The sequence below is a fragment of the Globicephala melas genome, chromosome 16 (genome assembly GCF_963455315.2).
Source record: "Globicephala melas chromosome 16, mGloMel1.2, whole genome shotgun sequence".
NCBI lineage: Eukaryota > Metazoa > Chordata > Mammalia > Artiodactyla > Delphinidae > Globicephala > Globicephala melas.
The window spans coordinates 82495464-82566313 of record NC_083329.1 but is presented as its reverse complement, the minus strand read 5'-3'; the positions used below and the strand labels follow the sequence as shown (position 1 = coordinate 82566313).

The following is a 70850-nucleotide window of genomic DNA, read 5'->3' as shown; positions in this document are numbered from 1 at the left end:
CTCTCAGAACGTTCTACAGGACAGGACAGGACTAGAGAACATTCCCTTCCTCATACAATGTTCCACACACAGCACGAGAGGACATTCCCATCCTCTCAGAACGTTCTACAGGACAGAAAAGGATTAGAGAATATTCCCCTCCTCACAGAACAATCCACACCGCAGGACAGGTATAGAGAACAATCCAATCCTCATAGAATATTCCACACAGAGGACTAGAGGACATTCCCCTCCTCACAGAATATTACAGAGTACAGACCCAGAGATTATTCCCCTCCTCACAGAACATTCCACATGACAGGAGTAGAGAATATTTCTCTCCTCACAGAACGTTCCACAGGACAGAACCAGAGAACATTCCCATCCTCACAGAAAGTTCTATAGGACACAACAGGACTAGAGGACATTCCCCTCCTTACACTCCATTCTACAGGACAGGAGTAGAGTACATTCCTCTATTCACAGATGTTCCACAGGACAGGACAGGACTAGAGAACGTTCCAGTAATCATATAATGTTCCACCCACAGAACAAGAGGACATTCCTCTCCTCACGGAACATTCCACGGAACAGGACAGCAATAGAGAACATTCCCCTCCTCATGGAATCTTCCACACAAAAGTCTAGAGGACATTCACCTCCACATTATGTTCTACAGGACAGGACAAGACTAGAGAACATTCCTCTCTTCAAAGAACGTTCCAGAGGACAGTAGCAGAGAATATTCCCCTCCTCTCAGAATGTTGTATAGGAGAGGAGTAGAAAACATTCCACTGCTCACAGAATGTTCCACAGTACAAAACCAGAGAACATTCCCCTCGTCACAGAACGTTCCACAGGACAGGACCAGCGGACATTCCCCACCTTACAGTCCATTCCACAGGGCAGGAATAGTGAACATTCCCCTACTCATAGAATGTTCCACATACAGGACTAGAGGCCATTCCCCTCCTGAGAGAATGTTCCACAAGGGAGAACCAAGAACATGCACTTCCTCACAGAACATTCCACAGGACAGAACCAGAGAACATTCCCTCCCTCTCAGAGTGTGCTAGAGGAGAGGACTGGAGAACATTCCCCTCCTAACAGAATGTTCCACACGACAGAACCTGAGAACACTCCCCTGCTCTCAGAACATTCTACAGGACAGAGCAGGAATAGAGCATTCCCTTCCTCAGAGAACTTATCACAGGACAAAACCAGAGAATATTCCCCTCCTTATGGAACATTCCACAGGACAGAACCAGAGAACATTCTACTCCTCACTGGACGTTCCACAGGCCAGGACTAGAGGACATTCCCCTCCTTACAGTCCATTCTACAGGACAGGAGTAGAGTACATTCCACTACTCACAGATGTTCTACAAACACGACAGGACTAGAGAATATTCGTCTCTCACAGAACGTTTCATAGGACAGGACTGGAGGACATTCCCCTCCTCATACAATGTTCCACACACAGCACGAGAGGACATTCGCCTCCTCTCACAACATTCTACAGGACAGGAAAGGACTAGAGAACATTCCCCTCCTCACAGAATGTTCCAGAGGACAGAAGCTGAGAACATTCCCCTCCTCTCAGAACATTCTATAGGACAGGACAGGACAGGATGAGAGGACATTCCCCTTCTCACAGAACGTTCCACTTTAGAGAACCTGAGAACATACCCCTCCTCTCAGAAGGTTCCACAAAACACAATCTGAGAAGATTCCCCTCTTCTCATAACATTCTCCAGGACAGGAAAGGTCAGAGAACATTTCCCTCCTCAAAGAACATTCCATGGGACAGAGCTAAAGAAAATTCCCCTCCTCACAGAACTTTCCACAGGAGAGAACCTGAGAACATTCCCTTCCTCACAGAACGTTCACAGGACAGAACCTGAGAACACACCTCTGCTCTCGAAACGTTCTACAGGACAGGACAGGACTAGAGAACACTGCCGTCCTCACAGAACCTTCCACAGGACAGAACAGGAGAACATTCCCCTCCTCCCAGAACTTTCCACAGGCCAGGACAGGAATAGAGAAATTCCCTTCCTCATAGAATGTTCCACACACAGGACTAGAGGACATTCCCCTCCTCGCAGAACATTCCACAGGACAGGTCAGCAATAGGGAACATTCCCCTTTCCATGGAATCTTCCACATACAGATCTAGAGCACATTCCCCTCCTCTCAGAAAGTTCTATAGGGCAGGACAGGACAGGAGTAGAGGACATTCCCCTCCTCTCAGAACGTTTTACAGGACAGGAAAGGACTAGAGAACATTCACCTCCTCACAGAACATTCTACAGGAGAGAACTAGACAACATTCCCCTCCTCAAAGAACGATCCACACGACAGAACCTGAGAACATTCCCCACTCTCAGAACGTTCTACAGGACAGGACAGGAGTAGAGAACATTCCCCTCCTCATAGAACGTTCCACAGGACAAAACCCGAGAACATTCCACTCCTCACAGAAAGTTCCACAGGACAGGAAAGGACAGAACTAGAGAATATTCCCCTCTGCAAACCACGTTCCACAGGAAAGAACGTGAGAACATTCCACTTGTCTGAGAACGTTCTACAGGACAGGACAGCACTAGAGAACATTCCCCTCCTCACAGAACGTTCCATAGGACAGAACCTGAGAACATTCCCCTCTTCAGAGAATGTTCCACAGGATAGAAACTGAGAACATTCCCCTCCTCACTGAACATTCTACAAGAGAGGACAGGACAGAAATATAGAACATTCAACTCCTCCCACAATGTTCCACAGGAGGGAACCTGAGAACATTCCGCTCCTCACAGAACTTTCACTGGAGAGGACCAGAGGACATTCCCCTCCTCACGAAACGTTCCATCAGACAGAACCTGAGAACACTCCCCTCCTGTCAGAACATTCTACAGGACAGGACTAGAGAGCATGCCCCTCCTCCCAAAATGTTCCATAGGAAAGAACCTGAGTACTTTGCCCTTCTCTCAGAACGTTCTACAAGACACAAGAGGACTAGAGACATTCCCCTCCTCACAGAATGTTCCACAGGACAGAACCAGAGAATATTCTCCTCCTCACACAACATTCCATAGGAGAGCACTAGAAAATATTCCCCTCCTCACATAACGTTTTGCAGGACAGAACATGGGAACATTCCCCTCGTCACACAACGTTCCACAGGATAGAACCTGAGAACATTCCCCTTTTCTCAGAACGTTCCACAGGACAGGACAGGACAGGACCGGAGTAGAGATCATTCCCCTTCACACAACGTTCCACAGGAGAGAAGTAGAGGAGAATCCCCTCCTCTCAGAATGTTCTACAGGACCGAGCTAGAGAACATTCCCCTCCTCACACATGTTCCATACGACAGAACCTGAGAATATTCCCCTGCTCTCACAACGTTCTCCAGGACAGGACACGAGCAGAGAACATTCCGCTCCTCACAACTTTTCATAGGACAGAAGCAGAGAACATTCCCCTCCTCACAGAATGTTCCACGTGATAGAACCTGAGTACTTCCCCTCCCCACAGAACGTTCACAGGACAGGACTAGAGAACATTCCCTTCCTCAGAACAATCTACAGGACGGGACAGGACTAGCGTATTCACCCCCTCACAGAACATTCTACAGGAGAGAACCAGAGAACATCCCCCTCCTCACAGAACGTTCCACACGACAGGAACCTGAGAACACTCCCTTGCTCTCAGAACGTTCTACAGGACAGGACAGGACTAGAGACCATTCCCCTCCTCATACAATGTTCCACACACAGCACGAGAGGATATTCCCCTCCTCTCAGAACGTTCTACAGGAAAGGAAAGGACTAAAGAACATTCCCCTCCTCACAGAACATTCCACATGGCAGGATAAGAGAACATTTCCCTCCTCACAGAACTTTCCACAGGACAGAACCTGAGAATATTCCCTTCCTAACAGAACGTTCCACAGGACAGAACCAGAGAGCATTCCCATCCTCACAGAACGTTCCCCAGGCCAGGACTAGAGGACGTTCCCCTCCTTAGAGTCCATTCTACAGGACAGGTGTAGAGTACATTCCATTACTCACAGATGTTCCACAGGACAGGACAGGACTAGAGAACATTCTAATAATCATACAACGTTCCACCCACAGCACGAGAGGATATTCCCCTCCTCACGGAATATTCCACAGGACAGGACAGCAATGGAGAACATTCACCTCCTTATGGAATCTTCCACACCCAGGTCTAGAGGACATTCCCCTCCACGCAGAGTGTTCAACAGGACAGAATCTGAGAACATTCCCTTCCTCTCAGAATGTTCTATAGGAAAGGACAGGACAGGAATAGAGGATACTGCCCTCCTCACAGAAAGTTCCACTGGAGAGAACTTGAGAATATACCCCTCCGCTCAGAACGTTCCAGAAGAGACAACCTGAGAATACTCCTTTCCTCTCAGAACGTTCTACAGGACAGGACAGGACAGAAAACATTATCCTCCTCACAGAACATTCCATGGGACAGAACCAAAGAACATTCTCCTCCTCACAGAACGTTCCACAGGAGAGAAACTGAGAACATTCCCCTCCTCACAGAAAGTTCACAGGACAGGAATTGAGAATGTTACCCTGCTCTCAAAACGTTCTACAGGACAGGACAAGACTAGAGGACATTCCCTTACTCACAGAAAGTTCTATACGACAGAACCTGAGAATATTCCCCTGCTCTCACGACACTCTCCAAGACAGGACAGAACCAGAGAACATTCCCCTCCTCACAGAACGTTCCACCTGACAGAACCTGAGTACTTTCCCCTCCTCACAGAAGTGTCACAGGACAGGACTAGAGAACATACCCCTCCTGACAGAACGTTACACTGGACAGAACATGAGAACATTCTCCTCCTCTCAGAACGTTCCACACGACAGGCCAGGACTAGTGAACATTCACCTCCTCACAGAACATTCTATAGGAGAGAACCAGACAACATTCCCGTCCTCAAAGAACATTCCACACGACAGAACCTGAGAACATTCCCCACTCTCAGAACGTTCTACAGGACAGGACAGGACTAGAGACCATTCACCTCCTCATACAATGGTCCACACACAGCATGAGAGGACATTCCCCTCCTCTCAGAATGTTCTACGGGACAGGAAAGGACTAGAGAACATTCCCCCCCTCACAGAACATTACACAGGGGAGGACAGGTATAGAGAACATTACCATCCTCATAGAATGTTCCACACAAAGGACTAGAGAACACTCCCCTCCTCACAGGATGTTACAGCATAGAGACCCAAAGATTATGCCCCTCCTCATGGAACATTCCACATGAAAGGATTCGAGAACATATCCCTCCTCACAGAACGTTCCACAGGACAGAACCTGAGAATATTCCTCTGCTCTAAGAACGTTCTACAGGACAGGACAGGACTAGGGACCATTCCCCTCCTCATACAATGTTCCACACACAGTACGAGAGTACATTCCCCTCCTCTCAGAACGTTCTACAGGAAACGAAAGGACTAGAGAACATACCCCTCCTCACAGAACATTCCACATGACAGGATAAGAGAACATTTGCCTCCTCACAGAACGTTCCACAGAACAGAACCTGAAAATATTCCCCTCCTAACAGAACGTTCTACAGGACAGGACAGGACACGAGAATATTCCCCTCCTAACAGAACGTTCCACAGGACAGAACCAGAGAACACTCCCATCCTCACAAAACATTCCCGAGGCCAGACCTAGAGGACATTCCCCTCCTTACATTCCATTCTACAGGACAGGTGTAGAGTACATTCCACGACTCACAGATGTTCCACAGGACAGGACAGGACTAGAGAACATTCCAATAATCATACAATGTTCCTCTCACAGCACGAGAGGACATTCCCCTCCTCATGGAACATTCCACAGGACATGAGAGCAATAGAGAACATTTACTTCCTCATGGAATCTTCCATACACAGGCCTAGAGGACATTCCCCTCCACATAGTGTTCCACAGGACAGAACCTGAGAACACTCCCCTCTTCTCAGAATGTTCTATAGGACAGGACAGGACAGGACTAGAGGATATTCCCCTCCTCACAGAAAGTTCCACTGGAGAGAACTTGAGAATATACCCCTCCACTCAGAACATTCCTAAAGACACAACCTGAGAATACGCCTTTCCTCTCAGAAAGTTCTACAGGACAGGACAGGACAGAGAACATTAACCTCCTCACATAACATTCCATGGGACAGAACCAAAGAACGTGCCCTCCTCACAGAACGTTCCATAGGACAGAACCTGAGAACATTCCCCTCCTCACAGAACATTCATGGGATAGTACTAGAAAACATTCCCCTCCTCATAGAACGTTCCACACGACAGAAATTGAGAACATTCCCGTGCTCTCAAAACATTCCACAGGACAGGACAGGACTAGAGAATATTCCCCTCCTCACAGAACGTTCCACAGGAAAGAACCAGAGAACATTTCCCTCCTCACAGAGTGTTCTACAGGACAGGACAGGACTAGAGTACATTCCTTTCCTCAGAGAACATTCCACAGATCAGAACATGAGAACATTCCCCTCCTCTCAGAATGTTCTACAGGACAGGACAGGACTAGCGAACATTCCCCTCTTCACAGAACATTCCACAGGACACAACCAGAGAACATTCCCTTCCTCACAGAACTTTCCACACAACAGAACCTGAGAACATTCCCCTGCTCTGAGAACGTTCTACAGGACAGGACAGGACTATAGAACATTCCCCTCCTCAGAAAACTTATTCCAGGAGAGAACGAGAGAACATTCCCCTTCTCAAAGAACGTTCCACAGGAGAGGACTAGAAGACATTCAACTCCTTACAGTCCATTCCCCAGGACAGGAGTACATTCCCCTACGCACAGATGTTCCACAGGACAGGACAGGACTAGAGAACATTCCTCTCCCCCAGAACTTTCCATAGGAAAGACAGGACTAGAGAACATTCCCCTCCTCATACAATGTTCCACACACAGGACTAGAGGACATTCCCCTCATCTAAGAACGATCTACCGGACACAAAAGGACTAGAAAACATTCCCCTCCTCACAGAATGTTCCAGACAAAGGACAAGAGGACATTCCCCTCCTCACAGAATGTTACACAGGACAGAAACAGAGAATATTCCCCTCTTCACAGAACGTTCCACAGGACAGAAACTGAGAACCTTCCCCACCTCACAGAACGTTCTACATGACAGGACAGGACAGGACTAGAGAATATTCCCTTCCTCACAGAACATTCGCAAGTACATAACCAGAGAGCATTCCCCTCCTCTCACAACGTTCTTCAGGACAGGACAGGACTAGAGAACATTCCCGTCCTTACAGAACATTCCACAAGACATAACCAGATAACATTCCCCTCCTATCAGAACGTTCTAGAGGACAGGACAGAGAACATTCCCCTCCTCTCAGAACGTTCCATAGGAAAGAACCTGAGTACCTTGCCCTATTCTGAGAACGTTCTACAAGACAGGACAGGGCTAGAGACATTCCCCTCCTCACAGAACGTTCCACAGGACAAAACCAGAGAACATTTCCCTCCTCACAGAACATTCCACAGGACAGGACTAGAGAACATTCCTCTCCTCACATATCATTCCACAGTACAGAACCTGAGAGCATACCCTCTTGTCAGCACGTTCTACAGGACAGGACAGGACTACAGAATATTCCCCTCCTCACAGAACGTTTCCTGGGACAGAAGAAGAGAACATTCCCTTCTTCACAGAACATTCCACAGGACAGGATAGGAATAGAGAACATTCCCTTCCTCATAGAATTCTCCACACACAGGAGTAGAGAACATTCTCCTCCTTATACAATGTTCCAGAGGACAAAAGCCGAGAACATTCTCCTCACGGAACGTTCTACAGGACAGGACAGAACTAGAGATCCTTCCCCTCCTCACAGAACATTCCACAGGACAGGAGTAGAGAACATTCCCCTCCTCACAGAATGTTCTACAGGAAGGACAGGACAGGACTAGAGAACATTCCCCTCCTCACATAACATTCCACAGGGCAGGACAGGTATAGAGGACATTCCCATCCTGATAGAATATTCCACCCACAGGATTAAGGGACATTCCCCTCCTCACAGAATGTTACAGAGTGCAGACCCAGAGATTATTCCCCTCGTCACAGTACATTCCACATGACAGGATTAGAGAATATTCCCCTCCTCACAGAACGTTCTATGGGACAGGACAGGACTAGACAACATTCCCTTCCTCAGAGAACATTCCACAGGACAGAACTTGAGAACATTCCCTTCCTCTCAGAACATTCCACAGGACAGAACTTGAGAACATTCCCCTCCTCACAGAACGTTCCAAAGGACAGAACCAGAGAACATTCCCCTCCTCTCAGAACGTTCTACAGGACAGGGCTACAGACCATTCCACTCCTAACAGAATGTTCCACACGATAAAACTTGAGGTCATTCCCCTGCTCTCAGAACGTTCTACAGGACAGGACTAGAGAACATTCTCCTCCTCAGAGAATTTATCACAGGACAAAACCAGAGAATTTTCCCCTCCTCACAAAAAATTCCACAGGACAGAACCAGAGAACATTCCCATCCTCACATGACATTCCACAGGCCAGGACTAGAGGACTTTCCCCTCCTTGCAGTCCATTCTACAGGACAGAAGTAGAGTACATTCACCACTCACAGTTGTTCCACAGGACAGGACTAGAGAACATTCGTCTATCACAAAACGTTCTATAGGACAGGACAGTACTAGAGAACATTCCCCTAATCATACAATGTTCCACACACAGCACGAGAGGATATTCCCCCCCTCACAGGCATTCCACAGGACAGGACAGCAATAGAAAACATTCCCCTTTTCATGGAATCTTCCACACACAGGTATGGAGGGCATTCCCCTCCACACAGAGTGTTCCACAGGACAGAAGCTGAGAACATTCCCCTCCTCTCAGAAAGTTCTATAGGATAGGACACGACAGGACCAGAGGATATACCCCTCCTCACAGAACGTTCCACTGGAGAGAACCTGAGAACATACCCTTCCTCTCAGAATGTTCCACAAGACACAACCTGAGAACATTCCCCTCTTCTCAAAACGTATGACAGGGCAGGACAGGACGGAGAACATTACCCTCCTCACAGAACATTCTATGGGACAGAACCAAAGAACATTCCCTACTCACAGACGTTCACAGGACAGGACTAGAAAACATTTCCCTCCTCATAGAATGTTCCACACGACAGAAATTGAAAACATTCCCCTGCTCTCAAAACGTTCCACAGGACAGGACAGGACAGGACAGAACAGGACTAAAGAATATTCCCCTCCTCACAGAACGTCCCACAGGAAAGAACCAGAGAACTTTCCCCTCCTCACAGAACATTCCACAGGACAGGACAGGAATAGGGAACATTCCCTTCCTCATAGAATGTTCCACACACAAGACTAAAGGACATTCCCCTCCTCACAGAATGTTACAGGACAGAACTAGAGAACATTCCCCTCCTCACAGAAAGTTCCACAGGACAGAGTAGAGAACATTCCCCTCCAAATAGAATGTTCCACACACAGGTCTAGAGGACATTCCCCTCCTCAGAGGACATTCCACAGGACTGGACTAGAGAACATTCCCCTCCTCACAGCATGTTCCACAAGAAAGAACGTGAGAACATTCCCCTCTTCTGAGAACGTTCTACAGGACAGGACAGAACTAGAGACATTTCCGTCCTCACCGAACGTTCCACAGGACAGGACAGGACTAAAGAACATTTGTCTCTCACAGAACGTTCTGAAGGACAGGACAAGACTAGAGAACGTTCCCCTCCTCACAAAACATTCACAGGACAGGAATAGAAAACATTCCCTCCTCACAGAACGTTCCACAGGACAGAAACTTAGAACAGTCCCCTCCTCTCAGAACGTTCTACAGGAGAGGACAGGACAGTAGAGAACATTCCCCTCCTCATAGAACGTTCCACAGGACAGAATGAGAGAACACTCCCCTCCTCACAGAACATTCCAGAGGACAGGACTAGAGAACATTCCCCTCCTCACATAACGTTCCACAGGACAGAACGAGAGAACATTTCCCTCGTCACAGAGCTTTCTACAGGACAGGACAGGAGGAGAGAACATTCCCCTCCTCACAGAACGTTCCACAGTACAGAACCTGAGACCATTCCCCTCTTCACAGAATGTTACACAGGCCAGAACCAGGGAACATTCCACTCTTCACAGAGCGTACAGAAATTAAGGACATTACCCTCCTCTCAGAACGTTCTACAGGACAGGAAAGGGCAGAAGTAGAGGACAATCCCCTCCTCACACAATGTTCCACAGGACAGAACCTGAGAACATTCCCGTCCTCTCAGAACTTTCTAAGGACAGGACTAGAGAACATTAATCTCCTTAGAAAACGTTCCTTAGGTCAGAACCTGAGAACATTCCTCTGCTCTCAAAACGTACTACAGGACAGGACAGGGCCAGAGAGCCTTCCCCTCCTCACAGAACATTCTGTAAGACAGCCCTAGAGAACATTCCCCTCCAACAGAAGGTTCCACAGGACAGAACCAGTGAACATTCCCCTCCTCAGAGAACAATCCACATGACAGCACTAGAAAACATTCTCCTCCTCACAGACGCTCCACAGGGCAGATCCTGAGAACATTCCCCTCCTCTCCGAACGTTCTACAGGACAGGACAGGAGTAGAAAACATTCCCTCCTCACAGAACGTTCCACAGGACAGAATCAGAGAACAATCACCTCCTCACAGAACATTCCATAGGATAGGAACACAGAACACTCCCCTCGCCTCAGAACGTTTACAGGACAGGACTAGAGAACATTCCCCTCCTCACAGAACATTCCACAGGACAGAACTAGAGAAAAATCCCTCCTCACAGAACATTCTTCAGGACAGGACAGGACAGAACTAGAGATCATTCTCCTCCTAACAGATCATTCCACAGGACAGGACTAGAGAACATTTCCTTCCTCACAGAAAGTTCCACAGGACAGAACCGGAAAACATTCCCCTCCTCTCAGAAAGATCCACCGGACAGGACAGGAGTAGAGAACGTTCCCCTCCTCACACAACTTTCCACAGGACAGAAAAAGACAACATGCCCCTCCTCTCATAAAGTTCTACAGGACATCACTAGAGAACATTCCCTCCTCACAGAACTTTACAGAGGATAGAACCAGAGAACATTCCCCTCCTCACAGAACTTTCCACAGGGCAGAACCCAAGTACCTTCCCCTCCTCACAGAACGTTCCACAGGACAGAACCTGAGAACATTCCCCTCGTCTCAGAACGTTCACAGGACAGGACTAGATAATATTCCCCTCCTCAAGGAACGTTCCACAAGACAGAACCAGAGAAGCATTCGCCTCCTCAGAGAACATTCCACAGGACGGGACAGGACTAGAGAACGTTCCCCTCCTCACAGAACGTTCTACAGGACGGAACCTGAGAACATTCCCCTCCTCAAGGAACGTTCCACAGGAGAGAACCTGAGAACATTCCCCTCGTCTCAGAACGTTCTACAGGACTCAACTAGAGAACATTACCCTCCTCACAGCTGATTCTACTGTCCAGTGCGGTTCCAGATGTTTGTCTATGTCCATCACATGTTACTAGTCCGTCCTTCTATTTATAGCCCGTTCACTTTTTCTTTTTTGGTTCTTTTGATGAATGGATGTTTTTGAATTTAATCAATCTTCTCTTTTTTTTATTGAGGGCCTTTTGTGTCTTTAGAAATTTCTTCCTATTTCTAGGTCATGAGGATGTTCTTTTAAACGCTTTAGATTTCTGCCTTTCACATTTAGGCTTTATTTTACTTGGAGTTGATTTTCATGCATAGTGAGTTATGGGTCTAATTTTTTTTTTTCCCTGTCGATTGCCAGTTGTCTTAGCAGGGTTGTACAAAATCTCTCCTTCCTCCCTTGCTGTGTGTGTCACCTTCACAGTTTATTTGTTTCCTATTACCTTTCCTCTTTTCAATCAGTTTCAACGGTCTTTCAATGCTCATTACTCAACCATAACTTCTAGTGCTCAGATTGTGAGTCCCCACCACCCCTCCCCACCAAATCTAATGGATAATTTTGAATCCTTATCTTTTGTGAATTCTCAGTAGCACAGCTGACCATTACCGATTTTGAAGTATTTTCTCCCCTAGGCTTCTGGAACGGTACCCTGTCCTGTTTTTCTTCCTTTGTTGGCTGTAACTCCTTCCTGACCTTTAAATGTCAGGGAACATCAAGACGTAGTCCTAACCCCTGATCTCCTGGTTATCCTTGGTCATCTCATCTATTTGCAAGGTTTCCAATTCCAACTATATGCCAAGGATTCTTGCCCTGTCAGGGACTGATTCAGTGATTAGCAGGCCTAATCCAAATCGGAGAGGTTTGTTGGTGCTTCCAGAAAATTTTTTCCTTGTTCTTAAGAGCATGGAATGGAAAGTAAGGTCACATTCCCACTGGACATGAATATCTGGCCCTCGTTGCTGTTGGTAGCGCTCTGCACAGGAGACACACCTGACCTTTAGACTTTGTTATGTGAACCAATAAGATTCGTTATTTTTAAAGCCACTTGGAGTCCTATTTCTGTCCCACGTGGCAGAAAGCACTATAATGAAGACAACTCCCGAATTAGCAGGTCGAGGCCCGATGTCTCCTGAGCGCCAGGCGTCTGTCCCTCTCTAAAGGCGTCTGACGTCTTCACTTGGTTCTCTCATAATCACCTCAAACTTGAGGCCCAAAAGTGAACACTTTATCCCTTCCCCAACCTCCTCTTCCTCTAGTATTTTCATCACAGTAAGTGGCAATACTAGCTATGAAATCGCTCTTGCCAGAAACATTGGGGTCATCCATTATTCCTTTCTTCTTTTCTCCCATCCAACCCAGGACAAAGTCCAGCCAAATCCAGCTCTGAAATACTCACTGGACTTGTCCCCTTCTCTCCTTGCCCACTGTAGCCACTCTGGCCCACGCCGCCCGCCTCTCTCCCCTGCACGACTGCAATGACCCTAACTGCCCACCACCCTGCCCCCACTCTGTGTTCCTTCCAGCTGCCAGTGATTTCTTTTTAAATCAGTAATTCTTTCACCCCAGTGTGAGCTGGGGATCTGGGCACTTACTGAACGCCTCTGCTTCCAGGTTGGTCAGGAGCAGTCTTATCTGAGGCTCAGCCAGGCAGGATCTGCACCCAAGCTCAGCCGCGTGGCCTGTGGCAGAATTAGGTCCTCACCGGCTCTGGGTTGGAGGCTGCTCTCAGTTCACTGCCCAGGGGGCCACTCGGCAGGGCAGCTGGCTTCCACCACTCAGCTGTGCCCCGCAGTGCCTGACAGCCTGGGTTCAGTAATCGATGCCTAGTTATCCTGACGTTGAAGTGAGTTCCAGTTGTAAACATGTGTCTGTATGCCTCCCTGTTGCCAGCAATATTAAGGTGGAAACCGGGCTGCATCCTTTCCCTGTTCTACACCCTTCCGTGGCTTCCATCCCAAACTCCTGTTGGTGCCTGACGCCATGCCAGTTACCCAAGCTCATGTCACGCTGTGGCATTCCTTACCTGCCCCACTGGACTTCCCTGAGTGTGCCCAGTTCTCTCCTGACTCTGCCTGGATAACTCTCACCTATCCTACAGGCCTCGGCTTAATTACTACTTCTCCGGATCCCTGGGCTTCTTCTTCCACCGCAGCCAGTACAGCACGCGCTACAGACTGAAAACATGTATGTATACATTTATGGCATCATTTGATCAATATCTGCCTCCCTATCTAAAGTCAAGCCAGGGACTGTGTCAGTTTTGCTTACCACTGTATTTCCACCCACTAACATGATATCTGATTGTAACAGACACTCACATATTAACATAAAAAAATTGTTTTTGAATTTCAGTCAATCATAGGAGAGTATTTAAGTGTCCTTCAACGTGTGAAATTGACAGGGAACATTTGCATTCCTTAAGCTCCTCAGTGAAGATTTTCTGCTCCCCACAAAGCAGTTTGAGTCACTTGGCTACTATGCAGGTGACAATAATATGAAGTTTTGGTGTGGGCCGGGCATAGACATAATGGACACTTCTCTAAAACATGCAACTGAAAGACAAGTTGAAGTACAGACTAACCTTTTAATCCATGTACTTAATACCAATCTGGGCGATAGCAAAATCAGAAGCCTACATATGCAACAGGTTTTTTTTTTTTTTTAATACAACCAAGACATTTTAAATACGGGAATAAAATGAAAAACTAGGAATCATGGATACACTTAGAAGCTGGATCTTGAACATAAAAGCTTTAAATTGGTTCCTGTTTTATGTCTTACATTACTTTCCTTTATCCTAATTTTCTCTCTTTTGGCTAGTCTATATTGCTAAATTACAGTCAGATTTTCTGAGCCTGTCAGTCTAAGAAATTTCAGCTGTTCCCCCGTCCCCCACCTTAAACACGTTGCAGAGATTTACCATTGTGCTTCAAAATAAGTGAATATTCTGCGGTTTCTTTTAGCTATATATTAAGTTTTTTCTTACTAGCAGTTCCTGATCCTGCTGTTTCTACTGATTTATCTGGCAAAGGGAAGCATGAGTCTTGTAACTACTGCCAGGAACACTGTTACTAGAGACCTCAGGTCACTCTTTACCTGGTTCTGTGGGAATGAAGGGAGACAACAGCGTGGATGAAGCATGGACCCAGAGCCAGACTGCCCACTTCAAACTCTGGCTTCATCAGTTACTAGCTGTAATTGATGACACTTGGCAAGTGACTTAATCCATCAGTGCCTCAGATTCCTCGCCTGTAAAATGGGGATTATAAACAGCACTTAACCCACAGCGTTGTTATGGAGATAAGTTACTTTTCATAAAACCCTTGGAGCAGTTTCTGGTAGAGAGTAAGAGCTATATATATATGCTTGTTAAATAACTTATTTATACTCATATTTCCTTTTTGGAGAGTTTTTAAAAAATAAGTTCTTCTATCTTCAGGACTATACCCTCTAGCTAGAACTTGAGGGTTTGGAATATAGATCGTCTACATAACACACTTGAGACATGTTGACTATTCCGTGCTGGGTACAGATACTACAGCTTTTCTGGGTATTTTAGATATTTCACCTACGAAATGGTAATATCTCTAGTCCTGTCTGCCTCACAGGATTGCTCTGAAGATAAGATAAAATAAAGCAGTACAAGAAAGCGACCTGAAGAGTGTGACCATGTTCTCATGCACCGTTGTGGACATAAGGACACACACACAACCTTATAATATTTCCAAGGGTTTGGGGAAGTAATGTGGGGTAATTTAACTATATCCCACATTAAGATTAGTTCACAAAAGGCCAACTATGCAGATCACTGAGAGCCTGAACTGAAATCACAAAGTGTGTATGTGATTGGTAGTGTGATGGCCGACCAACCTAGTGCACTTCTGTGTTTAATCAGAGAAATTCTGCATTAAAACACAAAAATGAAGCCTAAAATCGGTGGTCCTTTCACTTCTGAGAAAGATTCAGCCCAATTTAGGCGTTTCATTGTTTCCAGCAATACACCACAAAATCCAACTTCAGAGCTCACTTATTACGGATGAGAACGTGCTTGAATTCTAGGCTCTACCAGCAGACCACGTGAAAGGTGATGCTGCCTGGGTATGCCACCAAACATTCTTTCTTACAGTATCTCAAATATATGGATTTTTATGAATAAGAAACATTTCCTGTTAATTAGGATCTTAGGCTCAAGTAAAAAAATTTTTTTGCCTAGAATTCTAGTCTTCCCATTTAATTTCGTGATACATCTTGGTGTCCTTGCCAGAAAATTGTTTTAAAGTACATTTAAAAAATTCTTGCATCATTTAAATCTTTGAATGAGTCCTTTATCTGGAATGGTTCAATAAATGGTCTGAGTTAATTAAATGACACCGTCCTTATGCCCCTTAGAGATTTTACAATGGGGTCTTTAAAGAAAACTGAAGTAGGATCTCACCAAAAAACTCTAGAGAGAAAAATGTATGTTGTCTCTGGCGAGCCACTGGCAAGTTTGGATATATAAAAAGTATTGTATGCTATCAATAATCCACGTGAATGCAAAGAGGAATGATTTGAAGCAAGCTGGATAGAATACAAGAGACAGGAGAGCAGCTCCCCGGGGAGTCCGGGCTACGTAACTGGCTGCCACCTTGCAGAAAGCTGAGCTGTGTCCCCAGAACAGCCCACACCCCCGCCTGTCCTCAGTTTAAAAGAGATGCCAACGCTTTTTGTTTTTTGAAACTAAATACATTTTAATAGAAAACAAAATACAAAATAACTCTTTTCAGAAAACAGAAATATTTAATCCTTTTTCCACAAATTAGAATTTGCTTTATCCTCAGAGCGTAGTTTTCGACGTGTGTGTTCGTACTTAAGATTTGTTTCACAGACTGTTCATTAAACTGCTATTGCAAAGCAGGAGGTGGGAGGGATGATCTCAGGGGGAAAAGACGCTGGAAGAGCCACACCTCAGAATCATTCGGAAATTCAACATTTTCTAATTCTATCTTTTGACTTCTCACTTCCAATTATTTTCATTTCTTTACCACAATCTGTCCTTTCAGGGGAGAGAACTGTTAATAGAAGTGCAGCCACGAAAAGAATCTATCCCACCATCACTGCAAGAGCCCAAGACTTTCTCAATCAAATCCACCCACCCACTTCTAGAAACATGTCAGCTGGAGTGATCAATCTGTCACCCAGAAATTTTCCCTTTCGCCCAATACACTGTACGACCAAATTCTCTGAATTCCCTGAACCTCAAAATTCCAAGTATCACAGCCAGTGCCAGGAGTAAAACCTGAAAGATGAGAGCAGAGAAGGCCCCTCCGCCAGTGCTAGGTTTCCTCTTCGCATTAATAATAATAATTATAATAATAATAAAAAATCCTGGTTCTCTGCAATCACGAAAAAGGAAAGACATTTGCCAGGATGACCCCGCCCCCTTTCCTCGTTCCCGCCCCCGAATTCTACCCAGATAGAGTCCCTTCCACCCAGTGACCCTGCAGCACTGCTCCTGGGGAGGGTGCCCAGCAAACCTCCTCTGGCCAAGTGCAGCCCCGGCGAGGTGAGGGCATCTTGGCTCCAGAGACAGGAAGGGGCCGGCAGGGGGACACCGCGGGATCTCCGTGATTCTTGATCTCACGTTCGTTCCCCGTCACCGCCCTTCCTCCCCCCGTCCCTCCACACTTGGGGGCTGAGCAAAGGGTGGCCGGCTCGGGATGTCCGCGGGATGAGGGGGCGCGAGGGGGGATGCGTGGGGACGCGGGGAGTCCTTCACAGTCAGTCAGTGATTTCATACGTCTGTCCTAAGACTTGTCGTCTGGAGCCCTTCGCACGCCCCAGTCCGTTACATCAAAGATAAAAATCAATGTTCCTGATTTTCTTGTGTGATTCCGGTCACCAGCAGGAGGTTGCAGGCCATGAACTGCACGCTCAGCACGTTGCTCATCTGGCCGGTGTAGACGCCCACGAGCTCGCTGGACGAGCCGTCAGCGGGTGCGCTGCAGTGCGCGCTCCTGATGTCCCAGATGCGCACCGAGTTGTCCATGGACGCCGACGCGATCAGGCTGCTGTCCGGGCTGAAGGTGAGGCTGGTGATGTTGTCCGTGTGGCCCCGAAGCTCTTTGTAGAGGGTCCCGGACGCCAAGTCCCACAGCTTCAGCCGCTGGTCCTCGCCCGCCGATGCCAAGTACTTACCGTTGGGGGAAAAGGCCAGAGAGAGCACGGGGCCGCGGTGGCCCGTGAAGAGCCTCACCGAGTTCCCCTGCTGGGTGCTCCACAGCCGGACCGTCTTGTCGGTCGAGCCCGTGGCTAAGTAGTTGGAATTGGGGTGGAACTTGACGCAGTCCACGTCTGCCAGGTGCCCGGCGTAGATGCGTAGCGGGTGCGTCCGATCAAACGACCACAGCCTGGCCGTGCGGTCGTGGGACCCACTGGCGAAGTACAGGCTGTGCGGGCTGATGTCCAGGTCCCACACGGGGTAGGCGTGGCCCTGGTACAGCACGGTGTTGGTGAAGCTGCCGAGGTCCCAGTACCTGATGGACATGTCCTCAGAGCAGGAGAGCAGCCCTGAGCTGTCCGCAAGGAACCTGGTGCTGTACACTGGCCCGCAGTGTCCCCGCAGGACCTTCATCTCCGTGCCTGCGTTATCGTCCTCGTCGTCCTGCGGGGACGCACGCATGCATGCACGCGCGCACACACACACACACACACACAAAGAGAAGAGCGTTTAGTGGTCTGTCATGGAAAACAAACGTCTAGAAACAGACCTGCTTGGGAAACAGCATATACTCAGTGAACGACCCTGCTCTTTACGGTGACTCCAGGAGAAGAACTCGTAATTGCATAACTGAATAAAAAGTCTCCTACCACTTACAAATTGCCTTCCTTAAATTCACCTCGCAGCTAAGACTACAGCAAGGCTACTAGTGCAGAGCGATGACTGTGGACCTTACTCTTAGGTTGAGGAGAACCGATTTCAAGAGCCGATCGCTCGGAAAGACGTACTTTTGAACTTATGTTCTTAGATGCTCTTCTACTGGCATGTCTTCGCCCGTCAGTCTCAGCTGCTTTGCAGGCCATGCTGCCCCCTGTCTCCAGTCCGTTTAGAAAAATCTCCACATGCCTGTTACCGCCACGCCTGGGGCCAGTGATGGAGGCAGGCGCGGTTTCAAGATTTTTATACAGAACCGCTGCGGGAGTTCATCCAAAACTAAAACCTGGACATACCGCAGAAATAACAGTAGGCCAGGGGTGCAGCCATCAGCAAGTTATGCTCACACCCTGTGACCAGGCATGAACGGCTGGTGTCCAAAGGAAAGAAGAGTTTTGAAACCGTGACTCTCTGGAGGGTCTCAAATAGTTTCCCAAAGTAACAAATGAGGCGTGGAGTCAGAATTGCTCTAAATAAAGCCAAGTGACTCATGTGAGTCTTGGAGATGAATCCCTAGGTGTGGCGACAGAAAGGACGGCTCGTGGTGGGGGGCCCTCTCCTCATCCTCTTCCCCACAAGCACTCTCTGTGTTCAAACCCACTCTCCGTTCATTCTCTCGCCTACAAGCTCCTTAAAACTGCAGCTGTCCTCACCCTGGAATTCATAAAGCCAAGTGACCTCACTGGAAGAGCAGGAGGTAGGATGAAGCTTCATGAACCGCTTGCCTCGTGAGCCTCTGGACAGAAAAAGGGCATCCTTTTAATCTGAAAACTATTAAATTCAAAATGGAATGAATGCCTCCAACGTTTATGTATTGGAGAAAAGTTAAGAGAAAATAAACACTGATGTCCATGAAGATTCAAAATGGCTCTTCCAGATACTCAACATTAAAAGCACTTAAGCGTTTGAGAGCTTAAGGTTCTACTGAGCGTTACCAAGAATATTAGTAATTTTCCTTTCCAAAGAGATTACAACAACACTTTAAAGTTACTGCTCTGCACCGGAGAGTTTGTGTCAGAGCTGCGGGGGCAAGAAACGACCCTGGGTGAGTTACACAGAGGGCCTCTGAAAGCTAGCGGCCAACAAGGGCACACGGTAGTCTCCGAGGCTTAAGAGGTCTTCATTTGGACCAGGCAGTCATGGAAGTGGGTCTCCCCTCTGTGTGCTCACAGGCAGAGAGCAGGACACACCGGAGTCAAGCTGGACTCCCCAGGGGCCCAGCCATTGTCCTGAGCCTGTGGAAAAGTGCCTGGTTGACTCTACAAACCAAGAAATGGGGAAGCCAGCATGGGCCTGCTGGCTATCCCTATCAGCTCCCTGCCAGGACCGCAGCTTAAAATAGTCCGGCCACATTTTTTTCTGTGGCTCAACCCATCCCCATTAGGGCCTCAGCACAGTCAAGCTGAAACCCTGAACAGGCAGTGGGTCACACGTGCCTGGCCTCACGGAGCCTCCCATGCTAACAGAACAGCACCGCAAATGCCCTGCCACTGTCTAAACCCTCACAGTAAATTCCACCCCAGATGCATCCCAAATAGGAATTTCTAATTTGTAAAGTACTTTCATGTAATAATAAACTATATTATGTACATGATGAGACATGCTTAAACCAGAAATTTTCAAAGAATAAGAAATATAACATCTTCAAATACTATAGTCTGCTGACCCTGCTTTAGGCCATGGAGTCCCTCCGTCTGCTTCTGTGCTAGGACGTTCCAAGTGGCCCAGCTCACAGTGTGGTCATTCCTAGATCAGGGTACTTTGGGGTCTGAAAGTCAGCCCGGGGCTGTTCTCCAATTAGCTACCGATGGAGCTGAAAGAAATTAAATATGGCTGGGCTTGGGAGTGGGTGAGACTTGGAAGCAAGTGAGACACTGCTATGTGTGTGAGAGATGACAGCAGCCTGACCTAGGAGAGAAAAGGTGGCTGCTGGCTAGTGTGAATGGACGTGTGCTCTACGTGTAAATACACAACGGATTTCTAAGGCTTAGGACAAAAAGGGAGACTATAACAGACTTCGTTTATATTTAAAAAATACTGCTTATGTGTAGAAATGACAATATTTTGGCCATATTGGATTGAAAATACATTACTAAAATTAATTTTGACTACTTCTTTTTACTTTTGTAATGTGACTACTAGGACGATTTAAGTTACATATATGGCTCACATTATATTCCTATTGGCCAGATCTAAATGACAGTTTTATACACAAGTTACAGAACTGAGTATTATTGACAACACTGACTTGATTTTTCAAACCTAAAGACGACCAGATTGGGGGCAGAATGACCAGACGTTAAATGAACTGAACACAGGTGCTGCACTGCTGGGCTGAGGGCGGGGAGGCTGGTGGTGATGAGGGTGGTCCTGTCCTGTCCACATAACTGGAAAGAAGGGCAAGTCCTCCACTGGGGACCTGTGGTTTTGCCATGCTGTGCAAATATTAAAAACACACAGCTGCCAATCGACAAGCTATCTCCATCCGGTGTGCAGCAAAGTGGGGGAGGGAGGGCAGGCCCGCTCCCCATTCCCAGGCTGCTGGCACCGGGTGACGGGAGCACTGCGGGCCCAGCGAACACATTTCCGAGGCTAATCTAGCTTCTCTTCACGTGGAGACAACAGAAGCTGGAGGGCAGGGCTGTAAATCCAGGTGCATTTGGGATAATCTTATGCTTACACAGGAGCTTTTGGTTACTGTTTTGGTTTTTTTAAAAAAATGAGATATAATTCACATGTTACAAAATGCAGCGGTAGCCACGGTGTAATCTTAAAAACTTTTATTTTAGGCTAACGTTCTTTCCATCTTTGCATCTATCTTTCTACCTTTGCTCTCTTCCTTTGTATTATTTTTTAATGCCTAGAAAAATCCCCAAACTCAGTATCATCAAAGCTAATAAGGTCGGTAGGAATAGTTTTTTTAAGTAAAAAACAGAGTAAACGAGGGCAGTATCCCTCACTGTACGTGAAGAACCACCAAGACACTAGAGCTGTGTCTCCAAGGAAGCTAAACTCGCGCACTGAAACACATTCTGGAGGGCACTACAGAATTCTAGAAATCGAAGTTGGTGCATCGGAATTTAGACTCTTTTCTCATCCTAACAAACTCCTCTAATTATACTGTCTTAACTGCAAGAAGCAAAGACTCAAAGGCCATACTAACTGGAAGGTGACTAAGAAAACAGGAATAGGTAGAAAAGGGGCTTAATTTGTACACCAATATTCTTGCTACCCTCATCAGTAACGGGAAATTAACTCGAGTGATTTTTTTTTTTTACTCATTAACTTTTCAACCTGGTGCAAAGGTTTTCCATCCCAAGTAACTTGAGGCCGAGCCACCTGAATTTCAGTGGTGATACGACAGCGCTATCCTACCCACAACTTCCGTGGCGCCACTCTCAGGGAAGGTGAACTCTGTGCAGTTCAATTTCTATCTCCCTTTGCCCATGCTCTTTTTGAGGCAATGACTCTCGGTGACCTGAAACTCAGGCCACTGTGCCTGCCCTTTTCAACTACCACCCGCAAACAGAGCGAACCAGCTCATCACACCGACTGCTGGACGAAATGGCGGCACCCTGGGTGAAGCCAGAAGACTTGCACTGCCCTCGAAAGGCCGAGAGCAGCCAGGGTGGGCGAGGGTGGAGAGAAACCAGTGTCCTCATCTACTGCTCATGGCACTGGGAGGCGGCAGTATCACACTTGAAGACGCAGACCCTCTGACCCAGTGATCCTACGTCTAATTGCTTATTGTCTCCGCCAAGGCTGGGCATTAGCAGGGAGTCACTGGCTACAGGTTACGAGGCATGAGTCTGGCGTTAGCTATACGATGCGGGAAATAAGGAAGTGCGTTTGCCGTAAGATCTGTCACGTTTGGTACAAATATTCCAAGCTGATTAGTAAGGCAGACGCAGGGAAGAAAGACCGACATTCCTACCTCCTTCTCCAAGATATCACAAGCCAAGTGGATGCGGGACACGTCTACTTGATGCGGTTCGGATTTTAACTTCTTGGAGCGCAGACTCCACAGTTTTATACAGGAGTTGTCAAAGCCAGCGGCGAGCAGCTTGCTGTCCGGGGAGACCTCCGCCGTGTTCAGCAGCTGCTCCGTGTTGTAGAAGGCGTAGAAGCAGATGGTGGTGAGAGAGGGGGGGCCGTCCTTGACACGCTTAATGCTCTCCTGCAGGACCTCCAGCGCGGCCTCGTTCTGCAGGATGGGCGCGGGCACGTCGGCAGGCTCCAGGCCGCCGCCCTCGCCCCGGGAGGGGCCGCCGCTGGCGTAGAGCTGGTAGTCCGTCCTCTTGGCGGGCTGCACATCCAGGTGGATGTGCCAGGTGAGGACTCTGCACAGCGCGGTGTTATTGTCACTCTGGAGGTAGCGGAGAAGGTAGTTGTAGCTGTCTTCCTGCAGGCGGACCACGTACTTGTTGTCCAGGAAGGCCCGCAGCCGGAAGTTAGACAGGATGTCCTGGATGGTCTGGGTGGTCTGCAGCTGCTCGATGACGTCCTTCTGGCTGGCATTCTGCAGAAACATTCCATGGAAGCGGCTGTAAAAGCTTTCCACTGTGCTCTTGGGACTGCTCTGGACCAGGTTGAGGTGGAGGTAGACAAAGAGGGGGTAGAGGAGAGGCATCACTTCATGGCTGTGCTGGGATTCAGAATCTGTAATGAAAGAGAAGCAGGGCCTTTACCGTCAGCAGAGTCTCCTGGGGAGCCCGCCGTCACATGGCCTCTTCTGGCCGGGACCCTACTTTCTGAGGCTATGGATTGAAGTATAAGCCCAACACAGAATTCTGCACACTCAAAGTCCAAGCCGGGACTGAGGAAGGAAGAGCACGGACCCTGAAGGCCAGCAAACACCGCCCGAAGTCAGCCGTAAACCCAGAATTCGACGGCCAGAGGTTAAGCGATGTGCCTGTTCTCACATGCATTCAGTAGCTCGTACCAGGTCTTCAAGGGTTAGTATTTTCCCCAGCACATTAGTGTTGCTCCAACTGGGACCTGAGACCTTGGAGAGACCTTAGATGCATTCTCGGGAGACTGAGTTCTTCACAGAAACCTTAACTTGATAATTTAAAAAACAATGAACACAGGTAAATTCAGAATTATCTGGATGGCCTTTAGCAAGTAAGTATTAACATACAGTTTTAGTGCTGTACTTTGTTCTGTGATTCCTCTTGGCCCCATCACCTGCAGTAACATCAAGTTCTTAGTTTAGTGGGTTCATTAACATGTCTAGCCCCCCTGACTGCCATGTCTCAACGGCAACATGACATCGTTCATCTGTAATTGTCCCACATCTGTCAGTGTACTCATTTTGATTTTGCTGGTTAAAAAGTACAACTTCTCTTTTGCAGTGATAATTTACAAGTGGAACACTTTCATGTCATTAAGACTAAATCATTTACTAACCTGAGACTTTAACACCATGAAAGTACATGACAAAGAATGTTCAAAGAAGTGTACAGCTTTGTCACAGGCTAATGAGAAAAGCACAGAAGTGTGTGTGACACTTAAGTGAGGGAGGGCAGAGAGAGCTGTGACGGAGCGAAGGTTCCACAGCCATCTGGACGGAGGCAAGTGGCCAGCGAGCAGGGCCATCGCAGGCACCAGCACCTCAGGGAAGCTGGGTGACACCAGCCCTAGGCCCGTTAGAGTAGCAAGTTATGACTGGCAAAATCCATCTGTTACTTTCACTTGTTGTCAATTTGAAGTTTATTTTTGTGGTTTTGCTTGTACTTTATATGTAAATGAGTTTAGCTTTTATACAAAATAAAGCATAAAGGTTTCATGTGTAATGTCTGTACATACCTAAGTAATTAATATAAAAATGCTTTACGTCAGCTCTTAGCACTTCCGCTAGCATTTTCTTTCTTTCTTCTTTTTTTCCTGAAAAGGAATCCACACCTGGCTCAAGATTCAGGAACACGGCATTAGGGAATCTTATCTCCCTAACTGGAAGGGAGATGATTCCTGCACGCTCTCTCTGCTTGATGCTCTGTTTCACCTCATCACAGGTGAATTAACTGCAGAGTAGGTGCATTTGAGGATCAACATGCCCCCACTCAAATGCATTCTTAGAAGATGAACTTCAATCGCACTGATCCCGCTGAACTGAAGTCAGGGCTCCTGCCTCTGTACCAACAGGCACAGTGAGCTCTGGTGCTGGCTGTGGTGAGTGACCCTGAATGCCGAGGGGAAACTGGACTGTGCTCCACAGGGAGCCGAGGACAGTGTGTCTGGGACACAGGAGGTCACTTAGGGCATCTCTTAGTACCACCATCCCTGAGGTTAAGGTGAGTGGAAATATGCAACAATCCAATCCAGGCAGGACAAGTAGTGGCCCAGGCCCTTCAGGCACGAAGGTTTGCATCATCCCACCAGGTAAAGAACCAGGACCAGCTGAGGCACTAACTGAAGGCAAAGGGAATACAGAATAGGCGGCAGAGGAAGGTGAAGACCAGCTATGACCACGTGACCAGTGACAGAACCCAGGACTGGACCTGTCATGAGTATTCCTCCTTATTTTGTTATGAACGTGTTTGTGTGTGTGTGTATACCTATACATAAGCAAATATCTTTGTTTTCTTTCCTTTCTTATCCCCTTACCATGGAACATAAGTTATAGTGACTTTGTATCATTGTATTTTTTCTTCTTGTTTTGGCCGTGCCGTGTAGCATGTGGAATTTTAGTTCCCTGACCAGTGATCAAACCCTGGCCCCCTGCAGTGGAAACGTGGAATCCTAACCACTGGACCACCAGGGAATTCCCTATATCATAGTGTTTAAGTATTGTTAACTTTACGTCACGGTATTTAAGTTATGGGATCTCAAGGAGAAGGGTAAACATCACCTGTGGACTTTGCTTCCTCTTCTGAGGAAGGCATTAGGGCATTCTTGGTTGTACTTGGGATAGCTGTACCATGTAAAGTAGAAGTATGACCTTGTTAATCACCTTTACTTGCAGGTTAATTATGGTTTAAGGACATGGGTAAGGGTGCCATCACAAGTCCATAGGTGGTGGACTTGTGATGGTTAATTTTATGTGTCAACTTGGCTGGGCCACAGTGCCCAGAAACCTGTTCACACATTATTCTAGATATTTCTGTGAAGGCATTTTTTAAGATGAGATGAACATTTAAGTCAGTAGACTAAGTACACTGGATTACCCTCCACATGTGGGTGGGCCTCGTCTAATCAGCTGAAGGCCTTAGGAGAACAAAGACTGACCTCCCTGGGCGGGGAGAAGGAATCGGCCAGCAGGCGGCCTGTGGACATGAACTGCAGCTCTCCTGAGTCCCAGCCTGCAGGCCTGCCCCACAGATTTTGGACTCGTCAGTCTCCACAATCACGTGAGCCAATTCCTTAAGATAAATCTCTCTATACATATTCATTTTGTTGGTTCTGTTTCTCTGGAGAACCCTAATACAGATTTCAATATTTCCTTACATACTGTAATTCTTTAGAAGACCTCTGGAATATTTCTTTCCCCAAATACTAATTAAAACAAACAAAAAGATTCAACCCTTACCAATTAGACGTCCAATATATTCTATTGGGACGAAGGGCTGTTTTCAACTCCTTACAATCTTAGTTTCAGGCTTATTTTCGAAAATGAGAGGCATTTTAATTTACTAAGTCCAGGATTAAAAAAAACTAGCCATCTAGAAATAGGGATGCAGTACTTTAAAACTTACTGAAATTCACTGTTGTTTCAGCCCATAGTTTCAAAGCTGCTTAACTGTTCCTTCTTGTCTGAAGAGAACAGTATATTAGGTATAAAGCTCCAATCAACATATTCTATATGTGGAACAAGGTGAGACTAACATTAAGTCTTAACTCAATTTGAATCTCGTTCCCTTGAAATCGTAACATACACCTTATATTTTACTGAAAGGACACTAAGTTAAACGAACACTGAGCTTGTTGGTCCTCACTCCCCGGCCCTTCTCCACAGGGCTGGGCCCACCGACTGCACACCGTCCTCAGCTCTGAAACAGCACCAGCTGGCCTGCACCTTCGTGTCCCTGCCTGGGGGCTCCTCCTCTTCCCTTGTTCCTCGAAGGCTCACCTCACTCTGCGGAACTACCACTGCATGTGTGCCTCCCACGAGCCAGGCACTTACACCCACATTGTGTCTAGGAGTCACAGCTGTCCCCAGATTCAGATCCAGAGTGACTGACCCCATAGGCTATGCTCTTCCCACTACATGTCCTGTAGGAAAGGCCCTGGAGCAACAGGCAAGCTCACGGCAGCTCTCAGCCCCACAGCTTCTGGAGGAGAAACACTGGAGGGAGCTCAGCCTTAGAACCTCTTACCTTTCTCTGTTATCTCCTTCGAGAGTTACCATCTCCTAGAATTTACTTTGTATCTCCCCGGGGCTGATGCTGAGTACTGTATCACAGTCTGTATCTTCTGTGTTACGTAGCAGGATGCTATCATCGTAACAACGTAAAAAATAAAACCTGACTTATTTCTGTTCAGTATACCCCACCCCCACCAAAGAGCCTGAGGCATCCTCAGCTCTTCTCCTTTCTTTACTCCTTAGCCCTGGAGATCCTACCTTGACAATGTAACTGTGAACTGAAGACCCCACTTTCAGCATCCACAGCCCTGTCTCACTCCTCAGGGACCACAGTGGACTCAGGCTGGCCTCCCATCGCCCCTCCCACAAACACTTTCGTCCACTGCTTCCACACCCACATTCACGCCCAGGCTTGTCTCCATCACACAGGATGAGGGTCACACTTCTACCCCTGTGGTCAGATCTTGCCTCCATTTTGTCTGTCTGTATCTCCAATCTGAAAGCCCATTTTCTTTTTTCTCTTAAAAAAAATTTTTTTTTTATTGGAGTATAGTTGACTTACCATGTTGTGTTAGTTTCTGCTGTACAGCAAAGTGAGTCAGCTGCACACATACACCTATCCACTCTTTTAGATTCTTTTCCCATATAGGTCATTACAGACTACTGAGTAGAGTTCCCTGTGCTGTACAGTAGGTCCTTATTAGTTACCTATTTTGCATATAGTAGTGTGTGTATGTCAATCCCAATCTCCCAATTTATCCCTCCCTGAAAGCCCATTTTCAACAAAGCCGGCTCCTTCGCTGTTCCTGAAAAAATCATCACCGTCTCTGCCCCTTTGCTCATGCCTTCGCACGTAGGCCGGATCCTCCCACTCTGGCACAGATGCCCAGCGTGCAAGTGCTAACGTCGACCCTACCCTCCTCAGGAAGGCTGCCTCTGACCACCCCACGCCAGCCCCTCCCTTCACTCCAAATGCAGCTTCCACGAATACCCAGCAACTGGCTCCGTCTTGGCCTATGAAAACACTCCCCCAGTCACATCTCATGCAAAACTGTGACTTCTAGCCCTCTTATGTTAGGGTTAACTTTCAGTTCAGATTAATGACTACATGTTGTATTTCATCTTGGTGCTCAGGAAATAACTCTTCATTTGACTTGGTTGACTGCTCTTCAGAGCCCTGAAGGTGGAGAAAAATGTTCCAGGAAAAGCACATATACTCACCCCCTCAAAATAACCTGTGACCAAGGATTAAAAAATTAAATTACAGGGCTTCCCTGGTGGCGCAGTGGTTGAGAGTCCACCTGCCGATGCAGGGGACACGGGTTCGTGCCCCGGTCCTGGAGGATCCCACATGCCGCCGAGCGGCTGGGCCCGTGAGCCATGGCCGCTGAGCCTGCGCGTCCGGAGCCTGTGCTCCGCAACGGGAGAGGCCACAACAGTAAGAGGCCCGCACAGTGCAAAAAAAAAAAAAAGAATTAAATCACAGACAAGGTAACAGACAGCAGCCGTCTCAGTTTTGAAACAAGATGAGAAATTGCGTAGGAAAAGGCTGATGGAGACTATTACAGTGACAGATTCGGAGCTTCCGCGTTGCCTGGCTCCCTCATCAGAGGGCGGGCCCCCATCAATACACTCTCCTGCAATACCTAGCCCAGGACAGTCAGCCTCACGTAAGTACAGGATGACTGAGGGAAAGAGAAGGGCTGGAAGACGCCAGGCACTTCTTTCTAAACCAGCTTCCTCACCACTAGGTTGATGAGAGAGGTCTCTCAGGGAGAAATCATAACCGTATTTAAAAAACCGAGTAAAATAACTTTCTAAAAACTGATTTTAAAAAATTTAAAAACTGCTCAAAGCCTCAAAAACCAATGCCAATAATGAAAAATAACTTGATTATCTCCAAGTTCTTGCTTACCTCTGAATGAAATCCTTCTTATAAATCCAATTTTTCTTTTTTTATCTTTAGTGGACATGGAAAGCAGCTGATCACTGTTCTGAGACATTTAACATTTATATGATGTGAGGATCTTAATGGAGTTTCTTTCTTTCCAGTTTAAACATAATAGACTCTTTTTATTAGACCCTTAGTCTTCGCAATTTTTTTATCTTTGTAACAATTCAACAGAATGAATTCAACAGTCAACAACTGTGAGACTGATAAGATGACCTTCTTCAGGGTTTTATTTTGTAATCTTTATTTCCTGTAACATTTTGGTCATTTTGCCCGACTACGGAATACCAGAAATGTGGATTCTTTCCTTTAAAATACTAACCATTATAAGGGTGAAGTAAAATTAGGACAACTCTAAGTGTGCAAAATTAGGTCTATTATTTTGGTTTATATATTGATCACTTACTATGCCTCTTTACCATTAAAAATTATTAACCTGAGGGTTGTTCAAATAAGGAAAAAAAAATAAAACAACTTCAAAGTATTTTAGCTATAATTTTCTACTAACCAATACATGCTAATTACTCTCCATCCTTTGAGGACAGAGAAAGTTTTGTATTTCTTGTACCTCAAGGTGTTTTGTATAAAGTACTCAACAAAAGACTTTGATTAATAACCAGAATCAACATGGTCTCGCTTAGTGTAATCATCTTTTCAACATTAAAATTATAATCAGTCATCTTAGGACTAGACGAAATCACTTGGTTTTGCCTCTGAATAGCCTTCTTCACTTTACATATGAGGAACTAAAGGCCCCAGAAAGGCTACACGACTACATTTTTTAGAGTGATTAATTTAAAAAGTCATAGAGTGAATTAGAAAAACTCATTAGAACTCATATCTACTGATTCAGTGTGTCTGTGGTTATCACAGCACCCACGAACTGGACTAAATTACAACTTCTAATTTTTTGGTGTTGCTGATTCATGAGGATTACTGTCTTGCATTTTTGGAAATAAGGGGAAAAAACCATTTTGAGATGTACTGTATCACTGGTAGTGATATCAACGTCCATTTCACACCTGCTGCATTTAAGGAGGTTTCCCTACATGGCTGACTGAGCTTCTACTTATTCAACACAAGTCACAGTCACTGTGTTGAAGGCCATGGACAAAACAGTGAGTAACACACCCAGAGCCCTGCCCTTGCACACTTTAATCTCCTGATTTGACTCTCTTGGGAGTTCCAATAGACCATAAGTGTGAATGCAAGGCCTGCGTTCAACCACCTTTGAATCCCTGGTACCTAACACCAGAGCTGGAACACAGATGGTTCTGAGGGAAATTCGCAGCGCCCTTTTTTAACAAGAGAAGGGGGTCGTGTGGAGTACTTACCGGTGAGGAAATTCCGCAGCCGTCCGAACTGCACTTCATATTGCTGGGGCTCTGCCTGGCAAGGGGCCGCAGACACTATGTTGGCACAACCAGATTCTGATTGGACTAAGGAGGAAAAGATACATAAGATGGGGACGGCAAAGACAATCGCCAGCCCAAAACGTGGCAGGATGGATGGAAGGAGGTGCAGCTGTAGCATCTGACATCTCAGCCCGTTTTCAAAGTACGTTGGGGCTTCTGGTTAAATATGACCGACATGCCTACCCCACCCGCTCCTGACACCCAGTGACGTGACAGCAGAGGAACGAAAGGTATAAAGCACAGGGTACGCGAGCTGGACGAGAGAGGAGAGGCACACAGGCTCACGAGAGACTCCTCTGGACGCATCTGACCCCAGGACCTGACACTGTACCATCGTGTGCCTTGGGATGGGTCCATCTTCAACCCCCGTGCTGGGCATTCAGTGGGCCCTTTCAATCTGGAAATTCACGTCTTCCAGTTCTGAGAAATTTTCTTGAATCATTTTGTTGCTTTCTCTCCTGTGTTCTCTTTCTGGGACGCCTACAATTTCGAGGTAGGTCTCCTGAACTGACCCTTTAATGTCTCCCAGATTTTCCATTTTTTGTCTTTCTGCTCTACTTTCTGGGAGGCTTCCTCAACTTTCAACCCTTCGAATGATTTTTCAGTTTCCCTGTCATGTATTTATCTCAATGTTTTCTTCTCTTAAAATAGCAGTCTGTTCTTGTTTCAAGGCTATCAATGATGGTAGTTTTGAAGGTTTTTTTTCTCTCTGCTGTTTGCTTCCTTCAAGTTGCTTCTCACTGTTTCCTTAAATTTTTCATATGAAGCAGATCAGTTTCTTCCAGGATCTGACAGTCCCTAGTTATCTGAAAGTGAGGCACCACAGAGCTGATGGGAACTCTGGGCGTGCGCTTATCACCCAAGAGGACCTGGATGGGCAATTCCCTGCTGGCGATGTCTTTAGGTCCATTCTGTTGGGCAGGACAGATTCACCAGGGGCGAGGCTTTTAATCACCTTCCTGGACAGCAGGTGCCTGGATGGCAGTGTTCTCGGCAGCGAGAGGAGGAAGGAGGCTGGAGTCTCAATACTCAGGATGTAAACATGCACTTCATCGCCATTCTGTGAGTTCATGCTTTCTAACAAGAAAAGCAAAATTCTCCTACCCTTTCTGCTGGGGGTGGGGTGGGGGACCTCACAACTGGGGAGAGGCGGCGGGGGACTGACAAGCCATCTTCAACAACAATCCGGATGAACACCAACGTGCGTGGGACGCACGTGGGAAAGAGGAAGCAGGAATGTAATTAATGCAGCAGGGCCAAGGAGACACGACAGAGAGCATCGAGAGGCGGGGAGACAGATGGGAAGAGAGTCAGCGCCCCTCCAGGAACTCGGACACACGCTGGAAGGCTGCGGGCCCTCCTGCTGCCCCGCCGTGAGGGAACCAGTCTCGAGTCCTACAGTCACAAGCCCTCACAGGCATCCTCCCCTTGCCATTCCGATGACCACCCTTTAGCTCAGGCTGTCCTGACCTCTCACTGGATCACGCTGCGGCCTTCTGACTAGATCCCCTGGCGCCAATCCGGGCCTTCCCCCGTCAACACAGCCACCACGGCCATCCTCCTAGGACCCACATCTGATAACCTGGACACCCGCCCCCAGCTTTGCCCCCCGATAAGCTCCTAATGGTTCTCTGGAAACTCAGCTCATGCCTTCTATGATTTACTGACCCCTGACTATATGCTGGGAACATGAGACCTTCTGGGAAGCCCTTGTGACCTGCTGGCCAACCTGAGAGCACCACCTTCTTTGCTCGTATGGAGGCTGAGCAGCCCTCACGGGACCATGGCACGCCGCCCGCGTGCGCTCATCCGCCTGCCTCAGCTGACTGTAGCAGAGCTCCTCGGGAGCCAGGGTCGAGTCTTAGCTCTCTCGAGAACTTCTCAGCACCTGGCCACCAGCAGGCCTTCACGACCATCTGCTGAACGCAGATGTAAGTATTCCGATTACTCAATCAACAGAAAAACCTAGGACAAAATCTTACAATAATCACACTTTAGAAGCTTCCCGCTTTTCCTGGTGGTTTTCCAGGAACACTGACTCTCCTAATACGCCATCGTATCGAAAAGAAGACAACTGAGAACACAAATTTAACAGTGCTTTGCCCTACTGTCTATCAGCAACAGCACAGGCTCCAATGAACACAGGCCAGCGGGAGCTTATCAAAGGCCGTGACGGCGAGTTTAGAAGGAATTACTCTGGTCCTGTACACTGGCCATCCTACTAGAAACATTAAGGCTTTCATGAATCGATTCCGAGTTCATCGCCTGGCCCTGTCCTTGTCAGGGGAACCCAGCAGAGTCTGAAGGCGAGGGAGAGTGAGTGGGTCTGACACTGAAGGGAAGGAGGCTTCCCCTGAGGAGCCGGGCTGAGCTGGAGAAGGCACTGCCACCTTAAGCTCCCCACACCCGGCCATTTAAAGACGCTCATAACCATCCTGACAGCACGGCAGGAAAAATTTCTCCAAAGTTTTTCTAAAAAAGAATCCAAATCCAATTTCAAAACAAAGAGCAGAAGCAAAAAGAAATGTTAAAAGTCTCAGGAACACGTGTATGATGCCAACATTTCCACCCACTGATCCCAAAGGACTCATCCAACTGGAGAACGTGCCTTCCACGGGTGAGGCCCAAGCGACAGGGGAGGGGACACGTGCAAGAGGGGGACAGAGACCCTGGCCCTAGCTCACGGAAGGAGAAAGTCGCACACGACATCAGGTACAGCTCAAAGCCCCCGGGATCCTGCAGGAGGACGTGTTGGGCGGGGGGTTTTCAGAGGCACTTGGGCTGGACGCTGCCTCCGGGACGGGGGTGGGTGGTACCTGCGAGGCTGGTGGCCATCTCCTCGGCGCTCTGTGACAGCCGCAGGCCTTGCTTCAGTGGGCCGTCCGCGTCCCCGTACTGCCGGCGTTTGAGGTAGCAGGACACGGCCATCTGAATCTGCTCGGTGCGCACCCGTTTCATGACCTGAGGGGGAACCATAGGGACAGCCTGACGTCACGCGTGGGTAGAGGCCACGTGGCCAGTCTCCTGGCTGACTTGAGAGCCTTAAGACCAACCTCACCCTCTCTTCCACTTTATGTATTGTCCCGATGAAAACACGGCCAACTTCAATGATGGAAAACAGGAATAGCCTAGATAATAAAGCCCCACGGGACTTCCCTGGCGGGCCAGTGTTAACACTCCGCGCTTCCACTGTAGGGGACATGGGGTCGATTCCTGGTTGGGGAACTAAGATCTCACATGCCTACGTGTTGCAAGGTGCGCCCCCCCCCCGCCCCGCCGAAAAAAAAAAGCTCCACAGATCCTCTGCAAACTCCATTTAGGACCATGATTTCAATCCACTCCGAGGAATTCCAGGGCCCTGTGTTCCCGGCCGCCCCTCGCTCAGGGAGAGGGGTTCAGGGAGCAGGGAGCAGGGAGCCAGCCAGAAAGCAGGCAGGAGGCAGCACGAAATCAGAGCCCTGAGACATTCAGAAACCGGGTAAAGAGGTGTTAGAAAGTGAGAAGTTAATAATGGGGAAAGGGAGAGCTATGTTTTCTCTTAGCAGTCAGGAAAAGGCTGCTGGCGCTGAGTCAAGGATTTGAGCAGTGTGTTTTCATGTCAATCATACTGTTTACCTCTTTCACACTTTATTTGTAACGCCAGGTACAGAAAAGCATCAACATTGTAAGAGGGTATGTATATGTGTTAGAAAATCTCATGAATTCTTATACGGAAGGAAATGCACTCAACAGGGGTAAATAACTTCTGATAATTCAAGCTAAGCTGGCGGTTCCCCCTCCAAAAGGACTATTTTCCTTGACTGCTAAATTTATTATCAAGAATGACAGGAACCCCTGATACTGCCATGGGCCTCAAACACTCCTCTGCCTGGAGTAAAGAATACTGCAGTCCAGATGACCAGTGACAGCTGAATGAATTTTCTAGGTTCACTTCTGTGATGTAAAAAATATTTTCTTCTTCAGGATCAGAATATCGTGTCCATTTTGGAATGCATGCAACCTTATCCATACACATGTGATGGTCCCCACCAGGGTAACTTTCTCTAAATCAAGGACTTCTAATTTTTTTGTGTGTGGAAGATGTGTTTTTGATAGTTTATTTGGATGTGTTTAAATTTTCAGTTTCAATTACATGCACTGGCTTTCTCCTTTGTGATCTCCTCCATTTGTTTTTAAGATTTAAAATTCCCCCCATTCCAAAAACCTGTTATTTATTTTTTCTTTAAATATTAAAAAAAGTTTATCTCTATCTAATTTTTATCCATTACAATTTCTTTCAGTGTACAATATGTGGTGAATAACCAAACAACTATTTTACCCAGATACTGCAGCAAACAAGTTGTTCCAGAATCATCTGCAAATAAATAATCCTTCCAAACTGATTCATGGTAACTCTTTTAAAACACAATCTGAAGATCGACTTTTCAATTGCCTAAAAGTCACACAACAGAGCAAACAGTGAAGGCTGGAGACATGCACACACAAAAACACATATATTTATATACAAATATAAAATGTTAAGAAATCATAAATATATTATTTTAAACCAGGTGTAAAGAATGATTATATTATCTATGCATTTCATTTCTGGATTACCAGAGACAGTATCAAATATTTGTTAGAAAGGAGGGGCACTGGGTCTGAAATGATTGAGATTCAGTGATACAGTGAAACAGTAACAAATTTCCTCATACTGAACCACCTTTCACTATGGAATTTGCCTCACTTGGTTATGGTGTGTTAGTCTTTCACTGTATGACAACTCAGATTTTTTTTTTTTAATTTTTGGCTGCGTTGGGTCTTCACTGCTGCGCGCGGGCTTTCTCTAGTTGCGGCAAGCGGGGGCTACTCTTCGTTGTGGCAGGCGGGCTTTTCATTGTGGTGGCTTCTCTTGTTGAGGAGCACGGGCTCTAGGCGTGCGGGCTTCAATAGTTGTGGCACGTGGGCTCAGTAGTTGTGGCTCGCAGGCTCTAGAGTGCAGGCTCAGTAGTTGTGGCACGTGGGCTTAGTTGCTCTGCAGCATGTGGGATCTTCCCGGACCAGAGCTTGAACCCATGTCCCCTGCACTGGCAGGTGGATTCTTAGCCACTGCACCACCAGAGAAGTCCCCAGATTATTTTTTAATTAAGATTTTTTTTCTATTGTTCATACAAGAATTCTGAGACTTTGAGAGTGGGGATCACTGCTCTAAGTATTCATCTGTCCATTGATGGAGACAGATAATTGTTTCTTTGTGGTTACTAATAAGCATTCCTGTACCAGTTTGACTATTTCAGTGATTCTGTATGGTTTTCTAACCTGGTTACACATAAGAGTCTCCTGCGAGTGTGTGTATAAATAATTTCAGCCTTGGAGATTCTGATTCAATGTAATATTTAGAGAAAAAAAATTTAAGTGCACACAGAGACTGTGAGAGTACTATCCTTTGCCAGTTTGGACCCAAGTCAGAAGCAGTCAATCCACCAGGCTCCCACCCCCGGCCCCGCCACCACACGACCCTACGCCGCTTGCTAAAGATACTTACAATCTAACTTCAAGAGTTCTTAGTCTCCAAGCTCTTCCAAAGCAGCCTGATGCCTTGTATTTTGGCTGGGACTAAAACTTTTCCAGACTTCCTACTGCCCATCTCTTGTTGCCATGGGAGTGCATGCTTGTATCAATGTGCGTCCCTTAGTGTTTCAGGTAAGATGGGAGTAAGAGGTCATCTCTCTAACAGGGGAAAAAAAAATGTGCACAGGAAAAGACATGGGAAAACTGACACTTGCAATGCCAAGTGTCCCCAAGGTGGGACAACGTATATGCATGTCTGAAGAGGAGGGGAAAAGAGAGAGCGAACAGAAAGCGGTGAGAATGAACAATAGTAAAAAACGGGCCGTATTGGGGATTACTAGAAACTAGCTGGTAAATACTGATGCCAATGAATTTGCCCAAATTAGCTGTCTGGAACAGCAGTTTCTGGCTCCAAACCACCATGTAGGACAAGGACCTTCCCTGAGGGTGGGCTGTGAGCCGGCTGCAGGGCCAAGAGTCTGGGCGGGAGGAACGCGGGCATCAGTCTCTTGTACAGCCACGCTCAACTGAAATACCAGGGACGTTATCCAACTGACTGCCCTGGACTTGATTCCAGGACACACATATTTCAAGTGAAGCAAATAATAAATGAAATGGGAAAAAACCCCACAAACCTTCTTAAAAACAGACCTGTCTCTTGAGAGACTCAGACATGAGACTAACACTGCAATTCCAAGTTACCTGTTTATCTTTTCCCGTAATTATAAAATCTTTTAAATTTAAATTGAGTTTCAATCTAATTACATCTTTGTTAAAAATTTCAGGGTTTCCCTTAATTTTCAATTGACAGAAAATATTTTAACTTTAAAGTTAAAAATGGATGATCACATACCTTTCTTTTCATGTCACATTATTAGGATTTCTGGAAATTAACATGAGGATTCCGACACAATATGTATCTATGTCTCATGCATTAATAGTTGCCTACTGTTACCAAAGTTGCTACAGAAAATCAGGACATGATCACCTTCCTGCCTTAAAGTAACAACTGTGCAGGAAGAGCCACTCTCTTAATACTCTTTGCTACAGCCTAACCCCACCCACTTATGTTCAAACGTGTGTGGTTGGTGGAGGGTTGCTCGGAGAGACACCCCCAGCCCAGCACTTCACGGGCTAAGCACTACGCAATTCCATGAGATGCCAATAGAGTACTATATGAACAGTGTGTCTCCCCCTGCCCCTCAGATATAAGGTGTCAGCTTTGAGGATGAATGAGTTCAAAACAAATCCAGGCAAACTCACCACCACTATCCTGAAATCAGTTCCCCAACTGAGTATACGGACAGTAGCTAGGTGTTTCTGTTGTTGTTGTTTTTTAAAGTAAGTGTATTTTTTTCCAATTATAAATTTATGCTTAAAAACAGATAAAAATTATTTTGTATTTTTTCTTAACTGAGAGGTCATGTAAAGTGCCTAGTAGGTGCTCATATATCAGTTCTCTTCTCTTTCCTTGCAGTATTCTAAGTGCTTATAAAATCCATCAAAAGGTCACTCTTAGTAGCACCTACAAACCTAATAAGCTTTTGCATTAATCATTGTGATAAAATGCTTGTGAAAATAAAAATCGCAGCTGAAAAATAAATGAGCTCGGTTTCAGTCATACATGATATAATTTTTAAATTAGGTTGGCCTTTCATATTCAGGCTTTGCTCAGACACAGACGTAACATGAATACACTTGAACTAAAACCTGTGCTCTTTCCCATGGAGTCCTAAGAAGTAAATGGCACACGAACAAGGCTCACAGCTGCGGGCTCAGGATGCAATGTAGAATCTGGGGGTTTAATTTGGGTAGGAGGGTTGGGGGTGGAGCAGAAATCATACAGCCAGGCAGACAGATGCCCCTAGAACTTGACTAACATCAGCTGGGACCTCCATAAAGTCCCAGAAGTCTTTCCTTGTCAACTACTTCCTTTCCCTGCAGCTTCCTACCTGCAGCCACCCCCAAATCTGCTCCAGTCTCCTTACTCAGCCAGCCGACCCTGCTTCCTATGTCAGCGGGCTATTTACTAAGACTTGAGATTCCTCAACTCTTGTCAAATCTGTCACTTTTCCCCACTATCTTACATGGCTTCTAGGCTGCTGAACACACCGCCTCCCCTGCAGGCAGGTCTCTGGCTCCCCTCTTCCACCCTTCACATTCCCTACTGACACAAGACTCGTCCTGTCTCTAGTCAGATCACCTTCCTGAGCTCAAGTCTACAAGACTTCTCTACCTGGACGCTGCAAACATCTGAAATTCGATGTGCTCAAATTCTCTTCCTTCCATACGTCTTCCTTTTCCTAGTTTTCCCAGCCAGCTTAATGGTGCCACCATCCACCAACAGAGAAAACCACAACCAAAACCAACCAATCAAATGAAAACTGTCATCTTAAGACGCTTTTCTCTATCTCCCTCCCCCTCACTTCTAAATGGCCATCAACTCTTCATTCTAAACAGGACTCTCTTGGAGCCATTGTGCTACCATATCCTCACTGCTGCGATCTGACAGCACAAATCACTTCTCACCTGGACTATTCCAATGTCCTCCTACTACTCTAGGCCAACCTCAAACACCCTTTTGAATGCAACCAGACAAAAAGACTGACTATGCTACTGCCATGCTTAAAATCACCCTCTGCACCCCATGCAGACTGCCCACTCCTGCCATCACTGTTCTCTAGTTCCCCCCCAGATGGAGAGTTCCCTAGAACAGGGCTTTTATCTTTGAAATTCACATTAAAAGTAAAGTGAGTGTCATCTAGCTTCTGCTTGGAATTCTTGACGGTTTACTTTAGGCACATGATTTCTCTGGATTTTTATGAACCAAGAAAGCCACAAATATTTGATGCTTACTTCAAATTTATAGAACGGCTACCTACATTTACCGTGTCTTACGTCATGAAGAATACCTTTCACGTGGGCTCCATTTACAAGCACTGTAGACAGAAGAAACAGGATGCTGTGCTCTCAGAATAAGGGGGATATGGTTTCCTATGTTTATCATTCTCCCTGAAATGGAATTCAAATGCAGCAAGTGAGGTTTTGGAGATGCTTTAATGACACCGAATCCTTTATGTGTGTGTGTCTCACAGAGCAGCCGGATCACTTTTTATTCTAGAGTAGTACTGCCCATAGGACTTCCTGCAATGAAGGAAATGTTCTAGGTCTGCACTGTTCAGTGTGGTAGCCACCAGCCACAAAGGGCTATCTAGCAATTAAAATGTGGCTAACGCAGCTGAAGAATTGAATTTTTAATTTTCATTAAGTAAAATGTAAGCAACCACACATGGCTCGTGCTTTCTGTATTGGACAACACAGTTCCAGAGCATGGCATTACTTTGTGAAACTAAAGCAGCAGTGCCTTGACTTAAAAATGGCAATGCACAAAGTCTTGCAAAACACTTCTGATTCCTAAATTGCCAAATCTCCAAAAATTAGTATTTTGTTAGTAAAAATGGAGCTAACTTTTTATTACTATCAAACACTCTAAGGTTACTAAGATACATATACATTTACATACATCTTACCAGAAAGATATCTTCTTTGACTGCTAAACAAAGATTTATGAATGGGAGTTTTCTATAGTGTTTTCTAAAACTTGCCAGTACACAACATTCTTGAAACCTTCTTGAAGTTAAAAAATGAGACGGGGAAAGGAATTTGTTTCAGTAGACAAACAGAGCAGCAGTTACTTTCTGTAAAATGTTCACATAAAAGGCGAGCTCGAACCTAAGACAACTTTACCCCTGCAATGAGAAAATTAAAAAAGAAAAATTTTTGGCTAACTTAAACTAGAAAAAAACCCTTTAGGACTGCAGATCAATTAGTCAAATGTCTGCTTATAATCTTTAATTTATTAACTTCCATGTATTTTAAAATATAGAAGGCAACACATTAATTCATGAAACAATTTTACGCCAACTATTCACTTACATCTTCAACACCAGCGTCTCTGTAGTCACTGAAGCCACTCTGAATCATCAAATTCCATTTTCCAGAACACACCATCTTCGCTCCTACCAAATCATCTATGATACAGCACTTGATGCTCTCGCTGGAAATCTCAACGCAAGCCATCAATACCGATTCAGGTGGCAGAACTTTTCAAATTTATCACTTACTGTTGATACATTGGTGGTATAAATATCCCGAACTAGCAATGACTGAGATTGTTTCAGTCCAATATGTATTTCCCAAACAGCATCTTGTTGTTGGAAAGAGTAATTACAGTGCCTGTAACAGGAGAGACTTAAACATGTGGTACCACCCTCTTTTCAGAGGGATACTCTGGGGGGAATCCTGCCTAGTAGTCAGGCATATACAGTACATCCTTGAAGATGCTTTTTAAGAGAGAAGGTGGCCTGGAATGATCTGGTTTCCTCATGCCTTCTCAGAGTGCTCTTTAGGCTTCCAGATTTGGATTCAAATGCCTGCCTCTGCGAAGCAGTCATTTTCCTTTTGGAGTCACAGGCAGACACAAAGCTGCCAGGACAAGTGGCTGGGCCTTCCCTACTTTTAATCCCACACCACTACAGGCACAATCTTTCCAAACAGCTAATCTGACGCCATCTGTGCTCAGCTTAAAAACTTTCTCCTTCCTTCACCAGTGTGGAGGATAAAAAAAAATCATCTCCACTGTGTCACCCTGAGGTTACTCTTATCTGCCTCTGTTTACAAAACAGGTGGGTACCACAAGGCCTTCTCACCTTAGGGGCTTTGGTCAAAATGGCACTCCTAGCTGGTTTAGCTAACTCCCACTCATGCTTCACAGTCTAGCCTGGCCACTTCTTCCTCCCCAAAGCTTCCTTGAGCCTGATTCCTTCCACCCACCAAACCCAGGAACAAACCTCTATCACAGGAATCACCATACTATTTGTTTCCTACACCACCACTACTAATACCTGGCACTTACTGAGTGTACATCACAGGTAAGATACTATTTTAAGTGCTTTACGTAGACTATCTCGTTTACGCCTCCCGAGAACCCTGTAAGCTAGGGAGCATTCTTCAGATAAGAAAGCTGAGGCTCAAAGAAGTCAGACAGGTGCCCAAGGGTCCATGGTGCCAGGAGGGGAGCTTGGGCCACCTGGCTGCATGGTCTGAGCTCTTACCTTTTACAGTGTCTTGCTGCTCAAAGGCTTCTCTCGGGAAACACAACAGTGAAAGCTTACCAAATGCTCGTTGAGAGAGTGATCACAACAGTTACTACCTGAGAAGCTGTCTGTCTGTCACATGGAGAGGCTAGAAACGGTTTCTAGCACTGTCCACTGGGTAATGCTGGTTTAACAGAGCGCCCCCGGGGCTCCCTTCCAGCTAAAACGAATCATCAAATAAACAAAACAAACAAACAACAGCCCTTTCTCCAGAGATGTCCTTCATAGGTATTATGAAGGACATCTGTTTGCGAAAGTAAAACCAAAAAACCAGTGACTGAATAGTTAAGAGGAGCCTTTACCTAGTTCCACAGTGATAGAACCAAACAAATCTCACACATTCAGAGGGAGAAGCAACAAAACTATTCCAAAACACACAAATCTGCTTTACTGCTGATGACAAAACACAAACAAAAAAATGGTCAAGGCAAGCCCATTTTTTGGTTTGCCAATTTAACACTGATTTTTAAGGCAGGAATGATTTATAATTGACAAAAATCAAAATGACATTTAACGCAAAAACTTTAGGCCTAAGAGGAACCTAAAAAGTATTATCTGTCAAAAAAAGAAATTGTAATAGCTGATAACTAGTATTTACAGAACACTTCCCACTTGTCAGGCATTTTCACATTCATTAATCCTTTTTTGGGTATCCTGTAAAAGGTCCAGTTTATCAGTCATTACCCCATTTTACTGAAGAGGAAACGAAGGCTCCGAGAGGTTACAGATAGTAGTTACATGGTTTCGACCTGAGGCCGATGTAGTCACCAAGCCCCCTCCGCTACATGAAGCTTCTCCGAGTGTAAAGCTATGGCTCCAAACTACTCTTCCTACTCCCACCCTCAAGCAGAGCTGGGACCCAGACCGGGGCGGCCACCGTGTCCGCCCTACCCCGCAGCGCTAGGTCACCTAATAGTAGACGGCCCCTGCCCGCGCGCCCCTCCCAGCGCAGCCCCGATTCCTGCCAGCCGGGTCTCCCTTCCTAGACCTCCACCTGCAAGGTCAGAGATCAGCGCTTCCAGCCTGCCGCCGCGGGGCACGAGCCCAGGGCGCTCTCACCGCTGTCGGGAGGGCAGCACTTCCGCTGAGCCTCCTAGGACACCCGGTCCCTCACCCTCGGCTCCCCCGCCCACGTCGCGCCCGGGCGCTCAGGGCCTCGGGGCTCCGCGGCGCGCACCCCGTACGCGGCTGTCAGGGGCGCGGCCGCCTTGCGGGCGCCCTTGCAGGTGGGCATCGCCGCGCTCGCCCGCGTCCTCCCCGCCACCCTGCGCCAAGTTTCATCCCGACTTCGGCCCACAGACACTTCCCTCTCCCGTAGATGAAGAAGAGGCCGGGCCCGCGCTCCGGGCCTCCAGGCGGTGCCGCCCGCTCGCCCCGCCCCCACCGCCCAGGCCGCGCTGCCGCCTGCGCTGCAGCCCGCGCCCTCGGCCCGCCGCCCGCACTCACTGAACATCCCAGGCGGCTCCCGCTCCCCCCGCCGCCGCCGGGGTCGCCCCGCGTCCGCCTCCGTCGTCTCCGCGGCAGGCTCGCGCTCCGCGGCCGGCTCAGCCGGGCCCCCGCGCCCAGTGCCCCGCCGCCCCCGCGGCGGCTCTGGGCTGCAGCCCCATGACTGATTGACGCGGAGCCGCCGCGGGCTGGGCCGGGCCGCTCGGGCCTCGACGCGCGACCGTCTCCGCCAATGGGCGCGGCGCCTCGGCGCTCGGCTGGCGATGCCTGGCGTGCGAGCCGTCCCGCCCCACGTTCCTTCCGCCCGGTCCAGCACCGCCCCGCAGCTCCCAGCGCAGCCGGAGTCCGGAGGAAGGAGCGCGATCCCCCACGTGGTGGCCCCGGAGTCGGTCCCGCCGGTGCTGCGGCCGTTCGTCCCTGCGCGGTCCCCATCCGGGGCTGGCCGCCGGGAGAGCTCCCCACCCGGTGACTGCTCTCCGCCCCGCCCGCCGCCCCTCACGGCGGGGTCTGCGTGAGTTCCTCACCTGGGGGCGGCCTGCAGGTGAGCCCCCTCCCAGCCGACCCTCCGCCCCGCCCGCGGTCCTTCCCAGGTGACCAGGTCCCTCCAGGTGAGCTCCCTACCTGGGCATGGCCCTCCCACGCTGGCTTGCTCCTCCGGCGGCCCCTCGCCTCGCTCCTGGCTGCTCGCTTCCTTCTGTTCCGCAGGGTTTAGCGTGGCCGCGCGAGGACGGACGGGGCTTTGCGGTCCGCACCAGGCTTTCCACGCCCGCTCGCAGGGATCGCTGCGGGCACCGAGGGCCCAAGGTTGACAGATCCGGGAGGGTGTATGGGGCGTCTTTGTAGCCAGTTCTGCAGATACTTTTAAAGTACTTTGTAGCTGTCGCCATGGCTGTATAACATTGAATTTAGAAGTTAAATTGTAGCTGTTGAATGGATATTGGACGTTTCGACAAAGAGGAAGACTGACAGCATTTGACTGTTCTAGCCTCTGAAATAGTGAAGGGTACCGTGCTGAACCTGTCTTTCATCCGATGTTCGCTCATTCCCTGTAAAGATCCCTATTGAGAATTAGCTCTGAAGGTAGGTCTATAGGATTTCAGACCCCTTAGATTTTAAAAATCCAGCGATCCAGTTCTCAGGATAGCAAATTGTTTTGGTTTGACAGTATTTAAATTGGAATCACGGGGCTGCGATCTTTTCTCGGTATTTCATTGGCCCTATTTTGTTATTTACGATAATTTTATTTCAGTATTAAGTATCATGAAAAACTTTCTCCCTTGAGGAACTGACTTGTTTACTTTTATGTAATGAAAATGACTTAACCTGATATGTTCTCCCCTTTTTACTTTGGCTTTTAGGAAACTCTAAGCTACATTTACCTCAGTTTTATAGGATTATAGGTGGCTGGTATGTTTGTGTTCCTTCTTTATTCATAATTGTATCCTTCCAGCGTTAATCATGTAACTATATTCTGTAGAGTCTTAGAAGCAGTGTGTGTTGGTAAGTTTATGAAGTTACTGTTGCAGGTGGAAAAACATTCTATCTGTTGGGACTGGGTTTATACTATATTTCTTTTGTATAAGAACAAACTATATATTCTTTTGTACTTGTACTATTTCCAAATACTGCTTATTTATCTTCTTTTTTTTAAAGATGATGTTGGGGGGTAGGAGTTTATTAATTAATTAATTATTGCTGTGTTGGGTCTTCGTTTCTGTGCAAGGGCTTTCTCTAGTTGTGGCAAGCGGGGGCCACTCTTCATCGCGGTGCGCGGGCCTCTCACTATCGCGGCCTCTTTTGTTGCGGAGCACAGGCTCCAGATGCGCAGGCTCAGTAGTTGTGGCTCACGGGCCTAGTTGCTCCGCAGCATGCGGGATCCTCCCAGACCAGGACTCGAACCCGTGTCCCCTGCATTAGCTGGCAGATTCTCAACGACTGCGCCACCAGGGAAGCCCTATTTATCTTTTTAAACTGTTCAGTGGGGTGGGTCCTAGTATATACTTTATAGTATGTATTAGAATATTTTTGCAGAAAAAACTCTTTCAGTCTAAAACCATGTGTGAACGAATCTTTTCACAAGTAATTTGAACACTTTGGGTTTTGTTCCATTGAATTCCTGCGTACTGACCTCTGAGGATGTGATGTTTGATCACAGCAGGAATACTTGTATGTGTGTGTGTAATCCATCGTCTGTTTGAATTTCCTCCAAGAAACTCATGGACTCAAGCATCTTATGTATAAACTTCTGCCCAACAGTGTTTAATTCATTAGAAAAATATTTTTAAAGGAGTATAAGTTATGTAGACAATAAGGTACATAGTGTTCATTTTCTGCTGCCTATTAAGTTTGACCTTAATATTCTGGTCCTTTATATTAAAAAAATATAAATTTTTTCCATTGCTTTAAATTGTAGGTAAAGCACAGCAATGGCCGCTGTTTATTCTGGCATTTCTCTAAAACTTAAAAGCAAGACAACTTCCTGGGAAGATAAACTAAAACTAGCGCACTTTGCCTGGATTTCCCATCAGTGTGTTCTTCCAAATAAAGAACAAGTAAGTTTAATGTGAAAGTTACATTTCTACAACCTAAACTAATGATCACTTATGTAAATTGCATATTGACATTTAGTTAAAATTTAAAAAGATTAAAGGTTGGGGAAGGGAAACATGGTTAGAAAGTTAAAAGTCCTATCAGTGAGATAAAGTAAGTAGTTAGGTATTACATTAACAAAGTTTTTCTGTTACAAAACCTCAGCATTTCGTTTATGTTTGGAAACATCTCTTATATTCTGAATTAAATATGTGCATCAGTGAGCAAATTAGGATTTAGGTTACAGAAGTTAAGTTCTGAGTTTGTTGGCAGCTTCATTTGTTTGTAAATCCTAAGTGATGCTCCATAAGCAATTCTTGTTGGTGCTTTGTTAAACGTCTTTGGAACTTGATGAATGGAAGGCTGGAAGTAGGGAAGCTTTAGCATTTGTAGTAAACTGAGGGGAAATAGATTAGAAACCGATAGATTAGAAACAGATTAGGAACCAAGAAAGACATAGCTCTTTGTTAACATTTCTCAAGCTTATCTGACTAAGAAAAGCAGTTAATACAATGGAGACATCGGGATGATGAGCTCATGCAGTTAGATGCTCATTTGCTAGTATTAAGCAGCACAAAATGTGTCAGGTGGATTACAGCCATTGAAATGATGAGGTCCAGTATGTAGAGCACTAGCAGAGCTAGTCGTTTCTAAATCTGGCTGCACCTGAGAATCATTTTGTCTGTTTGACCTGGCAGCTGTGGCAGGCAATTTCATCAAGGTTTCCATTACCCTTCTCCAGAGAGAGTTTTTTCCTTTTAGCGTTTGTCACTATTCGTGTTGTTATTGACAGTTCTGGTGTCCTGAGCTGAAGCCTCACCACTTTTCCTTGTGTTTATGAATAAGGAAACACGTCACAATAATGGAAACTGTTTATGTCCAGCCCTCCTTTTAATACAGCACTTGTGAATCATTTCATAGAAGACTCTCTGTCTTCTGAACAGGGTAAATAGGTTTCGGGATGAAGCTGCAGTTAACTCGGGAAGCCAGGACACAAACCCTGGTCTTCTGACTCTGCATTTTTGCTTTTGTGTGTCATTCCTTTTGTGGCCATTCTGAGCAATTGTTGTTGTGCTTTTAACTTGTAAAACTTGGAAGCAATTAGTTAGAAGAAACCGGTTTCTCTTGAAACTTTTTATTGGCCCCAGATGAAGACACACTTAGTTTTTTTGATTGATTCTTTAATAATAAATATTTTAAGACACCAAAATGTAATATAATGTTACCAAAGATAAGTTTTAAAGGAGAGTTTTTCCCCCCTGGCAATTGTATTTGGTTATTCGTTTATTTTTAAAGTATATTCCAAATTCAGGTATTACTTGATTGGGCACGACAGTCGTTGGTTGCGTTTTATAAGAAAAAACTTGAACTGACGGAAGACATTGTCGAAAGGCTTTGGATCTATATGGATAACATTCTACATAGCAGAAAATTGCAGAATCTCCTCAAGAATGGAAAGACAATTAACCTTCAGATTTCCCTCCTCAAGGTAATTAACAGTTTCCTGTGTTATCCTATAAGTGTTACACGTATCTCTATTGATTTCCTGTTAATGCTGGAGGCTTATTTGTCTTACGGTTAATGATATGAAGATACAGACAATATCAAAGCAGGGGAGGAGAAAGAAATAATATTTTTAGAGTTATAATAACGACTGATATTTATTGAATGCATATTGTATGCGCTACACCGTGCTAAGCACTTTATATTATGAAAAGCTTAGAACTTTTTCGTAAAGTGGTTAATTACCTTTTTAGTTGGAAAAGGTAGCCAGCAAATGATGCTACTTTATGACTTTTTTTTTCACCTTTCTGCTGGACTGGAGGGAGGTCAAAGGCCAAAATCTGGATGAGAATTTCCTCAAAGGCTTTTGGCTCCGTGATTTTGAAGTCTCAGGTCGGGATTATAAACTTCACTGTCAGTATTGAGTATTTTGAAATACTGTGAGAATAGCCGGTGACAATAAAAAGCACAAATAAGGAGTACTGAGCGTGGGCCAGGTAACCTGCCGAAAGTCACACAGAAAGTAAGTGGCAGAGCTGGGATTTGAACCTCCATCTGTCTGATGGCAAAGCCTGCGCTCTACGCTGCAGCCTCACCCACACGAGCGTGTGCGCAGGAGAAAAGCAGTAGAGGCTGGGAACAGAAGAATTAAATGGTTGATGCCTGATGGTTCATAGGCTTTAGTGGTTCTTGAAATTATGCTCTAAATTGTGTCACTTTTTAAAATGATAGACCAGTGGTCACCAAAGTGGGTTATTCTGAATGGTTCTTTGGGAGTGTGGGAAGAAAATCTTACATCTCTATATGTTTTTTAAAAAGTCACTTTAATTTCTATGTATGCTTTATAATTATATAAGATACTAGTGCTATAGTGCATACATATGATTTATAACTTTATCGGGTATAAGTGTGGAAAAAGTTGTATAATCAGAAAAATTTGGAGATCACTCTAGTAAGTGTGCTGGCATTTAAGTATGTGATATCTTTGTTTCGGCTTTTCCAGAGCCAGCAGTTACTCGGATGGAGATAAACACACCTGTGTCCTTGGGCTACTGCTAACTTAACACCTAGGATAAATTTGATTCTCAGATGCCGTAAGGCTGGGAGCAAGTCACTTAGCCTATAAGTGAACTTTGGAACCTGTCTGGCCCTCATAATTTCTGGTGCTTGTGAATTTCAGAATTTTGGAAGCAATAGACTATGGGTTTGCTGTATGTTAAGTAGTAGCTGGCAGCGTTTACTTTCCTCTTTTAAGAATGCCTTTTGCTTTGGCTTTTTAAATACAAACAGTACGACTGATTATAAAAATGTGTTTTGGACCACAGGATCATAACCCAAGGCCACTGTCCATCTACCTGTAGCATCTAAGTTGAATTATAGGTTTAGGATCTAAGAAAAAGTGAAATCTTAGGAGTTTAAGCCTTATAAAACTCTGCTCTTTAAAAATGGACAGCAAATTTACAAAGGCACTGAGCCCCTTCCCAAGTTTATACTGGTAGCAGATGGATGTGTGTAGGAGTTAAGACAGGTCCTCTGCCTTCCTTTGGTGCGCTAAGGAAGTGCCAAGTTCACTTAGATGTGCGAATCTGGGCATTTCTCTCATTCAGATGAGGGCAAGGAGTGAGTTCACTGATTGTGTTGTATTTTTTGTGTGTACGTGTGGGTTTAGGGTCAGTGATGAGTTTTCTTTCTTTCTTAATGGTCAGATCATCAATGAGAGAATGGCCGAGTTTGCTCTCTTGGGATCTCAGAGGAGCATCTGTGTTGTGCTGAGCTGCTGCCAGGGTATCCTCTCGACACCCGCCCTTGCTGTCATCTACACGGCCAGGCAGGAGCTGACGGTCGACCTGCTGAGCCAGCTATGCTGGTTGGCCTGTAGGCAGCCGGGAGCCGTGGTGCCCCAGTTGTTCGAGGTTCTTCACCTGACCCTCGGCCTTTACCTCTCGATTCAGCGGCAGCAGGTCAACCCAAGACGCACCTTTGGGGAGGTGACCACACACTTGCTCCAGCCCTGCCTGGTCCTGAGACACTTACTCTTGGCAGGCACGTGGACCCAGGCTGGCCAGGGCCTGCTGCGGCCGGCGCTAGGCCGCGACATTAGGAGTCAGATCGAGGCCGTGCTTCGAGGTGGAGCTTTTCAGGCCGAGCTGCTCCCTTCCTACAAAGAGGAGCTCTTGGAGCAGCAGCAAGGTGACACGAAGATGGGGGCCATGAAGAATCTCCTAGCGCCCCTGGGCACCGTGACGGCCAGGCTGGTGGATGCCGGCTACTGTGAACCGTCCCTTCAGGCTGCTGTGGTGGCCAACTCCGTGGCCCTGCTGTACAAGCTCTTTGTAGATTCTTACCTCAAGGAGGGGAACCAGCTGCTCTGCTTCAAGGTGCTCCCTCCGCTGTTCGGTTGCTTAAGGATTTCCCACCTGCGGGAGGAGCAGCTGCAAGCCCTGTCTGCGTCTGACTGGACCGTGGAACTCCTGGCCTTGGAACAGCTGCTAAATTCAGTGGCCAGTAGTACTATCTACAACATTGCCACTGACCGGATTCGGCACGGGGAGACTCAGTTCCGCTTCTACCGCCGTCTGGCCGAGACGCTGCTAAACCACCCACAGGCCCCTGTGCCAGCCTGGTTCCGCTGCCTCAAGGCTTTGCTGTCTCTGAATCATTTGATTCTGGAGCCAGACCTGGACGACCTGTTGGCTTCAGCTTGGATCGACGCAGAAGTCGCAGAGTCGCGGACCCGGAAAGCCCAGGAGGCGCTGATCGGTACACTCTTCCAGACGTTCGCCAAGCTCCGGCAGGTGCCCCGGCTGTTCGGGGAGGTGCTGGGCGTGATCTGTCGCCCCGCGGCCGAGGCGCTCAGGCTGCCCGTGCTGTCTGCGGGCCCCGCTGCTGTGCTCCGCGAGTGCCTCCCGGATCTGCCCCCGAGCCAGGTCCTGGACGCCTGGGCCCTCATCCTGGAGAGCTTCCAGTCTCTGGTCCTGCCTGATTTGCAGGGTGACATGGACATGGCCCTGAAGTCGCTGTCACTGAGCTCGCTGCTGCACTGCGTCATGGTCCACGCGCGGAGCCTGGATGGCGACTCGCCCCTGCCCGTGGTCAGGCGCACGCGGCGCACCATGGACGAGACGCTGCGGGGCCTCGTGAAGCCCCTGCTGGACCTCCTCTGCAAGCCCCAGCCCTCGGTGCCTGAGCCCTGGCAACAGAGGGTCGGTGACTCTGCGCTCCTGCTCGCCCACACCTGGGCCCAGGTGGACACTGTGCTGGGCTTGAGCTGCGACCCGTATCGCTCTGAGCCCGGGGCCCTCGCGGGCACCGCCCCGGAGCCCTCGAGCCTCCCCCCGCTGCTCCCGGGCGTGGAGGCCAGGCAGTGGAAGGAGATAGAGGAGTTTGCGGCTCAGTCCAACTCCCTCGGCAGGTACTGCTTGGAGCAGCTCCACCTGCAGAGGATGAAAAACACCTTGCTGCAAGCGAGCATCCAGTCTGAAGAAGCCCTCCTTGCTCTGAGGCGCGATGCCGCCTACATCCTGGGCTCCGGGAGAGCGAGCCTGACCCGGGGGACGACGGCCTCCTGGGACGGCCAGGTGGGGACAGTGAGTGCGCTCACCTACCCCGTCGCCCACTGGCACTTGGTCATGTCCAATCTCACGATCTTAGCATCCTATCTTTGTCCAGACGACCTGCGGTACCTGGCCGACATCCTGCTGAGAACTTTGCCAACGAGCAAAGCCCAGGAAGGCCCGGCGGAGGAGGAGCCAGACATCACACTTGAAGAAATATCGAAGGCCGTCCTTCACAGCCCTCTCCTCCCCGAAATGCAGTCCCTCCACTCTGCGCTCTTACTGCGCGTGACTGCGAGCTGCGCTGGCATCCTGTGTGCTGGCGCCCAGGGGGGCCCTGCTCTTCTCCGCCAGCAGCTGCCCTGGCTTTTTGAAGGGGATTATGCGGTCGTGGCTCACGGGGAAAGCAGATTTCCAAAGGTCGGGTCGGAAGGTGTAGAGCCAAGGGGAGAAATCGCCCAAAACTTACTCTCCTTGGCCAGGGGTGACTCCCCCGTCCAGCTGGAGGGAGAGCAGCTGGAGAGCATTCTTCGGCTTTTGGAGGTTCTTTCTGCTCTGCAGCTGGACAGCCTCCCGCCCCCCTGCCACGTGCATTGTGTTCTCCTGCTGCTGTCCCTGGCCGGCACCGTGCTGGGCAGTTCTTGCTCCCCCTCGCTGACCCTCAGGTTCTTGATGACGTGCTACCGGCTTCTCGGTTACCTGCAGAGAGGGAAGAGCGCCCAGTCGGTGCTCAGGGTCATGTACGTTAGCGATATCTTTGAGATCACGCTGACCTCCTTGTTCAAAGCCAGTAGGAGGTTTCTTGTGGACATGGACGACCCCTCTTGGCTGGAATTCCTCCAGGTGGTGGGGACGTTCTTAGAACAGCCACTGCAGGTGCTCCTCCAGAGGAAGCTCAGCCCGGAGCTCAATTTTGGGAAAATCCTTGCGTTCCTCTCGAGTTCCCAGCTGCGCCCTCAAGCAGCTCCAGGCACACGGTCGGAAGATCAGACACCTCTGGGCCAGCAGCTCCTTCTGGTGTCCTTAACCAAGCTGTGCCAGGCGCTGGGGCCTTTGGTCAAGGAGCAGGAGCAGCACGAGGCTCTGGAAGCACCGCGTGAGCTGTTGCAGGCGGCTGTGGTACAGGCGGGGGCCGTGCTCCAGCTCTGCACTGCCCGCGGGGCCCGGGGCCGCCGCCTCCCGCCGCCCGTCCTCTCGTCGGTCGCCTCGCTCTTGGAGGCCGATGTGGCCCTGTGCTCTGGGCACGGCGGAACGGACCACGTGCTGCTGCCCCATGCCGCCCTCTACCAGGCTGTCTACTCTCAGATCCTGTCGGAGTTGCCGGATCTAGCAGGAGACACCCCATCTCTCCAGGCAGCTGTGCAGTTTTTGACTCTGTTCTTTTTAGCCCCAGAACTGCACCCCCAGAAGGAGTCTGTGTTTACCTCTGTGTTTCAATCTGTGAGAAAAGTCCTTGCAGGTGAGACGTTTTCTCTTGAGCTAGTTCTGTACCGTAGAGCTTTTGGTGAGAGGTCGCTAAGCGGCAGCCAGGTGAGTTGCTCCCCCTCTCCTTTTTGAAGCAGGTCTGCATTTCCGAAGGTACCACACGATGACCTGGGAGAAACTCTCCCTCCCCGGAGTTCGTTTCTGGTGTCTGCCTTCTCTGCACCTGTAAGCAGTTACCTTCACAGTTGTTTTACCTGCTTTTTAGACAGACAGCAGCCTTCTAGGTATATTGTTTTGCACTTCAGTTTTTCACTTATTTTGGAGATTGTTCTAGTTTATAGTTTTGAACCACTCTTCTCTGTTTTAGCCTCTCTGTCCTGGCCCCAGAGGTCAACATAGACAGTTTCATCTTTATTCGTAGGCCCTTCAGTATCAGATCTTCAGCGCCGTCAGTGGACTTCAGAAAGATAAAATCTGCCAACTTTTCAAAACTCCAAGTGACATAATTTATAGGGAACCTCATAAAATTCCTTGAGGGTAGGACATCGTCCCGCAGGTCTCAGAGTGGTACCGGGCGTCGTGGGGCTGTGGGTGCTGATTGGACAGAGGCTCAGCCTGTGATGTCATCGCAGTGTTGTAGTCGGATGTCACCCTTGCAGGCCAGCTAATCAGGACTGAAAACCCAGCCGGTGTCTTCATTCTCTCCAGCAGGACAGTCACTACCTGCTGTCCCCGAGGTCAGAGGTTAGCAGGCTAGGGTCCGTCCCTAACTTGAGCTCATCAAGGTGGCACTGTTCCCAGTTGGCGTGGGTCCATTTCTTCTCGTTTGGCTGGTACTGAGGTGGAGGCTAGCTAGGGTAGGCCTCTGAGGTGGGGCTGGGGAGTCTGCCAGCCTAGCCCAGCCATCACAGCACACACAGGTGTTCTCTGGGCCCTGTAGGAAGCAAGGCCGCCTGGGCCAAGGCCAGAGCTGGGGTGCTGTAACCTGAAGGACACTCTGCTGCCCCCCTTTCTGATCTGCCCTGGTTGTGGATTGACTGAAAGGCTTCGGTCTCACGTGTTCTGTCTCACCCTGTCAGCTGCTGTCTTAGGGAACGGTGTCACCTTAGTAACGGGGGCTGAAATTCAGTCCTCTGTTAACACTGGTTAGAGCATTCTAAACGAACGTCCTAAGATATGGCCCCCGGTGGTCCGAAGCTCTGACCCTCCTGCCCCTTCGTTAGACAGAATGCAGTGTTCCCCTTTATCCCTGCAACCCCCTGCAGAACGCAGTGTCCGCCTTTATCCCTGAAATGGAGGTGGCCCCTAAGTCCTAACTGTGTGTCCTTGGACTGCTGGTACCTTTGACTTTGGGGGCAGAGCCGCGGTCGGGAGTGAGGCCAGCCACCCCACTACTTCCCCAGATCGCAGGCCTGAGCACTGCCCCAGGGCCCAGGCCTCAGGCACCTGAGCTGCTAGACTGGGCCTAGAGAAGGGACCAGGGTGATGGGAGGTCTGGAGCAAAGGCCAAGGGGGGAGTGGCCCAAGGCTTTGGGCTGGGAGAGGGAGGGTTAAGGTGACCACCTGGGTCCTCGGGGGTGATTCAGGTAGGTTTCAGCTCAGAAAAATGAGCATTTTTAAGAAATGCTCTCTGACAGGAGAATCAGCTGCCTCCGTTCAGTTATAAGAACCCACCCGTTTTAAAAACGCTTCATATACATGTGGAACTGTGTCCTCCTCTGGAGATGAACGAGCTGTTGATTTTGCCTTGTCTAATTCAGTAAACAGACGTTCACACAAGTTACCTGAGTCACAGGGTGAGGAAAGGCTCTGAAATGACCAGAGCGGTGGATTGTGCAGGCAGGCGAGGCCTCCGCCATGGGAGGTGGGTGAAGGGAGGGCGGGGAAGGTGGCAGTGCTGACACTCAGCCTCCCAGGGATGGGAGTCTGCAGTGCCCTTTCTTTGATTTGCCAACTGCAAGAGTTGGTGCTGTTCTACCCATTTCACGGATGAGCAAATTGAGGCCCAGAGAGGTCCTGCATCCAGGATCTTAAGTTTGTGGAACACTTGGACCTAGATGTTCTCTCTTGAAGCCTTGGTCCCGCCCGCCCCCTGTAAGCAAAGACTGGGGCGTAGGAGTGTCTTCTGCAGTGTGGGATAGTCTGCTGGCTGGAACGGGGCTGGAAAGTTACTCTGGAGTCAGATTGTAAAGGGCCTTGAACTCCCTAACCGTGGGCTCTCTGATGAAACCTGGGGACACTGGGTTTACTTCAGAAGGCTGTCCTGCATTAAGTGGGAACAACTGGGTGACTGCAGCGGGCAGTCCCCACAAGCTTGGGGTTCTTTCCATCTCTTTAACATCCCCGTCTGTGTTAAAGCACCACCCCACCCCTGTGCCCCTATTGATTTTATAAAAGAATATAAGCAAAGTAGAAAAAGAGTATAAAGAAAGTGCCGGTCACCTGTCTCTCATGGTCCAGAGACAAGCCCAGCTGAACATCGTCTTCCTCCTCATTCTCTCGGGCTTTTCTCCGGGCTGGGTGCAGGGCACAGGTGCCGTGGGCAGGGCACAGGTGCCGGGTGCAGGGCACAGGTGCCGTGGGCAGGGCACAGGTACCGTGGGCAGGGCACAGGTGGCACAGGTACCGCGGGCAGGGCACAGGTGCCGGGTGCAGGGCACAGGTGCCATGGGCAGGGCACAGGTGCGTGGGCAGGGCACAGGTGCCGCGGGCAGGGCACAGGTGCATGGGCAGGGCACAGGTGCCGGGTGCAGGGCACAGGTGCCGTGGGCAGGGCACAGGTACCGTGGGCAGGGCACAGGTGGCACAGGTACCGCGGGCAGGGCACAGGTACTGTGGGCAGGGCACAGGTGCCGGGTGCAGGGCACAGGTGCCATGGGCAGGGCACAGGTGCGTGGGCAGGGCACAGGTGCCGCGGGCAGGGCACAGGTGCCGGGTGCAGGGCACAGGTACTGTGGGCAGGGCACAGGTGGCACAGGTACCGCGGGCAGGGCACAGGTACTGTGGGCAGGGCACACGTGCCGCGGGCAGGGCACAGGTACTGTGGGCAGGGCACACGTGCCGGGTGCAGGGCACAGGTGCCGCGGGCAGGGCACAGGTGCCATGGGCAGGGCACAGGTACCGTGGCAGGGCACAGGTACCGTGGCAGGGCACAGGTGCCGGGTGCAGGGCACAGGTGCCGTGGGCAGGGCACAGGTGACGGGTGCAGGGCACAGGTGCCGGATGCAGTGCACAGGTGCCATGGGCAGGGTAGAGGTGCTGCAGGCAGGGTACAGGTGCTGCGGGCAGGGTACAGGTGCTGCAGGCAGGGCACAGGTGCTGCAGGCAGGGTACAGGTACTGCAGGCAGGGCACAGGTGCCATGGGCAGGGCACAGGTGCCGGGTGCAGGGCACAGGTGCCGTGGGCAGGGCACAGGTGCCGGGTGCAGGGCACAGGTGCCGGGTGCAATGCACAGGTGCCGTGGGCAGGGCACAGGTGACGGGTGCAGGGCACAGGTGCCATGAGCAGGGTACAGGTGCTGCAGGCAGGGTACAGGTGCTGCGGGCAGGGCACAGGTGCTGCGGGCAGGGCACAGGTACTGCAGGCAGGGCACAGGTACTGCAGGCAGGGTACAGGTACTGCAGGCAGGGCACAGATGCCATGGGCAGGGCACAGGTGCTGGGTGTGAGGGGGTGGTGTCATGCTGTGCATGTGCCCTGCAGTTTTGACCTGCACCGTGACCGTTCCTGCGTCCCTGAGATGCTGACCTTTAGCAGCTGTGCACCATTTCACCTGCCCCTTGTCTATCACAGCAGTTTTGTTTTCCTCGCAGATCCTGCGATTCCGGTTCAGGTAGTTGAGGAGATAGAGCCTCATTTGGGAGCCTTGTTCACCCAAATGTTAGAGGTTGGGACGACAGAGGACTTCCGGATGGCCCTGCAGAGTATCCTCCAGGGACTGGACATCAGTAACACGTGGAGAGCAGATCTGCAGGTGGGTTGCTCCTTTCTCTCTTGCGCGGCAGCACGTAAGTGATATGGGCTTCAACGGGAAAAGTTACTTGCAATGCGGTGTCGGCACTGAAACTAAACAAATGTGCAAAGTCAATCCGTACTTGTATACTGACCCGTAAAAAGTTCCATTCACATCCATTGTGTGAGACCTCTCACATCGTACTTCTGCTTTTACTTGGTTTGGTCACATAGCCTGGGTCCCATTTGAGGCTCTTTCAGGGTGACGAGCTGCCCTTTGGTCCTTAGCCCCCTAGTCTGTCTGGTAGTTGCTAACGAAGCCCCTCACTCCCACTAGGCCTGTGTGTCTGGGAGGCTCTGCGCGGAGCTGATATGCTCGAGTTTGGTCCCCTGAACGGCCCTGAGTGCCGGACCGGCCAGAGGCTGTCCCTGCTCGCACAGGCAGAGGAAGGCTGGGAGCTCACTGTCTGGCCCAGGGTGGCGGCCCAGGCCTTTTGGTTCTGAGCTTTCTCTGCCGTATGCGTGGCTTCTTGACTGCTGGTAATAATTGGCACCCAGGAGCTGGGTTTTGCTTTGGGTGGGAGGAGAGCTGGAGAGAGCAGATTGGGGGCAGCAGGGAGGACTTACATCTCCTCTGTGTGAACACGAGGCCCATCTCTGCTGCCACCCTCCTCCCTCTGGAAGTTTTCACCGTGCGTGTGCAGCACGATGGGCTCAGCTTTGAGAAGGCCTCTGGGCTTCCCTTCAGCAAGCCAGGGGAGACAAACCATAAACTTCTACGTAAGCCCGTCAGATGGTCAGAGGAGAGTCGTGGAGGAGGTGAGGCTGAGCTGAGGTCAGAGGTGGAGAGGCTTTGGGTGGGTCTGGGGGGCGTTGCTATGGAGACAGGGAGGGGATAGTACGTGCACAGCGCAGTGAGCACAGGTGAGTGCCAGGAGATGGGGGATGGGGGCGCCAGCCAGCAGACCCTCAGCAGGGAGACACACGGAGCTCGGGCGGGTGGGGGTGGGTTGTGGTCAGAGGGAGCAAAGGGCAGAAGCCAGGATTTCGTGGTGTGGGCTCTGCAGCGTTAGGGGCAGGAGGAAGGGGCCGATGGTTGAAGCGGATGCTGAGAGATGCCCAGCACGGGTCACTGAGTCCCTTCCCCTCCCTTCCCATGGTCGGAAACCGTCACCTGTCATCCCGGCACCTGGTCTACTTGTCGCACGTTGTCCGTGTTTCCTTTCACCCCTAGGCACGTGCCGTTCTCGCGGGTGAGTTACAGCGGCCGCCTCTTCCGACGCCACCTTGACGAGACGGGCCTCTGATAAGATCGCCGTGGCCTCCTGTGTTTCACTGTCCTGGCACGTTTACGTGTTCGGTTTAGTGAGACGCTACAGAGAAGGCCCTTCCTTTGCCGCAGTCTGCTCACCTTGTTCATTTCTTCCCGCAGGTGACGTGAAGGGCACCACGCTCAGCACTTGACCCAAGCTGGGTCTCGTCCCTGCCCCAGCACAGGGTTCTAACGGGCTCTGCTTTGTCACAGCACCAGTGACCAGCCTGCTTCCCGAGCTGGGCTTCCCAAGAGAGCTGGTTCCTCCTACTGCTGAGTGTTTTCCCTTGTCCCCTAGGCTGTTTTGTCGGCGGTGACGTTGGTCAAGTTGCTCTTGAACTGCCCGTTTGGTGGCGAGAAGGCCAGTTTGTTCTGGCGTGCGTGCCCACAGATGGTCATGGCTCTAATGGTGAGTACCTCTGGGTCGTGCGTCCCCCTGCCCCTGCCTTTCACGTGCAGACGGGGCGGCGCTTCTGCTTCTGTCACGCTCTGGTTTTATTATGCAGAGTGTGTTTCCGGGGCCGTGTCCTGAAGACGGCTATAACCACATTGCTTTTCTGTCTGGGTGTCCAGGCAGCACCTCTGTCTGGTTGCACACGTAGTGTCATCAGTAGATGTGATGTGAAGGCCCTTGGGCGTCAGAAAGCATTCGTGGTCCGTAATGGAAGGAACATGGTGCCCACAGGAGGCTTCCATTTAAATTAGGTGACAGGAGAAGGAGTCCCGGGCCTCTCTGTGTCCACACGAAATTCTGTGGGCAGTTTAGTGCATTCATTCGCGTGTAGGAATATGTGTGTTTAATGACGATTCAGTGAGGAAAAAAATGGGTCTAGACTAGGATAGTAAAGTTCCAGATAGACGATTGTTAATCCCATGCAGACGTTAAATTTTGGTACATGTGAACATACACAGTAGTCACATGACTTTTTGTTTCATTAGAACAAAAGCCTGGTTCCGGTGGGCGCTGTCTGTGTTCCTGCTCTCAAAAGAGTCTGGTGTCAAAAAAAAAAGAAAGTGGAGGGGGTGCTTCCCTGGTGGCGCAGTGGTTGAGGGTCCACCTGCCAATGCAGGGGACACAGGTTCGTGCCCCGGTCCGGGAAGATCCCACGTGCCGCGGAGCAGCTGGGCCCGTGAGCCATGGCCGCTGAGCCTGCACGTCCGGAGCCTGTGCTCCACAACGGGAGAGGCCACAACAGTGAGAGGCCCACGTACCGCAAAGAAAAAAAAAAAAAAAAAAGTCTGGTGTCAGTATTCCCAGACTTGGGTTCGGAAGAGCAGTGCCTATTTGACCATCATTATCAACCCTGATTATAGCTTGTGCTGCGTGAGAACATTGCCTTGGGTTAGCATATTCTCAGGGCAAAAGGGTCTAGAGAATAGACATTGCTTTCTTCTCGGATCTTTTGTTTCGTTGCTTTGTTGTTTCCCTGGGAATCTGCATTAGTGGACGAAGCCCATTTGTACTTAGGTGTATGTAGGGGGAACATCAGGAAGAAGGGGGGGAGGGGGGAATAGGGCCCAGTGCAGTGCCTGGTCAGTGTTGGCCGAGCGCATAGTAGGGCCACGTGGATATAAACACCAGGCTAGGCGTTCAGGTCACTCTAAAGGGGATAGCACAGCGTCAGCACAGCCAGGGCACCCAGGAAAGATGATCACTGAGAGGCCCCAGACGGCCTCAGCTGGGGTGCTGTTTACAGCTGGCCATGTGAGGAGGGCTGTCACAGGTGGGCTCGCCCAGGGTACCCAGGTAAGACTTCGGGCCACCCCTCAACTTCAGTCTCTTCTCTGTATTCTTTAGAACAATAATTGACTGTCTTGAACTAGAGCTGTCCTTTATGAAATGTAACAGATGGAGTTGAATTATAGACATTTTAGGACCAAGGATCTTTTTGGGAGAATATTGTTATGTGTGTGATGTGAAGTTTTTTTATTCTGAGAAAGTAGATGAATCAACTCTTCTATGAGAAATTACTTCTCTTCGTGGTAGGCGCATCCGTCAGAGGGTGTGGACCGAGACAGCCACGCCCCTCGTAGGTGCCGCCCAGGGGGTTGAACGCTGGTCTCCTTGTCTCTCTGAACTGCCCAGTGACCACTCGGGTCACTTTGGGGTCTGGACGTTCTTCCCTCGGTCATTTTGGGTTTGGGGCTGTTTCTCCGGAGAATCGCCTTCATCTTCTGTCCCTCGTTCCTCACCCTGTAGCTGCAGACCCGAGAGGCTTGTCGGGAACAGCCCGTGGCGCCGGCACTGGTCGGGCCCGTCTTGGACGTCCTGGCTGCGCTGCTGAGGCAGGGGGAGGGGGCCATCGGCAACCCGCACCACGTTGGCCTGGCCTTCGGCGTCCTGCTGGCCGTGCCCCTGGACGCCCTGAGGCCCCCCGAGTATGGGCACATCTTCCCGCGGGTCCACAACGTGCTCTTCTCGATCCTGCAGTGTCACCCGAAGGTGAGGAGGACAGGGCGCCCGCTGGGCAGGGAAACGCATCCTTGAGAAGAGCGGCGGCGTGGGAAGAACAGTGGTTTGCAGAACAAACTTCCAGCTTCGAGTAATTTCTAGGGCCCAGGTGGCTTCTCAAGCAGAGAAGTATGTGACCTTCACATCAGGCTGTGTTGGATCTGACACGTCGAACATACCTGTGTCCTGGGTGTTTCTGGAAGCCCATTAGAAATTATTCTGTTTTTGCAGATCATATATTTAAATGTCACTCACTGGCGTAGATCTCCTCTCGGGTTCATAATTCAATTGCATGTAGGGAGTGAGCCATCCTGAGTTCCGGTTTTACAGTGTGCTGCTTTTTAAATAAAATGAGACTAGGAGCAAACGCCCCGTAGAAGATTCCAGTTTAGCCACCATTTATTGAACGTTTGCTGTGTGTCTCCTTTCACCCCTACAGCAAGTCTGTGTAGCTGGTGGCAATCCCATTTCATTGGTAGAGAAACCGACGCTCAGAGCTGCGGAACGATTTGACCAGTGTCACCCAGCTGAGACTGAATTTTAGCTGCAAGACTGGATTTCCTTGGCTGGTGTTCATTTGTGCCTCTGCTCTACGTGGGAAGCGTGGGAACTTATAAATAGGACAGATACACATATACGTAGGCGCGTTCAAATATTTTTTAAGTGTTTTGATGTTCTAAGGTTGGAGACCTGCCAGCAGTGCAGTTTTTAAAAAATTTATTCTCTGGTAAACTAAGCATTCCATCCAGTGTCCTCCCCACTTAAGAATCGCCTTCGGCCCTGCCTATCTTGTGAGGCTCTTTGTTAGAGCTCTGCTGACTCTTAGATTTTTGTGTGACCGTAGAATGTAAATGCAACACCAATCAATTACAAACCGACACTGCAGATCTTGCAAAAGATTCAGGATTTCATGCAGTTGAGGAAAGTGACGTCGGAAAACTGTGTGCATCTCCTGCAAAACCAGTGAGGAATGATCATTGAGCAGAATTAGACCATTTAATGAAAGGAGAGAATTGACAAGGATAATGACACGGTATTGCAGTAAAGAAGGATGTGACTTACGACGGCAGCTCACACTCACTGCCCGCGGGGCAGACTCAGGGGAGCGGGGCCCATGCGTTGGGCCGTGTGGGTGGTGGATGGGGGTTGATACGGGCCCCCGGCTGGAATCGGCTTGGGTAAATGTGCAGGGAGCAGCACAGAGTGAGCCCAGCCAGGGTCCCCGGCAGGGCGATCCGCAGCTGGTGCCATTCTGAGCTCTTGACGTGTTTTAACTTATTTAACCCTCACGACAGCCTGTTATTATCCTCACTTTGCAAATGAGAAAACAGGCACAGAAAAGGTTCAGTGTTCTGTCCGGGATTGCATATTAAGCCAGGGTGTGAACTCAGATGGGCTGGCCCTGGATTTGTGTGCATTTAATCCCTGTGATAGCAGAGGAGGAAGACGGGGCCTCTGGAAATGTGATGACGCCCTGCAATTCTTTGGCAGAAATGACCTCTTTCTGAACATGTTGCTGAAGCTGATAAATTGACATAAAGAATGTGGTGTTATGCTCTCCAGACTTTGCTTGGATAAACTGTACCCAAGAAAAGAGTCCCAACACTTGATTCACTCCTCGTTCACCCTGAGGCTTAGAGCAGTGCCGCCCAGTAGAACTTCTCCTGGGCCGGGCGTGTTCCGTATCTGCACCACCCAGCACAGGAACCGTTGGCCACACGTGTCTTGACTATGTAAAATGTGGAATTGTATGACTAGGAACTGAATTTTAACATTAATTAATTAACATTTCAGTGGCCACATGTGGCTCATGGCTGCCTTATTGGACAGTACATTGCTTTGATCATGATCTCAGGACGGTTGAGTGTAAAAGAAGCCTGTTTGGGCTTCCCTGTTGGCGCAGTGGTTGAGAGTCCGCCTGCCGATGCAGGGGACACGGGTTCGTGCCCCGGTCCGGGAGGGTCCCACGTGCCGCGGAGCGGCTGGGCCCGTGAGCCATGGCCGCTGAGCCTGCGCGTCCGGAGCCTGTGTTCCGCAACGGGAGAGGCCACAACAGTGAGAGGCCCACGTACCGCAAAAAAAAAAAAAAAAAAAAGAAGAAGCCTGTTTTATAACTTTCATATCATTTTTCAAGATAAAGTCCCAGCCAGACCTTTTCATTGCTAAAAAATGAGAAGTTTTGTTTCTCATTTTAAATGGATTTGCTTTATGTAATCTTTTTCTCAAGTGGCAATTATACTTGAATACACTGGCTACTGTACGTTTTGTTATTTATTTCTACCCATTTCCAGAAGGCACCACTAACAGAGTAAAAGACAGATTCAGCAAAGTCTAAACTAGGATTGCTGCATTAGATTCCTAAAGTTACGCAGCATGGAAGCCCCACCCCGAACCATGAAAACGGATGTAAAAGAGTTAAGTAAGTAGGGTGAGCATTTCCCTAGAAAATCCTGGCAAAAAGGAGTTGCCACACTGTTTTGAGTGTCCTGATAGGTAAGGTTAAGAAGGAAATAAATATGAACTCCTTTAAAGTAGATCTTGAAATAAACAGTTGCCTACATATTTTCATAGTCTTTTGTCTATCATTGCAGGTAATGCAGAAAGCCATCCCTTCTTTCTTGAACTGTTTTCATAGACTGGTGTGTTCAGTTATACGTGAAGGGCGGCAGAAAGACAAAGGTAATTCAGAGTAACAGTATCAGATACCGATTTCAAATGTGTTTATTTTACGGGTGTCTCTGGCCACACGTTACGGAAGATGAAACCACACAGTTGAGTTTACGTAAGAGAAATATTCAGATCATCAAATGAACACGTAAACAATTTAAAAAATTTCAGACTGTGACATTTTTTAACTGTATCCACAGCAGTGAATGCATTTAACATCCCCTAATTGAAATAGTTCTTTTCTGGAGAAAAAACGTATCTAGATTCAGGAAATGTTTACTCTCATTTACTGGGGATATAAAAGCATCTACAAGTCCATCCTTGCCCTTACAGAGCTCAGAGTTTAACGGGTAGATGAAGGAGGAACGGGCAGTGGTGGAGCCAGCTTATTGCTCATCTTATACGGGGGCAGAGTTCCTGCAGCTCACTGTTCCTGCTGCATCTCAGCAAGGTTGTTTTGTTTACCAATGAAGCAAGCTGCCATATGACAATCGCATAAATTATGTGTACAGCTTGTTTTCCAGCCTGGAGGTTTGTTGATTCTTGCTAAATTTCTAATTCGGGGGAGAGTCTCATTATTTAGAAATTTGCGTATTATACTGTGCATTCCAAAAGTCAAGTTCATTGACGCCTAACTTATGTGTAACAAACTGCATCTGTTTACAGTATATACTTTAATGAGTTTTTGTGTGTGTGTGTGTGTGGTACACGGGCTTCTCAGTGCTGTGGCCTCTCCCGTTGCGGAGCACAGGCTCCGGACGCGCAGGCTCAGTGGCCATGGCTCACGGGCCCAGCCGCTCCGCGGCACGTGGGATCTTCCTGGACCGGGGCACGAACCCGTGTCCCCTGCATCGGCAGGCGGACTCTCAACCACTGCGCCACCAGGGAAGCCCCTTTAATGAGTTTTGATGGGTAAATTTGTGCGGGGAAGCACCACCAACGGTCAAAACACAGAGCATTTGCATCATGCCCGAAAGAGCCCTCTTGGGGTCCAGCCCCAGCCCCAGGGAGCCACTGATGTGTTTTTCGTCGCCATAGGCTTGTTTGCATTTTCTAGAATTTTATAAAAACGGTGTATTACTATGCTGAGTGAAAACCGGGGAGGTTGCTCTGCTGAGTTGGGGTCCCTCCCCAACTGCTGTGACAGCCTGGCTGGAGGGGGCTGGGGCGCATGTAACCTGGGTCGCGGGGACACTTCAGGCTGTTAGAATCCCTGGGAGAGGAGTGTGTAAAGGCCTGGGTGATCCTGGCACTTTCGGGTGGGAGGAACTAGGAGTCAGAAATAAACCTGGGAAGCCAGCAAGAGGTCTAGTAATGGTAGTTGAGTCTCATACCTGTCTATAAAGGGGAAATCCTAGATGATTTCTGAAACTTAACGAGGCAAAGACATAATCAGGCCGTCTTATCTTTAGAATCATATTTTCCTTTCTAAATACAATAGCAATCCTAGATTTCACCCTAAAATCTTGGTTATTCTAGTCCGATCCTTAAAAAACCCATGGACTGTTGAGGATTGTAAGTGCCTTTCCTTTTGTAATATAGATCAATATTTGGACACATCCTGTCTCCCTAATTCTGTCTTCAAATTGAGCCAACAAAAGAGTCTGGGGGAAAAAAAAAAAAGGAAGGTTTGAATAATTGGGGCTATGTTGAAAGAGTAAAATTGGAAGAGTTAAAACGCACGGCTTTTGAGCTAATCGGTTTGGAAACTCTTTACTTCTGTAGGAAGCGCAGAGGACCTGCCAGTGGTGCTGGAGTGCGCCCGCCTCGTGGAAAGGATGTACAGCCACATGGCACTGCGGGCCGAGGAGTTCAGGGTGTTTTCCCCCTTTATGGTGGCCCAGTATGTGATGGAGGCGCAGAAGGTAAGCCCACAGTCCTCGGTTGCAGGGTCCCCCAGCTGTGCGGCCAGCGACCCGTGGGGCCTGGCGGTCCTGTGCAGTGGCGGCTGTCCCGCGTGTGCTGCAGCCCCTGCAGGGTCCCCGTGCGGGCTGCACGAAGATGCAGGGCGCTGGCGGTGCCCGGGTCGCGGGGGCTCTCAGCCACCGGTAGGTCTCTCCTTGCTCTGGCACAAACCCTGGGCCTGTTTTGCTCAGTCTCTGGGGTCATGAGGGAGGTGAAATGTTACCCCGGTCCAAGAGCAGGAGGCAGAAAGAGGGATCCTGGGGTCCCTCAGCAGCAGGGGCTCTTTCGGTGGTTTGGGCCGATGACAGTGAGACGGCCTCGGGCAGGAGGGGCAGCTGCTCCTACAGGCCTTGTTCCTTCCACGCAGAGATGTGTCACCCTGGAGACATGTCGGGGAAGTTACGGTCACTTTTATCTTCTCTTTTACCTGTAGATCAGATTTACAACTGTCCCTCTATATCAGATAGCTTAGAGTAAATAGTTTGCACTATTCCCCTGGCCTAAGGTCCTTTTAGGTTAACTTAGAGATGTTTCCATTCGTTGGCCAGTGACCGTAATGTTGTAGAAATTTACTTTTTCCCCCTGTTTTCCAAATAAGCTGTCTAACGTAATGATGCAAAGGGGTTGTGTTGTCCTGATACTACCGGCCTTGCTGTCCCATTCCCCCCTCCCCATGCTCCGGGCTGTACTTCATAAGGAGACACACCAGCTAAAGGGCTGTGACATTTGGACTCAGAGGCCCAGTTCAGACCTCAGTGCTGCCACTGGGGAAATTACTGCGCCTCTTTTTGCCTTTGGAAACGGAATTATTTGTTTAGTGAGTGGTGATCCAGTGAATGAATGAGCAAGCCCTCACCCAGCTAGTGAGGTTAAGGACTTCTGGTTTCAGTTTGTCCATTTTATTTTTTCTTTCCCTCCCTAATACCTTAGTATGGAATCACAGACAAGCCATTCCTCCTGTGGCCCTTGAATGTTCTTATCATCTATAAAACAGTAAAATTTAATTAAGATGATCATCTGTCAGATGTTTTTTGAGCTACTGTGTGAAAATAACCATATCTGTGAACAACACCATCGTCTTAGGGGCAGAAACAAATCTCCTCTTTAGGACTCCTGATGACCTGATGAACTCCTAGGTCATCAGGACACTAAGGAAGAACTGGCCACACGCCAGGCCTGTCAGCCGGAACCCTGCTGCTGCTTTCTGGCTACAGCTGCCGCAGTGGGCAGACTCTGCCCTGCCCAGGTCCGGCTGCAGCCTGGGCGGCTCTGGCAGGGTGAGTAGTGCCTGCTGTCCTGGCCTCTGTGTCCACATACCAGCCTGAATCTCTGACCTGCAAAGTTTGTGCCAGTAGCCGATGTAGCCACGCCAGAGCTGGGCTGCCACTCCTCCTGCTGTGGCCCAGATTTTGGTTAACCCAGATTTTTAGGAAGGCTTGCATCTTTGGACACAGGGACCGATTAAACCATTCTGGGGCAGTTAGGGATTTAGGGCCCATTGTGTTATTGTTGGAAGAAGTAAAAATATCTATGAAGTGGTAATTATAAGTCACGTCTGACACTGAGCCACATGACGGGATCTATCAGGGATCCGGTTGGAGAGCGTCAGAGCCACTGCCTACCTGCCCTGCTCTGGGGGGAGGTGGCAACGTTGCCGCCCTCATCCCATAGTGAGTAGAGCTTCCAACGTGATTGGCCACGAGGAAGAATATGACACAGTGTTCAGGTGGCTCTTACCATAAGATTTTTTCTTTTCCCATAAATTTATTTATTTATTTATTTAGGCTGTGTAGGGTCTTTGTTGCTGCACAGGGGCTTTCTCTAGTTGAGGTGAGCGGGGGCTACTCTTGGTTGCGGTGTGCGGGCTTCTCATTGTGGTGGCTTCTCTTGTTATGGAGTACAGGCTCTAGGCATGCGGGCTTCAGTAGTTGTGGCATGTGGGCTCAGTAGTTGTGGCACGTGGGCTCAGTAGTTGTGGCACGTGGGCTCTAGAGTACAGGCTCAGTAGTTGTGGCACATAGGCTTAGTTGCTCCACAGCATGTGGAATCTTCCTGGACCAGGGCTCGAACTTGTGTCCCCTGCATTGGCAGGCGGGTTCTAAACCATTGTGCTACTGGGGAAGTCCTACCATAAGATTTTTTAAATCTAAAGATTCAAGTTTTTAAATGCCTCTGGTAAGTGCAGAGGCATCATTCACTGAATAGCAAAGCTACCCTTGTGATTTCGTGATGTTTTACTCCATCTCAGGTTTTTGTTTGCTTGAGTTGGCCTCTGTTTCCCCCAAATATAAACTTAAAAGTTTATGAATAGTCAGTTGTTTCACTTACAAGCAAAATGACATTTTAAAAGGAATGTCTTTTCTCAAGTTGGTGGCAGAAGCTGGAATCCCTTGTCAGAGCCTCAAGGGTCTGGCACCTGCCTGTTTGCGCTCACAGAGAAGTGAGTGTGTCCCCCTCTCCCAGGTCACCTTGTATCCGGCGGTGAAAGGCCTCCTACAGGAGGGCATCTACCTCATCCTGGACCTGTGCATTGAGCCCGACATCCAGTTCCTGCGGGCCTCGCTGCAGCCGGGGGTCCGAGACGTCTTTAAGGAGCTGCATAGTGATTACATGAAGTACCACAAGGCAAAGCACGAGGGAGAGAGAAGATACACCGTCTAAGCTGTGCACGGACGTGCACATGCCATGGCCCCGGGTCCAAGAGAGCTGGAGGAGGCAGGACTTCAGATGCTTGAATTCGTGGCATTGAAACACGTGGAAAATCCTTCGGAGTTTATATAATATGTATTGCATTTTACAGTTATTTTTTCACACTATTTCTTAACACTTTTTTATGCAGTAAGTATTGCAATAGAATCCTGAAAATAGATCCTGAATTCAATAAAATTTGCCAGATCTCCCTTGTGGCCATTCCAAATGTGGTTCTTGTCTTGGTCCAGTGGTTTGGGGTCCCATCTCCCCACTAGGAACTACGTAGAACTTGTTTTTTTCACTTCAGGTACATGGGTGTGTAATGAAGCCCAATTTAAATACCTTTGCCTTTTACGTTCTTCAAGAAACATGGGACGTTTTCTGAAACACCGCTCTTCTGCCCTCCCTCGGAGCGCATCTTCCGATGGAGCTGGGCAAGTCAGGACGTGGAGACTTGGTGTCGGCTGGGGATGGCGGCCCCTGCTGTGCGGGTGGCCGCTCGGCGGGAAGGTGCTGGGCCTGGGGCTCTTCCTTCCTGCTTCCACTCTCGGCAGTTTATTTTGGAATTTTATTTTCCTCTTTTTTTAAATTTAATTTAATATTAAGAAATACTCTTGTTTTTTTTGTATTGCCTAAGCAATATGTTTCATTATAGCAACCTCAGAAAATAAAAGGGAAAAAATTTAAAAATACCCCCAGTCTCAGCTGCACAGACAGCCGCCGTCATCTGGGAGGGCCTTGTTTCTGTCCCTTTGCATATATATATGTAGTTGAGTATTTAAATAAATGTATATAGAGTTGCCAAATTGGATCATAAGTGCATTTTTTTGTTTGTTTTAGTTACCCAGCTTTTCTTCCTGTGTAATATTTCAATAACGTCTTGGGGACATACAGATACTAGACACACTGTAATGGCTGCATAGTTGTCTGCTGAGTAGACACAGCTGTTTTATTTAGTAAATCCTCGTGGTAGACATCAGATTCTTCACAACTTGCCTTTTACAGATGATGCTTGCAGCCAGCTCTCTCCTGCTATAATTATTTCTATAAGATAAATTCCCATAAGTTGTATTATTTGTCAAAAAATCCTGTCGGTTTTTAAGGATTTATGTAAATATTGCCAATTGCCCTCCAGAAGGTATACAAATGTATTTTCCTTCCAGTGAATCAACTTTAATGTTATTGATTTTGTTTTAATGCCTCCTTGATAGGGAAATGTTACTTTGTTTTGAATTTCTCTAATTACTGAGATTTTTCATTTTTTATACTTACCATTTTTATTTCTTATAAAAATTATGTTTATACAGTTATGTTTCTTATGTAATATTAGCCTGTTTCTCAATTGGGATATTTGCTTTTTTCCTTACTCATTATCTTTGTGGAATTTATGTTGGAATTTTCTTGATACCCCTTTTTTAGTCAGTCAAAATATAGACAAATTGTTTGAAGGATCATCCCTAGGCAAAAGGTGTTTGTTTTTTTTTTAATCCTAACTTTTCAAGCACGTGTTATTGTAGCAGACAATGTAAAATGGATTTTTTGGCAACCTAAGAGAAATACCCCATTTTTCACGCCTCAAGATTTGATTGTATTTCTTGCACTGGCTGACAGAGCCTGGGAGATAGTTCTGCTGTGCATTCTACATGTTTTAATCCGTTTCCTACCCTCTGTCTAGACATTTGTGTGTAGAAGCTTTCTAAACTCTGGTAACCAGAAATGGATCCGGCGGTCTGACATCTTTTGCCTAATGCTCTGCATTGGCGGAATCCTGTCCCTGTGCCCAGTTCCCTGCAGCATCCTCCGCGGGGTTGATGTTGTTCCTTTTTCACACCTGGAGATGCTGTGCTGGAGCCTGCAGGGGACCTTACAGATGCAGATTGTAAACAAAGCTGGAATGAAGACCATGTTCTTGGCTTTACCCTTTTGGTCAAGTGCCCCGACTGGAGGGTCACTGGTCTCTGAGGCCCTCACAGATTTGCGCCTGTTTTTTTCTCTGCCAGAAGTTCAGGAATCCCCCTGCTTTGGGGCCCTTCCTGGGGTGCAGGCCCGGAGCAGTTCCTCGGGCGTCCTGGTGGTGGCACTGCAGGGCTGCTCGCCTTGCTCAGGACTCAGAGGTGCCTGCAGCCTGGGAGGGAGGGGACGACGGGCCTGTGGATCCGGGCCGTGCCTGCAGACATCTCTGCTTGAACGCTAAACCTTCCTAGGGGAGAATAATTTTCCACTCTGTTTTGGTGGTTATTAGGGAAGAGGAAACCGTTTTCTTAGTGGTAATCATGGGAGCTCGACAGTCCTCATTTTAAATACTTTATCAGACTAGACCTTGCGGGCAGCGAGGTGGCCCCGGCTGCTCTCTGTGTGGCAGTGGGGCGTCCCAGGGTGACAGTGAGACCCCTGTGATGTGTGTGGCCCCAGCCTCTGCCCTGGAGGCCTGTGTGGTTCCTGCATCTGACATGCTGACATCAGTCCCTCTGTGCAGGGCGGTGCTGGGCCTCGCGGAGCTGGCTTCCTGCCGGGGACGCCGACCGAGACCCGCCGACAGGTACGCAGGATCATGGCAGGGGGCCCCAGTGCAGGCGCTGGGCGAGGGCGGGGCCGTCCTGGGGAGGTGATGTCTGAGCTGAGACCTGCCCGGATGACCAGGAGCCCCCAGGGGCCTTCAGTCAGGCTGCACGGACGTCGCTTGTCACCATGGTTTTGGCCAAGGATGGGCACCCGAAGGGCAGGATAGATGTGCTGGAAGTTGGGGGGCGAGAAGAATGAATGTGGGGCTCTGGGCTGTGCCTGCGGGGGCTGCCCTGGCCATCCTGACCGCCCCCCGTGGACCAGAGCGGCCAGGCCTCTGTGGCCTGTCTTCCTTCTGGGCAGCTTCCCAGGGTCCGGCCAAGGAGGGCTCACGCGATTCGGGTTGGAAGTTTTCGTTTGCCTGGTTTCTCGTTTCATCTTCGAAATAATTCAGCTACGCCCCTTCCTCTTTTGTCTAATCAGCTCTCACCTTTATGCTTCAAGTCCCATGAAATCCTCTGCAGAGGCGTAGGCTGGGTCACCTATGATTCTTCGTTCCCTCCCGTGTGTTCCTAGCGCTCTCTTTTCTCTTTCTCGTTTCACTTTCCTTTCGGAGGGTCTCAAGCCCCCTCTGTCTGTCTCCTCCCCGGCCTGACGGGTGTCACAGGTGTCATCCTGGGCGCTGGGCCAGAGGACTCTAGTCACCTGTGTCGCTGTGGACATCCTGCCCATGCCTCCCAGCCCCCTCCCGCTTGCTGGTTCCGTGGCTCTGTGTCCAGTTCCCTCCCATTTCCTGCCTCCGTTCTTTGTAGCCTTGGTGTCCACGCCGAGGACCTCCCCACCCCTGGCCCCCTTCCCGCCGTCCCCACATCTGTCCCCACTCGGCCACCGGCCGCTAGCTGTTCGCCCTCCCGTGGGAGCCCGCTCGCTCCAAGGCACCCTCTTCAGTGTCCCCTCCCCTCCGCACTGCCTGGTCTCGGCCTGCCCCTCGTCCCTCCCTGCACCGTGCCCGCCATGCTTCACGAGCATCCCCCTCCTTTGGCTCCTGTCACTGTGTCACACTCTGGTTATCCTGCGCCCGGGCGGGCAGGAAGCGCTGTGGCTGGAGAAGTAACAGAATCATGATGGTTCTCCACAAAATCCTGTTCTCGCTGCTCGGCTGGCTCCACCTCTTGGGAGGAAAATCTCTTTCTTCCTCAGAGGAAGAAGCATGGCTGAGGCGGCATGGCTTCGAGGTGCTGTGAATTCGTGGTGAATGGATTGTTGTAATGATTTTGCGTGAGGTTATAGCTGATGGTAGAACATAAATGTTACGGAGGAGAGAAAGGTTTGCAAAATGCTCCGTCGTGAATGCAACCGAGACGAGTGGGAAAGGGTTCTCCTTACAAAGGAGGGCCGAGGGGTGCGGCTCAGCGGGAGGGCCTCAACCGCGCTGCAGGCGGCAGGACCAGGCTCCACGGGCGTCAGGACGAGAAACACATTCGGAGAAACGGAACCATGAAGATCCCAGCAGAGAGCGCCTGGCAGGTGCCACAGTGGTGATGAGCCCCAGAGGAAGCAGGGGGGCAGCCACGCAAGTCAGCATACAGGATGTGGCCACACTCAACTGACCACCGAGGCCACGTTCAGGACTGAGGTGATTGCCCTTGTCTGTGCACATGTGGGTGCGCACGGCACTTGGTGTCCCGGCTCTCTGGCCAGGTGGCATGTGCTGGTATCTTCTCTACCCTCTGGGCTTTTATCACAGATTAAATGAGTCAAATAGCCTTTTCCCAGTCTTCTAACCACATCCTCGGTTTCTCAAATCTCTCTCACTTTCCTTTCTGTTTACTGATGCACACAGAATATCTTTAATCTAAAAAACTTGAATATCAATTCTATAATTCTCCCAAATCACCCCAGCCCCTTCTTTTGACCGCCGACCAGATGTGAGTAGTCTACGTTTGTCATTCCTATTTACCTTGATATCCTCCCCGTTGAAGCTGCCCTCAGAAAGATCCTGGGGCCAGTTT

At 48.7% G+C, this 70850-nt stretch overlaps 2 protein-coding genes across 10 annotated transcripts; one reads left to right on the top strand and one right to left on the bottom strand.

Moving 5' to 3' along the window:
• Positions 1-16268: 16268 nt before the first annotated feature.
• Positions 16269-42416, bottom strand: TAF5L (TATA-box binding protein associated factor 5 like). 4 transcript variants are annotated; one of them, XM_070043873.1, is made up of 6 exons: positions 35660-36253; positions 34454-34567; positions 32952-33096; positions 30055-30159; positions 22402-23126; positions 16269-18197 (listed from the first exon to the last, which is right to left on the bottom strand). In XM_070043873.1, the coding sequence occupies exons 2-6, from the start codon at positions 34520-34522 to the stop codon at positions 17400-17402; spliced, it is 1842 nt and encodes a 613-aa protein (XP_069899974.1). In that variant the 5' UTR covers positions 34523-34567; positions 35660-36253; the 3' UTR covers positions 16269-17399. The 4 variants fall into 4 exon arrangements, with proteins under 4 accessions (XP_069899974.1, XP_030695438.1, XP_030695440.1 ...); XM_030839578.2 differs by lacking the exons at positions 34454-34567; positions 35660-36253 and adding an exon at positions 42288-42416; XM_030839580.2 differs by lacking the exons at positions 34454-34567; positions 35660-36253 and adding an exon at positions 40800-41868.
• Positions 42417-42608: 192 nt separating this feature from the next.
• Positions 42609-67537, top strand: URB2 (URB2 ribosome biogenesis homolog). 6 transcript variants are annotated; one of them, XM_060286463.1, is made up of 10 exons: positions 42609-42828; positions 44701-44839; positions 46189-46365; positions 48086-51392; positions 55171-55331; positions 56920-57030; positions 58822-59064; positions 61665-61752; positions 63466-63605; positions 66109-67537. In XM_060286463.1, exons 2-10 carry the CDS (start codon positions 44714-44716, stop codon positions 66304-66306), a joined length of 4551 nt encoding a protein of 1516 aa, XP_060142446.1. In that variant the 5' UTR covers positions 42609-42828; positions 44701-44713; the 3' UTR covers positions 66307-67537. The 6 variants fall into 6 exon arrangements, with proteins under 6 accessions (XP_060142446.1, XP_030695424.1, XP_060142448.1 ...); XM_030839564.2 differs by having other exon boundaries at positions 42609-42895; XM_060286465.1 differs by lacking the exon at positions 61665-61752 and having other exon boundaries at positions 66109-66248.
• Positions 67538-70850: the final 3313 nt, after the last annotated feature.

Excerpts from the sequence above, each read along its gene's own strand:
- URB2 (XM_060286463.1), top strand. The coding sequence starts at position 44,714 with ATGGCCGCTGTTTATTCTGGCATTTCTCTAAAACTTAAAAGCAAGACA. Across the intron at positions 46,366-48,085 it reads TTCAGATTTCCCTCCTCAAG|ATCATCAATGAGAGAATGGC; the intron begins GTAATTAACAGT and ends CTTAATGGTCAG. Across the intron at positions 59,065-61,664 it reads TCCTGCAGTGTCACCCGAAG|GTAATGCAGAAAGCCATCCC; the intron begins GTGAGGAGGACA and ends CTATCATTGCAG.
- TAF5L (XM_070043873.1), bottom strand. The coding sequence starts at position 34,522 with ATGAATCAGTTTGGAAGGATTATTTATTTGCAGATGATTCTGGAACAA. Across the intron at positions 33,097-34,453 it reads TTGTTTGCTGCAGTATCTGG|GTCATGAAACGGGTGCGCAC; the intron begins GTAAAATAGTTG and ends GTTCCCCCTCAG. Across the intron at positions 30,160-32,951 it reads GATGGCCACCAGCCTCGCAG|TCCAATCAGAATCTGGTTGT; the intron begins GTACCACCCACC and ends TTTCCTCCTTAG.